This window comes from Cryptomeria japonica, chromosome 7 (assembly GCF_030272615.1).
Source record: "Cryptomeria japonica chromosome 7, Sugi_1.0, whole genome shotgun sequence".
NCBI lineage: Eukaryota > Viridiplantae > Streptophyta > Pinopsida > Cupressales > Cupressaceae > Cryptomeria > Cryptomeria japonica.
In genome coordinates, this window is record NC_081411.1 from 457,058,726 (window position 1) to 457,130,814 (window position 72,089).

Here is a 72,089-nt window from a genome sequence, read left to right on the forward strand (position 1 = left end):
CTCTTCTATTTCATCTGCAAGGGAAGTAGAAGACTTTACAAAAAGATCATCATATATGATATTCAGAGTTAAAGTATGTGTTCTCATATCCTCTGATGGTTTTCCCAACTATTTCAGTGATGGAGGGAGAGAGACTAATGAAAGTACTGGTTCTATCTTGTAGCCATCCATGCCAGTATTTGTAATCTTCAATTTCTTTTCTAAATCCTTCATCAGAGCTTCTAGACTTTCATTTGTAGAGGCTGCTCTATTATGAGGTACAAAGGCATCAGAACCTTTTGTCAATGTATTATAGGGGAGATTTGTATCAGTGGGAATATTAACTTCAATTCCGTTATAAGGAAATTTTAAGCATTGATGGTATGGAATTGCCTTCATTTCATGAATCCATGCCCTGCCCAGTAAGATATTGTATGACAGAGGAAGATCAAGTACCTGGAAAATGACATCTCTTTCTACAGGTCCCACCTTGATTGGTAATAGTGCCAGACCTTTAGAGGTCCTTTCTTCTTCATCATAGGCTTTAATTGTTATTTTCTTGGCCAGATCAATGACATTTTTAGAAAATCCTAGTTGTGTAAGAAGATTGTAAGTACAAATATTCAACCCTGCACCTCCATCTATCAAAACATGTTTAACTTGGTGTTTATGGATCATACCTTCAATGTGAAATGGCTGGTTATGTGGATGATTTAGCGACTTTTCATCTTCTTAAGAGAAGGTTAGATAGTGAGGTGAAGTCAGATGACCCACTATAGACTGAAACTGATCGATATCTAAATCTTTTGGGACATTAGTTGTGAGTAACGATTTGTCCAGGATCTCTTTATGAGCAGAAGAGAATTTGAGCAATTCGAAGATGGAGATTTGAGCATTCGTTCTTTTCAGTTGTTTGACAATGCTATATCTAGAGGATGATGATGAAGTGAGTTGTTTAAATTTATCAAATATTGTATCTTTTTGATTGTTTGATGAGGCTGGTAGGTTTGATGTTGTTTGAGCTGGATTTGAAGAACTAGCTCCTTGGAGAGTGACTTTCTTTTGAGAATGGGTCATAACATTTGCATGTTGTGATTCATGTTGTTTGTCTTTGATTATAGTCACATTGCAATATTCAGGTTGGGAATACTCAATCATGTTGATCACATTGTCATTGCTGGTATAAGTGTAATTTACTTTGGCACCTCCTTTTGTCTTTGAGGAATCACCTTGTTCGTAAACATGTAAAGGGTCCTTAAAAGCTTTGTGATCAACATTTGTCAGGTGATTCCCGACAACAATTTTACCAGCGTCTATGAGATCTTGAATCTCATGCTTGAGCTTCATGCAGTTGTTTGTGTTATGACCTTTATTTCTATGGTATTCACAATATTCATTTTCTCTCCACCATTTTGGTTTAACTTCTAGATCGTATGGCCTAGAATTGTCTGGTAAGGTTATTAGATTATTTGCCAATAAAGTTTTGAAAGCAGATTCGTATGATTCTTCCAGAGGAGTGAAGTCATGTTTAGGTTTCGAAAGCCAAGGTTTCTCTTTAGACAACTCTTTTACTTTCTTTGGAGGATTTTCTGATGTGGTTTCAGCTGCTTTGAGTGCTTGCGTGCCACTAGCCAAGTTAAATATCATGGATTTTGATTTTTCTTTAGCAGTGTCCACCACTCCATCATTAACAACATTTTTGTTGCTGTCTTTGCCATATTTCCAATACTTGTTCTTTTCTTTGGAGCTAGAAGTTTGCTATGTTTCTTTCCAAAGTGAGATATCTCCTTTCTTTATAAGCACATCTTCCATCCTGAGGGAATTATCTACCATTTTGTTAAATGAAGGATGCAGTTTCATTTGGATACTGTATTTCAGTTCAAGGATTAAGTTGTTGATGAAGATTTCTATCTTCTTAGAATCTGGAATAGGTTGTGAATATCTAGAGAACAACTTTCTCCATCGTTGGAGAAAAGTGAGAAAAGACTCTCCTATTTTCTATTTGGTCTTGCAAAGCTCTATCATAGTGATTGGGTGACGAATGTTATAGGAGTATTGTTGTAGAAACAATTGGATTAATTCTTCAAAAGTTTTTATTCCCATAGGTAGGCTTGAGAACCATTCCATAGCTTGCCCTCCTAAACTTCTTGTGAAAAGGTGCATGAGATACATTTGGTCGTGCATGAACTCCATACATAAAGCACAAAATTCTCTGATATGGTCTTGGGGATCTGAGTTACCATCATATTTGTCAAATTTTGGAAATGGAGGCATGTAAATGTTTTTGTCAAATGGAAATGGGCATATTGTGTCCAAAGAATATTGCTTTGGTGATTTATCCTTGTTTTTCAATTCTGTGATCTTAGTTTGTAATGCTTGTAATTGTTTGTTTACCATTGCTAATTTTGTCTCTTCCTCTTTAGTGATGAGGGTCTCCACATCATAACCAGTAGGAAGTTTAGCGCCTTGTTTTGCTAGTTCTAGAAAATAGTCTTCTTTTTCTCTAGTCATGATAACCTTCATCATTTTTTGAAAATATTTATCCTTTTGACATTTATGTATATCGATTTCTAGAGGTTCAGAGGCTTTAGATTAACTTAATGAGGAATCATTGTCGGTATCATGGATACTGATATCGTCATAAGTTTTATGTTTAGCATCTTGTCTTTCTTGTTTTGTTCCATATATAGTGGGAGACAAAGACTGATCATAAACTGGAATATCTGATGTTGAAGGTTTATCAGTGAGAGGATCCTTTACGTAAAATGGATTATGTTGATATGAAAAGGATTGTCCTTTGCCCTCGACAACCTTCTTACGAGAACTTCTGGTTTGAATAGGCATTTTTCTAACTGATGTGATCTAAAGTTGTTTGTGATGCAGAAGTCAAGATCAAATTTGGAGCTAGTTGTTTGTTTAACATACTGATTGAGAGAGGCAACTAAGGTCTAGTCTGGTTTAAGGAAAGATCTATCCTATGTAAGATGTTTATCTAAGTTACCTAGCTTGATTTAAGAGAAGTGACTAAGACTCAGTTTGGTCTCAAGAATGATCTATCCTGTGTAAGACATTATCTAAGTGTCTTAAGTTTGATAAATGGTTGATTGAACTACTTGAAAGATGATCGATAAAATCATGCAGCACAAATGGCAGAGGTACACTATTTTGATCTGTTTATGCTCAGGATGATGATAACTAGTTTTATGCTCACTGTAGACTGTTTTAGGCAAGTTTGGCTATTTTGGACTGACAAAATCAGAGATTCGTACAATAGGACCACACGATAGTGTAATAGCTTCAGGACAATGACAATATTATTCATATGAGTTGCTGCCTAGTACCGTACGACAAATGGGTAAGTCTAAAATGACAAATTGATCAATGTAATAATTTATCGTATGACACAGAATGCAGGCTAAAATGACAGTTCCCTAAACAAGACGACAAATAATATGGTATCGTACGACACAAAATGTAGGCTCAAATGACATACTGTTAGGATTGATGGAATCTCGTATGAAAATATGTATGTAGCAGGAAGATAAATCAGAAGATTCACATGATAGTTTACTGGACAAAGGCTAAATTCTGAGTTTTATATGACTGAGTATGACCAGTTTTGAGGTAGACTGATTTTTTGACAGATAAGATAGACTAAATTGTGACATGGACAAAGTTTTGACTAGGATAGACTAGTTTTGATACGGACAAAGTTTCGAGTAGGATAGACTAGTTTTGACACAGACAGAGTTTCGACTAGGATAGACTAGTTTTGACACGGACATAGTTTTGACTATTGAGTTGTTTATTGTTTTCTCCAGTTTTGGTATTTCAATTTCAGTTTCAGGGATGAAAACATAGAAAACACGTAATATGAATAATTCCAATCACAACATGCAAACCCTATAGAAATTGGTGAGAGAAGAAAACCTTTGCTTGTAGACTCAGGTACACACCCAATAGCTAATTAGAATACGACCATTGAGTCTCATGTAATGGATTCTCAACATCGTATTAATTGACTTTGAATGCTAATGGGGGCACGAAATGACAAGTATCTTGGGAGAGATACTATCTCTCCTTGCACAAATATTATCCCCCCTTTCGCAGGTGAACCAGGTAGCTTCTAATTTTAATTGGAACTAGTAAGGACTCCGTTCGGTACGTCAAGGTATAAACTCAATTAAGAGGTCTCCCAGCCTTGAAAACCAAGGTTTAATATACCCAAAGGTACAGAGGATAGCTATTCTCGAGCACTGCCGTTGACTTGATTTTCATCAAATCATGTTTATTTTATAGTGGGTTGGAGTACTTGGTGTTTAGCCGTTCCCACTTGGGTCATTCCCCTCTCACTGACTGTAATGGCTATAGAGTTATTAGCTCCTTGGGAGGGCAGACCCGCTAAAGATATACAAATCTCAAACTTAAAAAAAATGCCTCAAGGGTCTAGATTTTTGATTGTTTATAAAGACAAGAGCATACTCTCCTACCTCTCAAAATTTTCTTAAAACACAAAATAAAAATTTGTTCTTTAACCAGATAGCAATTTAGGTACCTAAAAATGAATTTAAAGAATACATGATGTTTGGTCGATTCTCCTTTGGCAACCTGCGAAGATAACGAATCAGTAGTCATATTGTCTTTGTGCGACAAGCATATTCTTCGATAGGCGTTCTGCAAAAACTGATTAGGCTATAAAAATTTCTTAGATACATAGATAACAAGCCAGGGTCAGTGTCAGTATAATCAAAATTGAATAGAGAGCCTGAAGAATAAAATTTGCTTCTTTTTTTTACCAAAAAATACAGATCCGTACGACAATTTTCACCTAGTCGTATGATAATCCCTACCAGATCGTACGATACCTGCAGTTTGTCGTTCTGGCATGTGAGAGATGTCATACAATATTTCGCTACAACTGTATGACAAAAATTCCAAAAATTAAAAAATCTGAAAAAAATAAAAATAAAAAGTTAGTCTTGGAGGTCGAAAAAAAAAATAGTCTTCGGCCCCACGATGGGCACTAGAAATGTGTGTGTGAAAAACTGGAATAAGTTTGTAAGTTACAAGACACAACACTTCAATTAAGTCATTACATGTATGGTTAGATAGATATAAGCATGAATATGAAAACCATAACAAATCGACCCATTTCCTTCTAAAAGATACGAGTATAAGATTGCTCTTAGATTTGTATAAGCAATACCAATGACTAGACTACACCAAGACGAAGGATTTAATCTATATGACCATGATATTAAGCTAAATGGGTGCAAGATGGATGAAATATTCAAGCGATATGGAGTAAACAAAATATGTAAAAAGCTAAAATAAGATGCAATAATCTCCAAAAGAAAGCACAATATATTCAATTACTCCAGAGAAAAAAGTGTATAATAATAAATCTCTAGGGTGTTTTGAATGAGAGATGAAGGCTGAATTTATAGAGAATCACAAGAGAGATCAAGATAAAGAACAATTTAGGATTAATTGAAATAATTGAGAAATCAGATTTAGTTAACCTTGAGATAGATTCCAATTATAGTTTAATTGAAATGCATTCAGATTATAAGCTTGAGTTTGCATTAGAGATAAGAATTAATTAATTCCATGGACTTATGATAAAAATAGGTGATTCCATGCAATTTCTTTGATTTATTCAAGAAAAGAGTCTTTTCAATGAAACTGAACTTCTTTTTCTCAAAAGCTTTGAGTTCTAATTTTAGAGAATGATTAAATTCATTTTAATTGCTTTTCTGATTTCAAGTTCTCAATTTAGAAGAAGAAATAATATCTCAAGTTTGATTTCTCTTTCAATTCAATTCTTTTATTTTATTTTCAATTTAACTCTCATTTTGTGATTAATTCCTCTTTTGTAATAAATTAATTCCTTTTTCTATGATTAAATGGCAAATTTTTTAATTAATTAAATATGCTAGGACATTTAATAAATTAAATAGGATAATTGATCAAAATGATATTCTTGGAATGATTCAATTAATTAAATAAATATTTAATTAATATTGAGTTATTGATTTGCCATGTGACATTTGATGATTAAAGAATTAATAATATGCTCAAGATTGATTTAATTGCATTTGGTTAGGACCTTGGTGATGTTGTCAAGATTAGGGGCCCATGGTTTAGATGACCATTTTTAGGGTATTACACATAGTGCTTTGTTTCTCAGCCTTTCCGTTGATTGTCAGACCTAGATGAACCTATGCCAACATTTGACGATGGCGAGGATAGACCACCAAGATGATTGATTAGATCAAGGAGGGGTACCGATGAGGGTAGATAGGGTGGCAAAGATGAAGATGGGGGAGAGGGAGGTGGTGGTGATGGGGGACAAGGAGGTGGTGGCTGGACAATAGTAGGTATAGGAGGGGCCAACAGTTTGAGGCCTCGCAGAGAGCTACCTATCGAATGGGAGGTGCAGGTAGTTCAAAGGAGGAGGGTTGGGAGAGCTCCTACTTAGGTCATATACATAGGGTCTATAGGTGGTTCAGGACAAGTATAGGTACCATAGCACTAGGCGTCTCAAGCATAGGCGCAACAATAGGCATCCTAGGAGGCACCACAACAACCTCAACACATACAAATTAGAGTGTCATCCCATTAGTAGGAGACATAGATTAGAGGCCTAGAGCTCTTAGTATAGGGGTTACAGGGACAGGTTAGACAACTACATGCCCAATTAGCACAGGCGAAGGCTACATTAATGGCAGAGAGAGATGAAACTGTTGATAGAGCCGAGAGAGTCCACAGGTTGGTTGAGGGCCCTAATGTTGGTGAGACTATCCGTGCTATTTAGAATTCTTCTTGAGAGATGAAGTATTACTGTCATCCATATTATGTGGTTATCCCTATAGAGTAGAGAGCTCCTAGTTTTGCACAGGTTTCTAGCACATAATCAGGGCAAAGTTGGTCATGGACCAAGAGAAGGGTTGTGATAGGACCACTGTAGAGAGACCTTGGGAATCTAGATATAGGTCCTTTTGGAGGAGAAATAGAAAGAGGATCCATGAGACCTGTAGCCTCCAGAGAGAGATTAGCACAATGCCTAACTTGATGGAAATAATTTTGATAATTTGTGCCCCGATTGTCAGATGTCTTGTACCATTTGGATGCATATACATTTTATAGACATTAGAAGATTCATGCCATTTTTGTTGCATCTCTTATATTGGTGGGACATCATTGTACATTTGACATTGACTATTTTGATGATATGAGATGTAGCAGAGACTTGATATCTATATGGTCTTATGATATGATGGATGCATGTATTTACATTGTGGATGTATTTACTTTTACTTTCTTTATATGGTTTACTTGATGAATGTATGCATTTATTTACATGCCTGGATGATTTTTATGATATGCAGTTTATGAGCTTTACTGATTATGAGATGTATTTTATGAAGATGCTAATTATGATGCTTCTATGTACATAATTATGTGTGGAATTATTATGCTTATGATGATCTATGATGTTTATACTATGCAAAAAATGATTATGCTATGCATTCTTATGATATTGTAATGCAATGAATGATAATGAATATGACAATATATACAACGAAGAATATTCCATAGTTACTAATATGTGATGGTTTATACATATGCACATGATAATGGAACAAATGATGATGAATGCAAATGGAATGAATATGTAATAATGATTATGCTACATGTAATTTTATGTATGAATTTCTTGGTGTACATTTTTTTATGTAATGAAATACAATGTGCACTGATATGATGTAAAATACAATATGCTATGAAATGCTAAATGATGAATGCAATGTATGGATTAATTACATGAATGTAAAGATCTAACATGAAACTATATGTCATGATTATTTGAATGAAATTTTATACAAAATGATTGATGCAATGCATATAATATATGGAAAATGAATCTTATCATGATGGAATGCTAATGAATGAATTGTTATGCAAATGAAATAATTGTTTTTGTTTTTGGTAATGTCCAATATACTCAATCCCTTAATACATGAGATAACATCATTTGAAATATTGGCCTTGGGAAAATGGTATTTGGCCTTAACATGAATGCAATATGAATGCAATCTAGTCTAAGTATGTAAAGATGCAACTAATTCAATACAATCACCGAACCGGTCATTTGATCATGCTTTTTATCATCATTGATACTTTGAAAATTTTGTAAGCTGATAAAAACATCAATGGTATAACTAAACCATGATGACCTAAGTATCACTTACAGGATTTTGATATTGCAAGTTAACACAAGCATCAAGGAATGATAAAACTATGATGACCTGAGTGTTGCTTGCATGCAAACAAACAAAAGCTAGCCATCTTCCTATGCAAACCGACAATGTCATCAATGATATTTGGCTGATCATGTCCCATGATAAATTTGCACAATACCAATGATTAACTGACAGACAATAGACAAAGAAAATATTACACTCCTTCCTTTGTCCTCTAGTTCAAGACATCCTTGAGCCACTCAAGAGGCATGATAATTAAAAATCAAAACATAACAGTTGAACACTCAGAGTAAAGTGTTTTAATCATGATTCAAGAGATATCATCCATTGATATTTGAATGTTGGATGCTAAGTTTAATTTTGATATGTGTGCTCAATGTTCATTAGTTGATTTTTGCGATCCTTCATCTATCAAGCATTGTCTCACTATTGTTTTTCTGTTGCTTTTAAGCTCAACGAAGATTTTTGCCGATTAGGTTCAGGATTTTGCCACCAGTTTGTTTATTATGGGTATGTAAAATGACCCAAACCATGATGAGGATTTTCATATGATGCCTGATTAGATATGAAAGTCTTTATTATAGATATGTACAATTGTAGCAGATGGATGCAAGGAAAAAGACATGTGAACGAATAAATGGAAGAGTTAGATGACAAATAGTGCATGTTTCTATTGGAAATATGCTGGATTTGGTTAAGTGTTTTCATTGATGTCAACAATGTATCCCGGTTGGAGGCTATCCTAGTTGGACCTATCCTAGTTAGTCTTGGTGATCATCTTGGTTTTGGCTATGAATCTGATCCAATATGATAAGATCTGTAGAATTGGTTTTGGCTTCTTACTCTGGATGGTTATTTGTTTGCCATATTTTGTTGGTTCATGTTTTGGTGCTCTGGTAACTATCGCTTATGTTCCAGGTTGGTATTTCCTGGTACCGGTTAGCTTTACCGGTAAGTGATATTTGGTGTTTTGGTTAGACGATTTTGGTCTGGCGTATGGAATCAGTTTCTATCATGCTGAAGGTGCTTCTTGATCATATTTTGAGTGTTTGGTGACTTTGCATTGGTTGGCATGCTGTTATAGTAGTCCTATTTGGATCTGGTTACACTTTCTGTGTTACTTCACTAAGGCTTTCTACCAGTTGGTGAAGCATGTTGGATTTTGGTCTTAGCAGAATTTTTGACAGATGGAATTGTTTGGTTACTTGATTTAGGTCCATGCTATGTAACGGAAATCATAATATTAGTCCAGTGATATCGTGTAATGTAATTTTTGTTATTATGGGTTTAGGGTTTAGCCGATCTTGTCAATAAGGTTGATGATCTATATTTATAGGTGACTTATTCATGTAATTTGTATATCGATACATGTATGGGATCTATGGGTTGTCTACATTATTAGAGGAAGGTTTATGTGAGAATAAGTGATATATCATTCGGTGAAGGTTTTTGTATTGTAGGGCAGGCATCTGTGATTAACCAGAACTGTATCAAGCATTAAGAGATTCTACTTTCATAGTTCATTCTTTTTGGATTGTAGTCCAATGTTTTTGTAAGTTGGTGAGACTTCCTTTTGTGATGAGTAGTGAGCTCTAGGTGATTGGCCTAATTGCAAGTGTAATCCCTATTGTAATTTCACATACTACTGCAAAAGTATTACCTGATTGTGGGTAGGATTTCCCACCATGGTTTTTCCCTTTACCGAGTTTTCCACATCAAAATATTGGTGTTGTGTGTACCGTGCTTTCATGTTCTATCCTTCATTGTGTTGGTTTCTTTATGCTCCGGTTTAATGGCTTTGATATGCACTAGTTCTGATTTCTGATTGTAACCTGATTCACCCCCCCCCTCTTAGTTTACTCCCGGTATCAGATCTGTCTAACAGTTTCCAGGTTTTCACTACTTATTTTTATTGCACTTTTTTCTCATATTTGACTTTTTAATGTATTTTCTCTCTTTTTAATTTTTTTTTTGTATTTTTCAGATATAGAAATTTTTCAGATGTAGGCTGTTAATGGGTTCCTCAAGCCGATCTCCTTCAAGTGTTGACAACTAATAAGTACTGGATCCATATGTCGTTGTGATAACAAAAGGACCCAGCCAGTTCAGTTCAAACTTCCCTTTCTTTTCCCGATCTTGTTGGTTGCATGGATTCTCCTTCATTACTAAATCTCCCACCTGAAATTCCCTAGGCTTGACCTTGTGATTGTATCTCTGTGACATTATTTTTTGGTATGCTTTGAAGTGATCAAATATATTTTGGTGACATTCTTGTAACATTTCCAACTCATATAACTGAGACACCCATTGTTCTTCATTTGGAATAAGACCTTTGAGTGATACACACATGGAAGGTATTTCTACCTCAACATACAATATTGCTTGAAATTCGTAAATAAGGGAATATGGTGTGGCACCTTTGGGTGTGTCGATATTGGTATGATACACCCATAGAGAAGGGTTTAGTTGATCATGCCAATCTCTTCCAACATTATTAACTGTCGTTTTCAAGATTTTTTAAATTTTTTATTGGATGCTTTTGCTTGACCGTTCTCTTGCAGGTAGTATGGAGTAGAGAATATGCTAGATCTAAATTTTTTCACAGAGCTCTCATACATCTTGATTCTTGAAGGGTCGTCCATAATCAGTGATGATGGTAATGTTAATACCATAACGACATATGATATAATTCAAAATGAAAGCGGCAATTTGTTTTCCTGTGACATTTGTAAGAGGTACTACTTCAATCCATTTTGTGAAGTACTCGGTAGCTATGAGAATAAATTTGTGACCATTGGAAGAAGGTGGATGATTTTTTCCCAATAGGTTAAGACCCAATTGACAAAAAGGCAAGGATGTTGCTAAAGCATGAAGCTCCTGAGCTGGTGCGTGTATGAGATTTCCATGGATTTGACACTTCTTGCACTTTTTGGTCAATTGAAAATAATCTCTCTCCATAGGTGGCCAATAATAGCCCAATCATATGAGTTTCTTTGAGAGAGTAAGACCACTTGAATGAGTACCACATATACTATTATGAACTTCATTTAAGGCCTTCTTAGATTATTCTTTATCGAGGCCTTTGAGGAGAGTACCATCTAAATCTCATCTATAGAGTGTATCTATGACAACAATGTAACGAGTGGATCGTTGAATGAAATTTCATTTTTGGTTTCTTGATAGGTCGGGAGGAAGGGTACCATCTCTTAGGTAGGTATAGATTTGACCATAGCAGGAAGAATCAAGTTCAACTAAGTGACATATGAGCTGGGTATCAGGACAATCATATGTGGGATAAAACAGTTCTTCCACCAGGAATTTGTAACGATCGTGACTTTCTTGTGTCTGGAGCAAAGAAGCGATTGTAGCCATGGTGTCTGATGCTTTATTGTCATTCCTTGGAATTTGTTCAAAAGTGATCTCCACAAAATACTTTTTGAAATCATCCACCATATTTTTTTAAGGCATCAGTTTATCATCTTTTGTTTGGTAATCATTGTTGACCTGGTTGATTACTAGCTGAGAATCTCCATAAACTTGTAAACTTGTGATGATCCATTCTATGGCTATCTTGATCCCTCTAACCAATGCCTCATATTCTACCATGTTATTAGTGTAAGGAAAGCTTAATCTATATGACTTTGGAATGGTGTGACCTTGAGGTGTGATAAATAGTATACCTACCCCCGATCCATGCTGTGTATATGAACCATCAAAATACAACTGTCATGCTTGCTTGGTAATTGTGAGGACATCAACATCTAAAAATTCAATGTGTAATGGATGATCATCATGGAGTGGTACTTCTCCTAGTTGGTCAATGATCACTTGCTCTTTAATAGCTTTCCTATCAATGTAATTAATGCCAAAATCGCTCAAAATTATCACCCATTTTTTCAACCTTCCTGTTAAGGCTGCCTTGCTGAGAAGATACTTCAATGGGTCAATTTTGGCTATCAGTTTAACTAAATGGGTTAGCATGTAGTGCCGCAACTTTTGGGATGCAAACACTACTGCTAAGCATGCTTTCTCAATAGATGAGTAGTTGAGCTCATATCCAACTAAGGTCTTGCTAATGTAATAGATGACTCGTACTTTTCCTTCATGATCCTATTGTGATAGCATAGCTCCTAGTGATACGTCCATTGTTGATATGTAAAGTAACAATGGCTTGCCTTTAATTGGTGACATCAACACATATGGATTCATTAGATATTAATTTATTTCATTGAAGAATTCTTCACATTTGTCATCCTACTTGAATGAAACATTTTTATACAATAGATGAGTAAAGGGATGACATCTATCAACTAGTTGAGCAATGAACCTTCTGATGGACTGGATTCTTCCTTGAAGCGAGCATAGCTGACTGATATTTTTAGGTGATTCAATTTCCATGATATCTTTGACTTTATATAGATCTACCTCTATACATGGAGCTGAAACAATATACCCTAGAAGTCTGCTAGATGTGACTCCAGAAGCACATTTCTTTGGATTTAATCGTATCTTGTAGGTTTCCAATCTGTCAAAGATCTTGCATAGGATTTCTAGGTGTGCTTCTCTAGTATATGATATAGTGAATAGATCATCAATGTAATCCTTTATGAAAGTGTGCATCACATCATGGAATATTATTGTCATATCCATTTGATATGTAGCACTTGCATTTTTGAATCCAAAAGGTATTACAATCCTATAGAAAGTACCCCACAAGCACATGAAAGACATCTTCTCCTGATCTTTGGGTGCTATTTTGATTTGATTATAACCTAAGAAAGCATCCATGAGAGAAAATATGGCATGTCCAATTGTCAAATCCACAATGATATCTATGTTTGGTAAAGGAAAATCATCTTTTGGACATACTTTATTAAGATCTTTGAAGTTTGTGCATACCTTGATACTCTTGTCTGGTTTTGAAATAGGAACTATATTGGACACCCATTCTAGATATGCTACATGCCTGATAAACCCCTCATCTAACAATTTCTTTAATTCTTCTTTGACCATTAAGGCTATGTGAGGATGCATCTTTCTCAACTTCTGTTTTACAGTTTTAGCAGTTGGTGATACATTCAAATGATGCATTATGAGATCAGGATCCAACCCTGGCATGTCTGCGTATGACCAGACAAAATTTATTTGTCTCTCCTTGAAAAAAACAATGTAGCTCTTTTTCTCTTACTTTGATAATGATGTTGCTGGATGTAGAATCTTTGGCTTGTCTTATGTACTAATGTTAACTGCTTCCATTAGATCAATCAAAGTAGAAGACCTTTCATGATATTACTCAGATAAAGTGTCAAATCTCCAATCCTCAGGTTCCTCAAGGAGGTTTTCACCATCAGATATATCCTTTCTTTTTACTTTTCCTTGATCTAATGTTGGCATTAGACTTGATATTTGTCTTTTTATTTTCACTTTTATGATTGAGAGATTTGGCACCCCCTCGACTAGAAGATGCGTTACTTGATTCACTGGTGGAAGTTGTTTTAGGTTCTACTGCATTGAGGTACAAGGCCATGGAATTATCATTAGGAAACATATCTATCCCAATGGGTCCATTGTTTTCTCAATCAATAAGTTTGGGTTGTACCAAAGGCAATGGGTCGTCGGATTATTGTGTGTCAAAGGCATTAAGAGTCATGATTGAGATGTCAAAGTCTTCAACAATGATTTCTAGGTCTAGAATGACACTCTCCTCAGAATGACCTCTCATAAGTAGTTCTTGATCATCCTTAATGGAGTCAAAATTGAGAGATTGTGATTCTAATTCAAATGGTCTGTACTTCAACATTTTTCCTTCATACGAGTGAACTACATCGATGTAAATATCCTTTACATAGCATGAGTCTTTAGAGGATGGTTCATAGTGATAGGAATCCCATTCCCACTCATTGGAATCTGTTTCACTAGAAGCTTGTAATCTGAAAATTTTCTCATAAAGATTGTGAGTAGATTCTTCTCGCTTTTAATCGAGTTCTTCTTGCTTTCTTTCCTCTGCTTCTTCGTGTTGCTTGTGAGATACTTCTTGTTGTTGTTGTTGTTTGCATCCAACTTATTCTTCTCTCTTAATCACAAGTTCTTCTTGCTTTCATTCATATTCATGTTCTTGTTGTCTACGTATTACTTCTTGTTGTTGTCTCTATATTATTTCTTCTTGTTGTGGATCTATATTGCTTTGTCCAAATCCCAATCCTGATTTACCATTGGAATGTTGATAAGCAGGCTTTATGGGTTCTAAGATACCTTCTTTTCTTTTTCCTATAGGACCACTATTGCCATATCCTATTTTCCTCATGATATCATATCCTTTTCCATACCACTCAATTGGTATATGGACATTGTTGACCTCTTGTTGGGATTCTTGTTCATCCATGCATAACCACTATAATACATCTTTATCTTCAGTATCCTCAGATAGAGTGTCGGCCTTGACAAAGGATCCATCAATTTTTTTAGAGGTTTTGATACTAGTTGTTTGGAAGTTGATGGTTTTCCATATGATTTAAAAGAAAACGACAACTCTAGTAGTGAGTATTCTCCCATTCCTTTGTCTTTCAGCTACACCTTTTTCTCAAAACCTGCCAAAATGGATGCAAATGCCTTCTCCTTGGGTGGTGCACTAGAAGAAGATTCCTCTCTATTGTGAGGTACAATGAAATCTTGAACCAGTTTTAGATATTGTAGTATTGAAATGGATTAGAGTCTACTAAGACTGTGATTTCTTATGCATTGTAGGGAAATTTTAAACACTAGTGATAAGTTGAAGGAATTGTTTGCATTTTGTGAATCCATGGTCTTCCTAGGAGTATATTGTAGGATAGATTAAAGTATATAATTTGACACACTATATCCTTTTGTATAGGTCCCACTCTGATTGACAACACTATTATCACTTTCGAGGAATGCTCTTCTTTATCATATGCTTTTATGGTAATCCTCTTACAAGGATCAACTGCTTTCTCTGAGAAACCTAGATCGTGGATAAGAATTAATGAGAAAATAGTTAGGCCAAACCCTCCATCTATTAAGACATGTTTAATGCTTGTTTAATGGATGATAACTTCAATGTGCAGGGAAACGTTATGTGGATGTTTCAAGGACATGTCATCATCTTCAGTGAAAGATAAGTAATGAGGTGTGGTTAGATGTCCCACCATGGTTTGGAATTGATCTACACCCAATTCTTGGGGAACTATGGTATCTACTAGAGATTTCTCCAATATCTCTTTGTGTGTTGGTGACAGTCTCAAAATATCCAATATTGATATTTGCAAGGGAGTGTTTTGTAATTGGTCCACTATATTGTATTGTTTATAAGTATATGGTGCATTAGTTGTGGGACCAAGAAATGTCACTTTTGCCTTGCTTTGTGTTATAGTGTGCATAGGTTCTAGTGATACTTTCTCTTTAACCACAATAACATTAACCACATTGTCATAGACGTGGGCATAATTAACTTTCTCCTTTCCTTTGCCATCTCATTTTATTGATGCTTCACCCTTCTCATAATTTGGGAGAGGAATCTTAAATGATATGTATGATTCATTTGTTTTATGCCCATCCACAGTTATAACCTCATTATCTATCAAGTATTGAATGACATGTTTTAACCTTTGACAATCATTAGTTTGATGCTCATTACTTCAATGATAATTACAGTAATGATTGTCATTCCACCAAGTTGCTTTCACCTTTGGTTCAAAATCTCTTACTTCCAGTAAGGTAGTTAATTTATTTGCAAGAAGCGTCTTCAATGTTGATTCAAGCAGTTTGCCAATAGGTGTAAACCTCCTATGAAAGCTGGTGGAAGGTAATCTTGGTTTGTTATTATCTTGATTAACTACCGAATTATGACTTGATATATTGAATATGGGCTGCTTTGGTTTCACATTGTTAGCATCCACTATCCCATCATTGACAATGTTTCTATTCCTGTTCCAAAACTTGAGTTTATTAGTGTTATTATTGTTGGAGGAATTAGTCCCTTCTTTATGAAGTTTCACTACTCCTTTCTTAACCACTAATTCTTCAATCTTGATTCCATTTTCAATCATCTTATCAAAACTTGGGGGACATTGCAACTTGAGCATATAACTCATCTTGTCATTTAAGTTATCAATGAAAATATCCATCTTTTCATTATCGAGCACTAGATGAGGATATCTTGCAAACAATCATCTCCATCTTTGTAAAAATGTCTTGAAGGGTTCTTCATTCTTTTGTTTTGTGTTACACAAATCCAACATGGTGATCTCATGTTGAATGTTATATGAGTATTGAGAAACAAATTTATCCACCGATTCTGAAAAATGTCTTGATACCAGGTGGAAGCTTAGAGAACCACTCCATTGCTTGCCCACTTAAAATATTAGGGAATAGTCTCATTAGATAAGTATCTTCATGCACAAACTGCATGCTCATCATGCAAAATTCCCTCAAATGCACAAACTGCATGCTCATCGTGCAAAATTCCCTCACATGATCTTGTACATTACTCTTACCATTATATTTATCATAGTTAGGAATTTCAAAATTTGGAGGGAATGGTATCATGTTGATATTTTTGTCCAACGAATATGGCCATATATCTTATAGTGAGTATCTCTTTCTAGTTCCCCTTTGCATATCTTGAAGTTGTGTCTAAAGTGGTTGTACTTGTTGAGTTGGAGCTAAAAGGATATTATCTACATTATTCCTTTCTTCACTGTCTCAGTTGTTTTGAATTCTTTTGTTATGAGTTTCACTAGTATCATTTCAATTCTCACTTGTTCTTTCACCTTGTCTCAATTTTACAATATCAAAATCCCAAGGCAACTTGGCACCTTGACGTGCTAATATGAGGAAATATTTCTCCTTATCCATCTCAAGGACTTTTTCCATGAACTTAGTAAATTTTGGATCTTGTTGCACTTCTTTGATGGTTTCTTCAGTTATTTTGTTCATCATCATCATTTTGATAACATGCTCCATATTGATGAAAGAAATGATTTTCATCTGCAATCGTTTGTTTTTGCTTTTGTTTATGCTATTTTAATTCACTCTTCTGATTTCTAGTCAAAACTAGGATACAAGTGACTAAAAATGTTTAAGCTTTGATCTTTGTTTGAAGTGCAAGTTTGATATGATTCAATGAAGAAAAATAAGAGAGGCTCTATTGATAAGACTAAGTTGATTTTATTTTAAAGCCCTTGTTTCTTGATTGAGGATGATAAATCTTGATGATGAAACTATGCTAAGAAATTAGATATCAGAGATTAAAACTATGTACTTAACACATCTTGATCTATGTTTTCAAAAGGAATTCACTTGTGAAAGCTATTTTTACTAGTTTAGAATTGATCTGACAATGATGAAGAAATAATATACTTTGAAATGGGTAACGTGATTAACTTTTTGGAAAAAAGCCTTATTTTTCTTTCTGTCTAAAGTTTCAAATCACCAAAGCGCTAAAATAGAGAACAAGAGCGCTAAACTGTTCAGTCAAAATGCTATTCTAGACTTTGAAAACACTAAGATTCCCCCTCTAATATGCTAAAATGAATAAGTGAAATGCTAGACTGAGTTTTAATATTATGTTTCAATGTTATTTTGATGTTACAGTGATGTGTTATTTTGGCTTCAATATGCACTAATCTGGTCTATGAACGAGTTAAATTGTTCCACTAATGCACTAAACTCTGATCTCTATGCACTAAAGTTTATCTCCAATGCGCTAACGTTAGTTATCAAAGCGCTAATGTGTCAAACCAGAATGCTACTTTGAAATAGTAAAACAATATTCTACTTTGTGAAGCTTGATTTTGACAGTTTGACAGTGTGATGTTAAATTTTGGTTGAATCGAGGTGTGTTTCAATGGACGATATGTCTAATTTTTCATCTAAAAACACATAAGGCAAAATTTTAAATAGTTGTTTTTGTCTTGTCATAGGATCTAAACACCAAGTGTATTTTCAAGGCTCCAAATCAAAGCCCAAATTTCCATAGGGTTTGCACAATGAAAACACTTCAGATTGATCTATCCTAAGGATTCAAATACAATGCGATAACTCAACTCACAACCTAGAATCTTTGTAGTGCAAGTGTAATCACCCCAAGAGGGGATGTCCACTTTTGACATTGTCGAGAGGTGGTAGATAGGGGTCTCCAGGACTGGAAGGATAACCCAATCACCCTCTCCTCAGAAGGTTACAAGTAGCGTATACAAAGCTGAGGATTTATGCCTCTCCTCCAAGGAGCCAAATGGTGAGTGTCTTAGGGGGAAAACCTTCTATCCCCTTGCACTAAGATTATCGCACCAAGGCTAATAAAGGTGGCTTCTAACTAAAAGAAACTAGTAAGGCATCCATTTAGTGCATCAGGGTATAAACTCAATTAAGAGGTTTCCCAACCTTGAGAACCAAGGTTTGATATACCTGAAGGTACGAAGGAGATCTATTCCCAAGAATTGACTTTGATTTCGATTTTCATCAAAATCACTTTTATTTTATAGTGGGCTAGATGAACTTGGCTTTAGCCATTCCACTTGGGTTGTTCCCCTCTCACCTGGCCTTATGGGCTACTTGGGAGGTTAGGCCTACTAAAGAGATTATACTACTTGAAATGAAAAATGTGACGAGTCTGGTTTTTAGGTCACCCAATGAAGGGGAGAGAGTACTCACCTATCATCTCAGACACATAGGACATGATGTTCATTAATCCCCAAGTTAAACTATGTGCCTAAATTAAAGAAGAAGAAGTGCAATATTCTCATGAATGCAAACAATGTTAGTAGTTTCAGTTGAATGTCTTTGACTGTGTTTGGGTTTCACAATTTTGGTCTTTGACAACATAGAAGTACCTGCAAAATAGAATGCCAAAATTAGTTTCTGGAAATTAAAATTCTGGAAAAAGAACTGAAAATGCTAAAAAAACTCATTGCAGTGCTAATCTGTGCTATGGAAACACTATTCTATTGAATAAAAATGCTAATATGAAAAACTAGAGTGCTAATTCATGAAATCAAAAATGTTAATCCAAAAATGCAAAATGCTATTTTGAGTGACGAATGAGCTAAAAGAAAGCCTTGATGCACTGATATGAAAACTGAGAATGTTGAAATTTATCACCAAAGTGCTAGTCTGGTTTTTCACATTCACTTGCCAAAGAAAAATCTACAAGAAATTGTTAATAATGGGGCAAGGCCCCATGGTGGGTGCTTGAAAATGATGTAGTGTAAGAATTTGTGTTAGTGCAATAATAATCAACTACACAAAATCCAATGAAGCATTACATGAAAGAGTAAAAATAAACAAGTAAATCAAACCACTCCCTCAAATCACCTCATTGCTCTCTATCCTTGAGGACCTTGCGTGTTATATGATGGCTCTCAGATCCATGTTTTTTTAAGCTGACAACTCAAGAAATGAGAATGATATGCAATGCAATTGTAAACTATGATGAAAAATGCAAGGAAAGCCATTACACTAGATGCAATGATACTATGATAAGCTAATTCTAATGCAAAGAGAAATAATTATGCTGCTAGAGATGATACTAAGATTGCTGATAATATCCACCTTCATCTTGTTCATTTCTACTTAGTATGGATTCATTACTTCCACTAATATATTATCTGTATCACGAGTCCTTAGAGTGAATGCATGCCACATATAAATGACTCAAAATAATTAAACTAATCTATTTAGTTTTTTTTACTAGGGCCTATATCTCATTTCCCCAAAAAAATCTAAAAACTTCATTGATTTGCGACCTACGAAGAAAATTTGGCAAAAATCCCAATTTTTCAACAACTCAATGAATTCTACTTCAAATGACCTCAAATATGGATTTCAATAGTGGAAATATGTTCTTGATAAACCTTCTAGATATCATAAAAAATATTTATTTCCATCTTTGGGAGTGAATTAGGCTGAAAACCTAATGTAGCCATAATTCTATAATAAATCCTTGAATCCTACTTTAATTTTCTTCAAATTTATATTGTAGTAGCTTGATTATGAACGCCAAAAACCCTTTAAAAATAAGGAAAAAAATAACCAAAATAAGAGATATATGTGCTTTCTAAAATGACCTCCAAAATAAAAAGTTTTCTTTGCCTTCACAGTGCCAAGATCAAGATTTGATACCACAGGTAATGAAGCAACGTGCAGAATAAACACATATAATAGTAAATATGTTACAATTTTGATAAAAATATGCCACTTCGAAGGTACAACCTCCTAATGCACTTCAAGGGGGATACCTACAATAGTCTTCAATAAAAAATAATACACCACATCATGATAAAAACTAGCCACTAACTTTTACACACACACACACACACACATACATGTATGTACATGTATATATATGTACACACACACACACACATATATATGTGTGTGTGTGTGTATGTACATATATATGTACATGCATATATACATGCATATACATATATATATGTGTGTATATATGTATATATACATATACATACATATGTATATGTATATAGACATATATATACATATATACATATACATACATATACATATATATACATATGTATATATACATATACATATGTATATGTATGTATATGTATATATATATATATGTATATGTATGTATATATATATGTATATGTATGTATATGTATATACATATACATATATACACATATACATATATACATCTACATATATATACATATATATACATATATATACATATATATATATATATACATATATATATATATATATATATATATATATATATATATATATATATATATATATATATATATATATATATATATGCATATGTATAAAATGTAAAGTGGAAAATTGGATCCTAGTGACTCCCCACCTAGGAGACAGAAAGGAAGCCACTAGGATGATTTTCACTTGGGAGGAACTTTACATTCAAAAGAGGGCTTGAATCCACTCGATCCAAATCCGAGGGAAACAAGGATGTGAATTCTGAGTGGATTGCAAGTGGTTAAAGTGTGATTTACCCTCTTTTGTAAATGAGAAAGTTGACTTGTTGACTATGTGGAAAAGAGAGGAAATGAGTGAAATGAGGTGCTACCAGTTCGGAATCGTGCTGTAACTTTGGATCTGAGCTAATTAAACCGACGTGGATCTGCCCTGTAAATTTGGAGGAAAGTCGTCAGGACTGTGGCGAGAATGCACATGGTCCACCACAAAATCCATGAAACAAAAAGTGTTCTTCCTTCTCTGCAAATGGAGCCCAAACCTGCAATTACAGCTGTGCACTTGCAACCTACACACAAAAAATAGAAGAAAGGGAGGTTGTGGATAGGGGTTTGCCTCAGTCAAACCCCGGTTGATGAATCAACCTTGAAAGAAAGTAATTGCAAATGCTTGAATGTAAACAATTGAGATGTATACCTTATAGATCTGCAACTTGTTGATTATGATTGCTTTGCTTCTTAAATGTAACCACAAATGTTGTATGAAATGGCATGTAACATGACAAAAGCCTAACACACTTACATGCTTGCAAATGAATGTTGTAATGTTGCTCCAATGGATGAATGAAGAAGACTTGAATGCTTGAATGCTTGATGATGAACTTGAAATCTTGTATCTTCTCCTTATGCTCTCCTTTCTCTTTTCATCTGTCCTTCATGGTCCCTAAATGAGGGTATTGAATTCCCTTTTATACATGCCTAAAGGATTAACTTTCAACCATCAAAGGCCGACAAAGAGAAATTGCAACCCCCGAAGACAAATAATGCATAGGAGATTGGGCAGCCCACACATAGGACCACCCTAAGAGGTGGGGACAGGGGCTCCATGCCAGTATTTTAGGGAGGAAAGGGGTGCCATGCCCCTATCCTTCCCTATTTTGGGGCTTGGACAAGATCTAAAGAAGACACAAGACATGAATGGGGAAGAGAGAAGGGTTAGAACTGTAGAAATAGGTCCCGATTAAGGAAGGAGATGTTGTCACGAAGGTGAGGACCCCAAATGTGGTTAAAATTATAGGGGTCACAATTTTATGACACTACATTTAGCCCCCACTTTAGCAAGAGTATGTCTTACGCCACTACTGTTGGTAAAGCAGAAGAAAGAGAGTTGATGTTGAGAGATGCAGAGAAATACCACAAGGAGTATAAGACATCACTAATATTGAGGAGCAAAAAGCCCCCAATCTTAGGGTCTTAACTCATGTCAACATATGTAAGAGGACACAAAACAAAAAAGGCATAAGACACACAAAACAAAAACAAAGTGCAAAAATACACACGAAAAGAACAAGATACAAAATGAAAAACTAACTAGTTGAAGAGATGTTGAGCTCAGATGTCTCAACAAATAATCAGGACACAAAGACCAATGCCATTGCATAAACACGAGCGACCACATAAAAGAGAAAAGTTGACATCATCCATGAACTATCAACTATTAAACTATGAGTTCATGAGAGGAAGAAGAGAGAACATGAATATGCACTTTGGTGATCCATGAGAAGAAAAGTGAAGACAAAAGAAACCATGGACGTCTCGCCCCTAAAAATTGGTGATCCATGAAGAGAAGGACATGTAACATCTCGCCCCTAGAGCTTGCCTAGGTGATCCATGTAAAGAGAGAGAGTGAGAACTCTGTTAGTTCCACTCAACCTCATGTGCGTGTGTGCAAGTGAGGTTAAAAGAACCTCATAGGATTCTATGCCCGAGTATGCTACAACCTATATAGAATGTATAGTACAAGTGTCAAGAAAGGTGTGATATCTCACTCTAAGAGACCATGCTTTGGTTATGAGAATAATCACCCTGCATAAGAGAAAAGTAGCATCATCTCTCTCTAAGAGACTGTGCTCTGGTTTCGAGAATGACCCATTGTACAAGAGAAAAGTGATGACATCTTTCTCTAAGAGGTTTCCCTTTGGTTCCAAGAATGACCCAATGTACAAGAAAATAATAAGTGAAGACATCTTTCTCTAAGAGACCTTGCTCTAGTTCTGAGAATGACCCACTGTACAAAAAGTGATGACATCTTTCTCTAAGAGGCTTCCCTCTAGTTCCAATAATGTCCCATTGTTCAATGCATGAGAGAAGTATGGTACAAAGGAGTAGTGTGGGTGCCCCCCCTTAATATGTAAACATAGGCTGATGTTGATATCTTAAGGAAATAAGAACAAGGATACCTACCTTCATCACAAAGAAGATATCCACCAAACAACAATGTCATAAATCCAAGCAAGAGAGGGAGTACTCTTAAAGAAAGGATAGGATAGTTGAAAAGAGATATCTTGATGTAAGTGTAAAGGTGATCCTTGGAGGAGAAGAGATCTTTGTTCAAAAGACATCTACCCCCAAGAGGAGTTGTCTTAGACAAATATAACATCTTCTAGAACAAGAAAAGGAAAGAACAAGAATGCAATCCTTCCTCCTATTTCTAAGTGAAAGGGATTCTTGACGAGGGATGACTCACGTTTAGCCCCCAGAGGGATGGTTGGATTTATCATAGATGTACATAACCAAGTGTAAAAGAGGTCGTAGTCAAGGATTAGAAATTCTTGTATAAGAGAGAATCCTTAATCCAATAACAAACAATTCTAAACAAGGAATGGCATCAAGTAATAAAACTCACATCATCCACTTAATAGGGAAAAGTGGATCCCCAAAGAAAGAGAAAGAGAAGGATCATTGCCCCCAAGATAAGTGAAAATGATAAGAGCTTACACAATCTACTAGAGAGAGATTAAACATAAGAAAATGTGCAATGAACTTACATGAACACACACAAGAAAAGACATCAGTAAATGTAAAATACATGTCTCAAGAAGTGGTAATCTTCAAAAGGAAGAGAGAAAAAAACATCATAGATTCCCCAAGGGGGATTAATCGTAAAAGAATACCATTGTAAGATATTATAATCACATATGAAAAATGCAGCCCCTAAAGGAAATAATGATACAAGGGAAAGGAGCAAAAATCCTTGCCCCCCAAGTAAGGAGAACAAGGAGAAACATTACACATGTTCTGATGGTGATTAGTTTCAAGTGATATTTCATCCTAGTGCAACAAATCCTTTCATGGAAGGGATACATACTTCTCAAGAGATCATTCCCTTCTAAGGGGCATATAATACTTGTGAATAATTGAAACCATAGAAGAGGTAATATTTCCAAGAGAATGAAGGAAAGAGAAGAAGTGCAGTATTAATTAAAGATGCCCCTTTCCAAGAAAAGAGGAAAACCAAAGAACAATTATATGCTCACATAGGAATTGCCCAATGCAAGAAAAGAGATCTAATAATGAATAATGCACAAAGATAGAGATAAGTGTAAGAAAGAAGAAGAAAAATGGACTTCATGTTGCTGCTCCAAAGTGTGTTAAAGTGAAATACTACCACCACCAATGATAAAGAGCCCTTGATAAATGGGCTAATTATGCCATAGGATGAAGAGAAACATGAAGGGAAAGGAAGTGCTAAGGCAAAATTTTTTTACCAAGAAATACAACTAGATCTTCTGTGAGACAAATGTGTCCTAGGGGCCACATAGGCATGACGCCCCTGTCCTGCCCTATTTTGGGGCTCAAACAAGGTCTAAAGCATACACAAGACATGAATGGGGAAGAGAAAAGGGTTATAAATGAAGAAATGGGTCCCGGTTAAAGAAGGAGATTCCATCGCCAAGGTGAGGACCCCAAATAGGGTTGAAATTGCAGGGGTCACAATTTTATGACACTACATATACATATACATATATACACATATACATATATACATATGTATATATATCTAGATGTATATATGTATATGTATATATATGTATATATATACATATACATAAATACATATAATTATATATGCATACATATGTGTATATATATACATACATATATGTACATATACATATGTATACATATATATATATGTATACATACATATATGTAGATATATGTAGATATGTATATATGTATGTATGTATGTACGTATATATATATGTATGTATATATATGTATATATATACATATATATACATATATATGTATATGCACACATATATATGTATACACACACACATATATATACATATATATGTATATATATACATATATATATATATATGTATATATATAAACACACACATATATATACATGCATACATACATACATACATATATATACCTAATTATAACATGCCTGACTCCCAAGGTGACCAAGATAGTTAAGATAACTGATAGAATGACTTAACTACCTATATATTATTATAATAATAAGATACACAATATAATATTAGGGGTGTATTATTATTTTTTTATTCATAACATTGCTAGACCTAATGGTGATGACATCCCTCACATAGCTCTGAGAGCCCTTATATATACATTGGTTCATGTTTTATTAATTATCTAGCTATATCATATCATAGTGGTACTTGTTGAATTGATGTACTTGATCCTCTCCTTCACATGTTGTCTTTGATGGATCCTTGTTTTGTGATGGTATTGTTCATGTTATTCATAGTATACATTCCTTTAGAATATTAGTGATAGATACATCTAGTGGAAATGAAGATACATTTTAAATGGTATATATTTCTTATCTTCATATCATGAGCATGCACATGATGATGATATATTGATGAATGCATTTGGAAATGTTTTGTTTGGTGAACTAAAACAATGGTGTGATCCATGTTATGTTTTTTATTTGTATTTTTGTGCTTTGTTAGATTCTTTTATTGATAACTTTAGTGTTGTCCATAGAAAATTCTTATTTATTTATTGTACTCTTTCAAACTCCAGTGACATTCATTAGGAGATATTATAGATGCATATATGTACATTACACCAATATTTGATGCTAAAAATGATTATCCTATGGACCACTCAATATCTTTTGATAGCTATGATGTACATACATATCATGACATATAATCTATTTTATCCATCATTTTCACTAAGTTAGAATAATTCCTTGGAGTCATTAAGCCTCTCTTTATTCTGGCTGTACTTCACATTCTTTAGTATTTAAAATGCCCAATCGGCCAATCAAACTAATTTTAGACGTCAAGTTTCATTATGTCTAAAGGGGCCCAACCATTCCTTTATCGACCTATCATCACTCAATGGAAGTGTGATTCAATAGTCTTCATTGTCATCAAGCCTTGTTCCACCCGATCTTCAATCCCCAATAGTGTTGCATCAGTGGGTCCCTCACGAGTCTTATATCGATCGATCACACCTTAAGGATTTTTCAGCACACATATTCTATTGTTCCATGTTTCTTAAAGATCATGATATCCCAATGCTTTGAACGACAACAACCCTATGATCAACAACTTGTGTGGTAATGTCAACACGATATTAATTGGTAATATACATTAGATGAAAAATTAATTACATGTTTCATTTCAAATATTGAAGCAATATTTTAGCCACTGAAATGAATGAATTTATTTTTGCAGGTGCACATATGTATGTCACCTTTATTCTGATCATTTTTATTTGAAAATTTTGGTGAATTCGAAGGAGCACTCAAGCGAAGGCACAAACACCAGGTTTGAGATGAAAGGCTTTTCTTGCTCCATATTTATTGAAAATTTTAGTTTCCCTTGTTTCCATTAAAAACATAGAGGGAGTTTGTTAATTTAGCATTCATGAGCATATGTCATTCTTGTGATTTTCCTCTGTTTTATCCCAATTTGAGTTTTCTCCCTTTGCTAGAAACCCTAGCTTTTCTCCCTTTGGTCTCTATGGCACCTAAAACCTCTTAGCCAATTGAGAGTAAGCTGGACATTATTAAAGATACATAAATAGGGTCATTTGTAATGCATAACATCCATAGGAGGTTGCATAGCCCATTAAGGTCTCCCATTATGCAAAATGTTGTAGATTTTGCCTTGTCTCAAGTTGGGGGTTATCCATCTCTTGTTGCATGTCCAGAATTAGTCTTCACCTTTGTGCAAAATTATCATCCTGACTCCCATGTAAACCAAGATTTAATAGCTAAATTGATATAGATAATGTTTCTCTTGCACTACACATTCCCAAAAGAGAATGTGGAGTAAATTTGTCTCTACAGTTGAGGTGAGAATTATTTCATAATTGAATAAATTGATGCCTTGATACTATTTCTAAGGGTTGGTTGAAAACCCTTCGATCGGGTAAGTCTAAATTGCCCTCCCAGATAAAAATACAATTGTCCTGAGATGATATTGAAGATATTATTATTTTGTTGTGATGTGTTGTTGGTAGACCTGGGACAAAGTACTTTGAAGAGTGGATGTGTCAATTCATTCTCACTATCTATGATGATAAAAATCAAATCGATTGGGGAAAGTTGATAAGTGATTCACTCCATGAGCAACTTATAAAATTCAATGATAGAAAACAGTTCCACTTATACTCTATTCTTTTCTATGTGCTAGGTATTGGGAAAATGTCTTGGCCAAGGTTAAGAGAGGTGGGTAAATTCACAGATGATGCTCCTGTGTATAATTATTTTCCTCAATTACAAAAATAAGAAGGCATGATAAAATGTTCCTGCATTTACGACGCTTTCTTTATAACACTTATAAGAGATATTGAGGGAAACCTTGAGAAGAGGATTTCAAAAATAGCTATGACCCTTATTCAAAACTATGGTAGCTTCTATATCTAGTTCAAAAGCTTCTCATATCTGAGAGTCAGAGGTTACAAAAAAGAACCTTTGAAATTACCCAGGCATGCCTCCGCTTATCTTGTCTTCCTGTAACTTTTCCGCCAAATGATATTTGTAAACATCAAATATGTTCAAATGAGAAAGAAAGGATACTGTTTTCCTATGAGTTTGTCTCATTTTTCATGTAAAAATAAAAAATCTGCTAAATTTTTTGACAAGTTGCTAGTTGAGTTTGGCCTCCACTCTTTGCCCATGAGAGATAATTTTGATAGCAAAGGTTACGTCTGACAATTTTTTTATGGGGCTACCCAGTATGTTTATGAGTGAAAGCTAGAAGATTTTTGGGAGGATTGTGTTGATGAAAAATAAGTTCTTAAGATAAATTTCATGAGACTGACTTTAAGTCAGATGGTTGCTTTTAATGTTATTTCTTCAGTCCTTAAAAATGTTGGAGATTATGGTTCAAATATGATAGATGATTCATATCAAAGTGGTGTTTTACCTCCATTCTAGTGGTCAAGAAATGAAGAAGAGATAGATGCTAATTCTTGAACTTCTTCGGTTTTGAACATATCACATGCTTGGTGTTGGTTAACATATTTTCCCTTTCTTAGTTTTATGGTGAATGACTCATGTATGCCCTTTTTGAAAAGGAAAATAAAACCAAAAGTTGGGTGAACCAATTACTGGTTTACCCTCTGCATAAGGGTGCAACTTCTCATATGATATTCAATGAATTTTTAAACATACACAAACATTAACTTCACTTTTAACCAAAAAGTGAGAAAGGGCATTTCACATTCATTAGTCAACACCACATGAATGCTACAAAGATAAATGCTTTATATGGAAATACCACAGACTTGCAATCAGATTAATTTCATTTCACAGAACTATCCTTATTAAAGAAATCAAAATATCATGGGCTTTGATCGAGTCTCTCTCATGCCTCAAAGAACAAGGGGGATCAAAATATCCAAACAAAAGTTAACAGTAGAGTTATTTATCAGATTCACTCACAGGCTTATGAGAAGTGGATAATCAAAGAAGTAACATATTTTGTACATACACATATATCCCAAAAGAGATTGTTTTTTCACATTCAAACACATGTTGGCACTATTGGCATTAAGTTGTCATTGATGTCAACTAGTTTGGCAATGTCACCGGTAAGTAAGAAGTGGTGACCGGTATAAGAAAAGTAAGACATATGATGTCAATCCATATGTGAGTAAGTCGACAAAAGGAATCTTACCAGTACACATGAATCATGTCATTTACTGGTAAAGAAGGCTTACCGGTAAGGCATAAATCAGTATCAAGGTTGGCTGTTTGTTTGTGATGAAGAGGAAAAATGTTAAATGTATCACAACAACACTTGGTGAGAAGAAAAAAAAGAATGGCATGAAGACATACCAGATGGCAAGATGAATTGTTAAGAGGATGTGGTGCCAGTAAAGAGTATGTTTGTTGGTTATATCGGCAAGGTGAATGGAACCGGTAGTCAATCTTGGTCAATGAAGAATTTCAAATCAACAAAGTAAACCAAGCAGAGGTGGATGTCGACAAACATGACAACTGGATGAAAGGTGGTGATATTGCACAAGTCGGTAAAGTGTGCATCGACGTAACAATTCAGCAAGCAGGTCGACTTTATGAAGAACCTACAAGTCACAAGGGATGCAAGAGGATTGCAGCTCGAGGAAGACAAGCTCGCAAGCGACTGAACTAATCCTGCAAGAAGATTTGATCTTCATACCCGTTTTCTGAAGGAAACAACTGAGCCATTAATGGCATATGACAGAGAAAAGTAGAAAAGCATGGTGCAGACCTCTAGATTTAGAAAACACACATTGGAATGCGAGGCGTTGGTGGTGTTGATCGATGACATGAAGATCATCTCCTTGGAAAAGTAGATCGAATCAAATTAGATATGGAAGGACAGTCCAAAGCTTGATGGAACTAACTATGGCATATGGAAGATTGGAATGGAAACACATCTGAACTGCATTGGAGGAGATATATGGGATGCTACAAAGAATGGCTATGTTGCTCCTATTCTGAATCAACCTCATCCACCAAAATTGGCTAAGGACATGGACAATGATTGAAAAGAAAGAGAAGCACTTCTGAGGACATTATCAGATTAGAAAATCATGGGATTATCAGACTGATCTACTGCTAAAGCTACTTGGGATAAACTAGAAACACTGAATGAAGGAGATACCATTGTCAAGATTACAAAGTTGGAATGTTACCGGGTCAGGTATGAAAACTTAAAAATGGAAGAAGATGAAAGAATTTTTGCATTTATGGAAAAAGTTAATGAAATTGTTTTAGGAATACAATGTTGTGGAGTATCCTTAAGTGAAGATGAAATTGTGTCTAAAGTTTTAAGAGCTTTTCCACCATCTTACAAAATGAAAGTGACTGCTATTAATGAAAATAGAACAATGCCTAATACTTCAGTTTCTAGAGATAGTTTGGTTGGAAAACTTTCAGCATTTGAGCTTGAGGAGTTTGGTCCTGTTGCTACTATAAAGACTGATTTAGCTTTCAAAACATCATCAACATCATCATCATCTGACAAAACTGATTGGAAAGCACTTTATGCAAAAGAACTTGAAGATATGAGGAGGGAAAATGAAGAACTTGAAGCACTATTTGCAAGGAAGATGCCTAAAGGTCCAACAAGAAGTAAGTATGAAGGTAAAGCACCTTTCAAATGTTTTAATTGCAATAAAGTTGGTCATATAGCATCTAGATGTCATGATAGACATGCAAGACTAAGGGAGGAAGCAAAAAGATTATATAAGCCCAACCCTGAATATCGGAGATATAGATTCAAGAAAAATTGAGACAAGTCATGTTACTATGCAGATGAAGGTGTTACAGATGATTTAGATGGGATTTTGTTGCAATAAAGGAAGATCAACTAGCACCTATTGTCAAACCGGTAGAGCAGGCAGTGGTAGCAAAAATTGAAGAAAAAGATGAATGGATTATAGATAGTGGATGCTCGCATCATATGACTGGTGATAAAAGAAAATTCTTATCTTTTCAAGAAATTCATGGAGGTCTAGTAAGGTTTGGAGATGATAAAGCTTGTTTAATCAAAGGAAAAGGCACTATATCTTTGGATGGTAAGCACAATACTGACAATGTTTATTATGTAGAAGGTTTAAAGCATAATCTTTTGAGTGTTGGCCAGTTAGTTGAGAAAGGATTTCAATTATAGTTTAAGAATGGAAAATGAAAAATCATAAACAGGACTGAAATGGAGATTGCAACCGGTAATCATACTAAAGGTAATATCTTTCACTTGAATACCGGTGATAAAACATGTTTGATTGCACACATTGATGAAAGTTGGTTATTGCATAAAAGACTCTGTCATGTGAATTTTGATTGCATTGTAAAGATCAGTTCAACTAAGGTAGTAAGGGATTTACCTAAGATTGTGAAACCTCATAATCCAGTATGTAAGGAATGTCAAATGGGAAAGCAAGTTAGAACAACATTTAAGAGCATTACTAAGAAATCCAATAATATTCTTGATTTAATTCATACTGATTTATGTGGTCCAAGAAGAACAAGAAGTCTACAAGGTGATAGATACTTTATGCTAATAATTGATGATTATTCTAGAATGTGTTGGGTTACTTTTCTTCAAGAAAAAATAGAAGCTTTTGGAAGATTCAAGATATTCAAGGCAATGGTAGAGAATGAAACCGACAAGAAAATCAAATGTTTGAGATCAGATCAAGGAGGAGAATTTACGTCTAGAGAATTTAATGCATTCTGTGAAGTGAATGGAATCAAAAGACAACTATTTACACCCTAGACACCCCACCAGAATGGAGTTGTGGAAAGGAAGAACAAAACTATTTTGGATGCAACAAGAACTATGTTAATAGAACCAAATCTACCTCATATGTACTAGAGAGAAGCAGTGAATACAATGGTTTATACTTTCAACTGAGCTCACATCAAAACTGAAATTGGTAAGACCCTTTATGAACTATGGTTTGGTCATATTCCTACTCTTAAGTACTTCAAAATATTCAGAAGCAAATGTTATATTAGAATAGATGAGTATATTGGAAAATTTGATCCTATAAGTGATGAAGGAATATTTCCTGGTTATTCATCTAAAAGAAAGGCATATAGATGTTATAATAAAAGGTTACAAAAAATCATTAAGAGTACTAATGTGAAAGATGAACACTTTAGAGGAGATTCAAGATCTATTGAAGCAACAGTTGAAATGATTATAGATCAGGTGATACAGATTGCACTGGTATAGAATGAAGACCCAGTCACACTGGCATCATCAGAAAACTCGACAGTGGCTGAAGAACAAAAGCCTTTGAATGTTAATCAGAACAAACCCAGGTATGTAAGATTGAATCATTCAGAGAATCAGATAATTGGAACATGAATCAAGGTGTTATGACTAGAGGAAGATTGACAAATGAAGAGGTATGTTTAATTTCTCAAATTGAACCAACATCTGTTATTGAAGCATGCCAGGATGAACATTGGATAAAAGCAATGGAAGATGAATTAGAACAAATTGAAAAGAACAATACTTGGACATTGGTTCCTCAACCTAAAGAAAATAATGTAATTGGAACTAAATGGGTATATAGGAATAATCTTAATGAAGATGGAGAAGTAATCAGAAACAAAGCAAGATTAGTTGTAAAGGTTATTCATAGAAAGAAGGAATTTATTATATTGAAACCTTTGCAACAGTAGCCAAAATTGAGGCAGTTAGACTATTTCTTGCATTTGGAGCTCATAAGAACTATAAAGTTTATCAAATGGATGTAAAATGTGCATTTTTGAATGGAGATCTAGAAGAGGAAGTTTACATTGAACAACCTAATGGATTTTGTTTGATAGATAATAAGGATATGGTTTGCAGGTTAAGGAAAGCTTTATATGGATTGAAGCAAGCTCCCAAAGCTTGGTATGCTAGATTGGATAAATATCTTTTGAAGCTTGGTTACACAAAAGGTAATGCTGACAACAATTTGTATTACAAAGTCACCAATGATGATATTTTGGTTATTGAAGTCTTTGTAGATGATATCATTTTTGGAGGTGAAGATGGATTATGTAAGGACTTTGCTAACTAGATGCAAAAAGAATTTGAAATATCTATGATTGAAAAGATAAACTTTTTTCTAGGTTTGCAGATTTCACAAACAGATAAAGGTATATTTATATGTCAAACAAAGTACTTGAAGGAAATTTTGAAGAAATTTGGTATGGAAAATTCCAAACCGGTAAGTAATCCTATGACTACAACTGATAAATTGACATTGAAGGATGATTCAGCTCCTATTAATCCGACAAGGTACAAATCTATGATTGGAGGTTTACTGTATTTGACACAAACCAGATCTCATTTAATGAATGCAATATGTATTGTTTCAAGATTTCAAAGCAATCCTAAAGAAAATCATGAATCAACAGTTAAAAGGATTTTCCGGTACCTACAAGGCACAACTAATCTTGGCTTATGGTATCCTAAGGATGAAAATTTTGATTTATGTGCATACATTGATGCAAATTGGGCAGGTGATGTAGATGATAGAAAGAGTACCACTGGCGGTGCATTATTTCTTGGCAGAAGATTGATTTCATGGATAAGCAAGAAGCAAACTTGTACATCATTATCAACAGCAAAATTAGAATATGTTGCAGTAGCAACTAATTGTACTCAGGTATTATGGATCAAGCAAATGTTGAAGGATATAAAGGTAAAATGCAAAGAACCAATAATCATTTATTGTGATAATTCAAAAGCAATTGATATATCAAAGAATCTGGTATTTCAGTCCAAGACAAAGCATGTTTCTATTAAATATAATTTTTTGAAAGAGAATGTTGAAGCAAATGAAGTGAAATTGTTTTATGTGAATACTAAAGAGCAAATTGCAGGATATCCTTACAAAGCATTTTCCTAAGGAAACTTTTGAATATCTCAGAGAGAAGCTTGGGGTAATTTGCCCACCAGAAGAGACTTAGATGTTGAAGATTGGCATCAAACCGACAAGGACTAAACAAAAAAAACAATTCCGACTTTGATGGAGGAGAGCTACTTCTTAGGGGGAGTAGTTGGCAGAATGTTATGTTTTGAATTCTTAACTGCTTTGGAATTTGATGTCAAAGGGGGAGAGATATCTATGGAAAACCATTATTCCTTGGGGGAGAGATTATTCATTGGAGGAGAGATATACTCTTTGGATATATGTATTTTGGTTTTTTGTTTCTGAAATTTGTATTGATCTATCTTTGGGAGATTGATTGGTTTACTATTTTTGGCATTCTATTTTTGGCACTTAGATGTTTTTCCATCTAGTGTTGCCATCAATGCCAAAGGGGGAGATTATTGGTATTATGGATGAATTCATCATGTATTGCATTGGTTTTATCATTGATTTCAACACTTGTCTTCTTGGAGGTTTAAATAATGTTCATCGGTATGGTTAGTGACTTATGCACAATCACCAGTATGTGGTCACCAACAGGTTATATTATTCACCGACAATGATGATGACTTGTTATCATCTGGAGATCATTTGGTTATGTCGATTGTTGGCATATGATGAACCAACATGTTGATATGATGATAATGTATGTTGTCATTGATGTCAATAAGTGTAAGTGAACCAGTATGTAGATTGAAAGAAGTTGGTGAACTGGTATGAAGAAATGCAGTGAAACAATGTCAGAGTTTCACTAAGTGTGACTACTAGTTGGTAGTCTCAGCTCTAGGGTTTTTAGTTTGGAAATCCATCTTGTGCGATGCAACAGATGAAATTCTGTGATGAGTTAGCTAAGAGATGAGGATGAGATCGAGGTGCCACGTTAGCTTTGTGCACGTGAAGGATTTCCTTGAGGATCTTGCATGAGAAGATCGTTTGCATTAAAAGTTTACCTCAGGAATGAACATTCTTCTTGGCAATATGAGAAGAAAGCGTGATGAGTTACTAATTCCCCTGTGTGGTGAAGAATGAATGATACATATTGTCTTGTGATCTGTTTGAGATTGTATTGCTCTATGCAAATTGTTTGGATGGTCAGGATTGGACCGCCTGTATTGTAAACCTGAGATGCTTAGGGTTTAGAGTTTATGCTACTGACCTAATTATTGTCTATAAGGTCAATGATGTTTGTTATTGTAAGTTGTTGGTAAATGTTGTGTGTGTATCTGAGTGATGAGATACTTGTTAGACTATTAAGAGAAAACTATAGAGTGTAATTGCAAAAGTAGAGGAACTGGAAAGGATCTTCTTTGGCATGTAGTGTTGTTATCAGATTAGAGTTTTTACCTGTTGTCTTCTAACCATTTCAACAGTTAGAAAATCCCTTTACCGGGTAGCTTTAATAGGCTTACTATAAATCCTCTAACCAGGTGACTCATGTTTATTGAGTTCTTTAAATCCTCTAGCAAGTTAAACTTTAACAGGGTTTCAACCTTTAACAGGGTATATAGCCATCCCTTAACCAGGTGATCTTTAACAGGATCAGTTCCTAGCAGAACCTTATTGTAAAGTCTTTAACCGGACTAGGCTCCTAATAGAGCGATCTTCAAAATATTTCAAAAACAATCTTGTGGGTATTCATCCCCACTGTGGTTTTTCCCATTTGGGTTTCCACATGAAAAAAACTGTGTGTCATGTGTTGTGCATTTTTCATGTGATGATTAAGGGTTCTTTGTTTGAGTGATTATGCATGTAGAGCTAATAGGTTATGGTATTACTGTTACACCACATGATTATCTTTATGGGTGAAGTTGTTATCAAGTATTGAATGTATTTGAAGTGTTTAGACTTATCAGTTTATGTTGTCTGAAGTCTTTATGTGTTTAACCAATATTGCCATGGTTAAGTTCAGTAATGAAGATAACCGATTGGTATTTCTTTAACCTGATAAGTTGTTGAGAAAGTTTTTGTCTGTACTAATTCACCCCCCCCCTCTCAGTACCAGTTAGGGTATCTAATGTTCATCATTATTCATTAGTTGGTATAAGAGAAACTCTAGGTCCTCGGTGATATAAGCTTAACCGCTTGAGGTAAAAGATCATGCCTTAATGATGAAGAGGGAAGGTTCTAAGTTCAATAGATATAACTTCAAAATATGGAAGGATAGAATGAAGATCTATATCAAGAGTTTGGGTGCTCAACACTTGAGCTATGTTGAGAATGCCTATGTGATTCCCACTGGCACTCTAACCGATGATCAGAAGAGAGAGATTCAAGAAAATGGGCAAGTCATGGAAGCTCTTATTAGCAGTTTGTCTGATATTGAGTTCATTGATCTACAAGATAAGGACACTCCTAAAGATGTATGGGACACAGTGGAAACTATTTATGGTGGTGATGAACATGTAAAGCAAGCTAAGGAAGAGAGCCTTACAGGAAAATTTGAGGACATGAGGGTGGTTGAAGGTGAGACCATTCATCAATATGGCATAAGAATCAAGACTGTTGTTGGAGATATCAAGAGCACTGGTGGAACGATTGATGATGCCACCATTGTTAGTAAAGTCTTGAGATCATTGTTACCAGTCTATGCAATCAGAGTTGCTGCTATCTAGGAACTAAGGTCTATTGACAAAACCAAGGTATCCTTAGACTCTATCATTGCAAAGTTAACTGCATATGAGTTGAATAGCTATGATGGCAGTGTTCAGAAGACTGAGTCAACTTTTATAGCATTTGTTGCACCAACTGGAAAAGGAAAAGAAGCAAGTACCAGTTATGAATGCATGCAAAGCAGAGGTATGGATTATGAAGAAATTTTGATGGAGTTTGAAGCTCTTCTTGCCAAGAGACTTCCAAAAGGTACTAGAAAATATAGAGGTAAGCTTCCTTTGAAATGTTTTTCCTGCAATAAGATAGGACATATAGCTATTAACTATCCTAAAAATGACAATAAGGATAAACTGGAGAGGTTTAGAAAGTATAAAGGAGGAAATAGAAGAAATTGTCTTGTTGTGGTGGATGAAGGTGTTACTGATGAATAATCCGAGGATGAAAAAAATGAAGACATAGTATTTGTAGCTGTAAAGGAAGAAGTGATTGACAAGAAAGCACTTGTCTCTCGCATTGACAACTCTAATGAGTGGATAAGTGATAGTGGTTGTTCTCACCACATGACTGGTGATAGGAGAAATTTTTTGCCTCTAGAAGAATATGATGGAGGTGTTGTCAGATTTGGCAATGATACACCATGTTTGGTGAAAGGTAAAGGATCCATCTCACTGAATGGAAAGAGCAGTGCAGATGATGTCTACTGGGTAGAAGGTATTAAGCATAACTTGTTGAGAGTTGCTTAGCTAAATGATAAAGGACTTGTTCTGGAGTTCAAAGCTGGAGTCTGCAGTATAATTGGAAAGAGGTGAACTTATTGCCACCGGTAAGCAGACCCAAGGTAACTTATTTCAATTGAATGCCAAGATAAGTCGATGTCTAATGGCTAAAATTGATGACAAATGGATATGGCACAAGAGACTCTGTCATATGAACTTTGATAATATTGTAAAGGATAGTAAGATCAAGGCAGTAAGAGGATTTCCTTTGTTGAACAAACGAGAGAATTCCTTGTGCAGAGAATGTCAACTTGGGAAAATGTCTTCCTCAACTTTCAAAGGTAAGTCTTTCTTAGCAGAAAACTTACTTGACCTTGTGCATACTGATTTGTGTGGTCCTATGAAAACTAGAAGTATTCAGGGAGATAGGTATTTCATAATTCTTACTGATGACTACTCAAGAATGATGTGGGTCACATTCTTGAAAGACAAGTCTGAGGCGTTTGGAAAGTTCAAAGCCTTTAGAGCATTAGTAGAGAAGGAAAGTGGTCAAAAGATAAAATGCCTAAGAACTAATCAAGGAGGTGAATTTACTTCTGATGAATTCAACAAGTACTGTGAAGATAGTGATATCAAGAGGTAGTTGTCTGCCTCAAGGACACCACAACAGAATGGAATAGTAGAAAGGAATAACAAGACTGTAGTTGAAGCAGCTAGAACAATGCTAGTCCAAGGAAAGGTTGCTCACACTTTTTGGAGAGAAGTGGTGAGAAATGTAGTCTATACTATGAATCGGATACTTATCAAGAAAGGTGGAGTTAAAACCGTTTATGAGTATTGGACTGGGCAAACTCCCATTTTGAGTTACTTTAAAGTGTTTGGTAGTAAGTGTTACATCAAGAGAGGTGAGCATTTGAGCAAATTTGATGCTAAAAGTGATGAAGGAATATTTCTGGGATATTCCACTAAGAGCAAAGCTCTCAAATGCTACAACAATAGAACACAAAAAATTGTTGAGAGTATCAATGTTAGGGTTGATGAATCCCCTGAGGAACCTAAGGAAACCTGTAGAGAAGAAGTGGAAGATGAACTGGGTATAGCCTTCTGGGAACTGGTTAAGAAAGAAACAAGTAAAGATCTCAGTGTTCCTATACTGGTAGAAGCTGCAGTAGGAGAAGAAGAAGAGGTAAGTGAAGGAGAAGAAGAAAAGCTAGTAGATCAAGCTAGAATCATTCCTAGATATGTGAAACTACATCATGATCCGAAGCAAATCATAGGAGATAAAGATGCAGGGATACTCACAAGAAGAAAAGTGAAAGAAAAATCTTGCAAGATTTTTGAATTAGAGCCCAAGACTTCCAGAGAAGCACTTACAGATGAAGACTGGATTAAAGAAATGGAAGAGGAGCTAGACCGGATAGAAAAGAATGCAACATGGTCTCTGGTACCCAAACTAGAACACAAAAATGTCATAGGTACCAAATGGGTCTTCAGGAATAAGCTAAATGAAGAAGGGCACAATTGTAAGGAACAAGGCAAGACTTGTATGCAAAGGATATGCTCAAGAGGAGGGAGAAGACTATGGAGAAACCTTTGCTCCTGTGGCTAGAATAGAAGGTGTACGAATGCTACTTGCATTTGCAGCATTTAAGGGATTCAAGGTTTATCAGATGAATGTGAAGTCTGCATTTTTTAATGGAATCCTAGAAGAGGAAGTGTATATTGAGCAACTAGAAAGGTTTGCCTTATCAAAAGATAGTAACATAGTGTGTAGATTACATAAAGCCCTGTATGGATTGAAGCAAGCACCTAGGGCATGGTATGAAAGGTTACACTCTCATCTTGTGAAGATTGGATTTCAGAGAACAAGTGAGGATAGCAACATCTATCTAAAATTTGAACATGATCAGATTCTGATCTGTGAAGTATTTGTGGATGACATAATCTTTGGAGGAGATGATAAAATGAGTCATGCTTTTGCAGATGAAATGAAGAAAGAGTTTGAGATGTCTCTCATTGGAGAGATAAATTTCTTCATTGGTTTACAGATTCAACAAATGAAAGAGGGTATCTTTATTACCCAGTCCAAGTATGTCAAAGAGGTATTGAAAACCTTTGGCATGGAGGAGAGCAAATCGGTTGGTACATCGATGGTGACTAGCTGTAAACTAACTAAGGAAGATGATTCAATGCTGGTAAATGAAAAGGAGTACCAGTCAATGATCGGTAAGTTGCACTATGTGGTGCACAATAGACCAAATATTGCTCATGCAGTAGGCATAGTAGCTCATTTTCAGAAATGTCCTAGAGGATCCCACTTGGTAGCTGTCAAGAGGATTCTTAGATATCTGAAAGGAACAATTGACTATGGATTGTGGTATCCATATAATGGTGACTATAACCTCAAAGTATATACTGATGCCAATTGGGTAGGTAATGTGGATGACCGAAAGAGCACAACCAGTGGAGCATTCTTTCTTGGTGGAAGACTAGTCTCGTGGACAAGTAAGAAGCAGAGTTGTATTTCTTAGTCTACAGCTGAAGCAGAATATGTGGTAGCATTTATGAATTGCACTCAAGCAATCTGGATGAAACATGTATTGGAAGGTTTCAAAGTATCTGTATCTAAACTGGTGAATATATTTTGTGACAACATAAGTGCAATAAATATTTCCAAGAATCTGGTAGTGCATCCTAGAACTAAGTAAATTGATCTTAACTATCACTTCTTGAGAGAGAAAGTTCAGAATAAGGAGGTTGTACCTCAACATGTTTCTAGTAAGGAGTAGCTAGTAGATATATTCACTAAGCCCTTACCAAAGACTATATTTACCTATTTGAGAGGTAAATTAGGGGTTCTACCCCTTCATGAAGTCAACTAAAGTTGGGTGCTCCACATTAGTTGGGTACTATAGTGTCAAATCTTTCAGGATTGATGTGTTGAAGGATGCTACTCCATAGGGGGAGCAACATAGTATTGGATGGAAGCTTGTGCCTCCACTTTGGCTTTGTTGTCAAAGGGGGAGAAGATATCTGATGTATGGGGAAAAGATATATGATGTATCAAGGAGAAGATATTTGATAATGAAGATAAACTATGTTAGGATTAATGATAGTCCCAAAGATACTGAGAGGGGGGGGGGGTGAATCAGTATCTAACCGGTTAAGAGAATATTTGATCTTATTAAATATTTTGCATTCCAAAACAGTGTATCGGTAAACAAGAATTAATGCAGTAAATAGGAACAATAAAGACAACATAGAAAAAATACCATAACACTAGATGTTTAACGGGGAAACCCGGTGTGGGAAAAACCTCGGTGGGATTTGTCACAATATTCATGCATTGGCCAATGAATGGATATTACTTACAATGAGAGGCCTACACATGCAGGAAGGCCAACTGCCTAGAGATCACTGCTCAATCTACAAAATGGAAGTCTCACTGACTTACAAAATAGATTATGAAAATCCAATACAATGTACTACTTCAAATCAGCATCAACTATGCTAGGTTCAGTACCGGTTTAAGCTCATACTATAACCATAAACCTTATACAAAATCTCTCCTATGCATTCGCATATATCTCATCTTCTATTCCATCCACTATCCTTCTTCTCTATCATCTCAAATGATTTACAAGCTCTCATACATATATGAGTCTATTACAATATGCCATGTCGGCTTTACAAAAAGATATTTACAATTAAATACAATAAACAAAAGTTTATTCCTGTCGGCTGAGGTGCCGGTATACATTGTTGCCGTTGTCAGTGAAGTGTCTGCCGATGTTGGTGCCTGTTGGTGGTCTGCCAGATGAATGCCACAAGCTTGCCGGTAGGTTGCCATCAATGACAACACCATCATTTCTCACTAGAGTATAGAATGCCAACACACTAGTCTATGATGTCTATAGTTACAATGCTACACTGAGTATTGCCAACAATGCCAAAGGAGGAGATTGTTGGCATATGATAAACTAACATGTTCATATGATGATAATGTATGTTGTCATTGGTGTCAATAAGTGTAAGTGAATCGGTATATAGATTGAAAGAAGTTGGTGAACTGGTATGAAGAAATGCAGTGAATCAGTGTCGGGGTTTCACTAAGTGTGACTACCGGTTGGTAGTCTCAGCTCTAGAGTTTTTGGTTTGGCAATCCAGCTTGTGCAATGCAACCGATGACATTTGGTGATGAGTTAGCTAAGAGATAAGGATGAGATCGAGGTGCCATGTCAGCTTTGTGCATGTGAAAGATTTCCTTGAGGATCTTGCATGAGAAGATCGACTGCATTAAAAGTCTACCTCGGGAATGAACATTCTTCTTGGCGGTATGAGAAGAAAGCATGATGAGTTACTAATTCCCATGTGCCAAGAATGAACGATGCAGATTGTCTTGTGATCTGTTTGAGATTGTATTTCTCTATGCAAAGTGTTTGGACAGTTAGGACTGGACTGCCTGTATTGTAAACCTAAGATTCTTAGGGTTTAGGGTTTATGCTACCAACCTAATTATTGTCTATAAGGTCAATGATGTTTGTTATTGTAAGTATTTGAAAAATGTTGTGTGTGTATCCAAGTGATGAGATACTTGCCAGACCAATAAGAGAAAACTGCAGAGTGTGATTGTAGAAGTAGAGGAACTGAAAATGATCTACCTTGGCATGTAGTGCTATTATCAGATCAGAGTTTTTACCTGTTGTCTTCTAACCATTTCAACAGTTGGAAAATCCCTTTACCCAGTAGCTTTAACAGGATTACTGTAAATCCTCTAACCAGGTGACTCAAGTTTATTGAGTTCTTTAAATCCTCTAGCAAGGTAACCTTTAATAGGGTATATAGCCATCCCTTAACCGAGTGATCTTTAACAGGATCGGTTCCTAGCAGAACCTTATTGTAAAGTCTTTAACCAGACTAGGCTCCTAACAGAGCGAGCTTCAAAAGAGTTCAAAAAAAAGCTTGTGGGTATTCATCCCTACTGTGGTTTTTCCCATTTGGGTTTCCACATGAAAAAATCCATGTCTCATGTGTTGTGCATTTTTCATGTGATGATTAAGGGTTCTTGTTTGAGTGATTATGCATGCAGAGCTAATAGGTTATGGTATTACTGTTACACCACATGCATATGTTTATGGGTGAAGTTGTTATCAAGTATTTAATGTATTTGAAGTGTTCAGACTTATCAGTTTATGTTGTTTAAAGTTTTACTGTGTTTAACTGGTATTGCCATGGTTAAGTTCAGTAATGAAGACAACTGGTTGGTATTGCTTTAACTTGATAAGTTGTTGAGAAAGTTTTTGTCTATACTAATTCAAACCCCCCCTCTTAGTACCAGTTAGGGTATCTGCTATTCATCATTATTCATCATCGATGACATGGATTGGAAGCTTGGTTTTGGTGTTTTTCTTATTGGTCTAATTGAGTTGACAAATTTTCCTTTACCGGAAGATATGTCTAAGTTATGGACTTGTACATGTTATCTATTCCAGATCAACATGACACGTTTTGGAAATTGTTTATTGCTTGGTAAATGTATTGAGCCAACATGTTGTATCACATCAAGAATTATTTGTAATTGATTTAATTGTAATATTTTTAGTGAGCCGACCTATACATTTGGTCTTAGGTTCTGTATAAATGATTGTAAGATCTTATTGAAGATCGAGATATAGGATCATGGTATGAGTGTGTTCAAATATTGAAGAGCAAAAATAAGCAGATCCTTGTTCAAATCATGTAGACATTATTCGAAGGTTGAAGGAAGGTTATGAAGGTGTTTTGACACTCATGTTCAGAGCTTAACCGGTACTAAATCTGGCATTGTAGATGCTTTTTTGAGAAGTACATTATCATTGGACTTAATCATCTAATTGTGTAGTGAGTGTGACTCCTATTTTGTGATTGAGCAATGAGCTCTAGGTAGTTGGCCTTTCCGCATGTGCAAACCCCATTTGTATACACTTGCTATCTGCAATAGTATCATCTGATTGTGGGTAAGGTTTGCCACCATGGTTTTTCCCCTTACTAGGTTTCCACATCAAAATCTTTGTGTCATGTGTTGTGGATGTTGTTTCTCTTTATGTTTCATGCATTAAGTTATATCAGTATTGCTATATTTGTTAATCTATTTTATTGACACTTAAGTTTGGTTTACCGACATTAAGTTTAAGTTGGAATAACTTGCATTTGGATTATAATTTATTGACAACTGGTTCACAACTGATTCACTCCCCCTCTCAGTTGTCCTTCCCGGGACCTAACAGGAAACCAAATTGGTATGGGTTGAGAAAGAAAAGGACAAGGCAGAATCAAGTCTGATAGTGAAAACTGCCTTACATGCTGAAAGGAAAAATCTATGGGTTGTAGATAGTGGCTGTTCCAACCACATGACTAGTGATAAAAAGAAGTTTATCAATCTTGAAGATTAGAATGGTGGCTTAGTAATATTTGGAGACAACTCATCCATCGAAATAAAGGGAAAAGGTACTCTAAATATTGATGGAAAACTAAAGGCACATGATGTGTATTATGTGGAAGTCCTAAAGCATAACCTGCTGAGTGTGAGTTAGATGTGTGATAAAGGTTACACATTCACCTTTGATTCTACCGTCTTCCAGATAAAGAAAGAGAGTACCGGTCAGACTATAGCCAAAGGAAAGAGGACATATGGTAATGTATATAATATGAAAGAATGTTTTGAATCCCAATGTATTTTGGGACAAGTGGATGAAAGTTGGTTGTGGTATAGAAGATTAGGCCACATTAACTTTGATAATTTAGTTGCAATAAGCAAAAAGGGGCGTGTAAGAAATATTCCACCCATCATCAAACCGGTAAGCACAGTTTGTGATGAATGTGTGAAAGGGAAGAAAACTAAGGTGAGCTTCAAAACAAAAGAACACAGTACCTCAAGACCACTTGAAATTGTACATACAGATATGTGTGGTTCAACTATGACAAGAGCTCTAGCCGATGAAAGATATTTTATGCTCTTCATTGATGACTATTCAAGAATGACATGGGTCACTTTCCTACAAGATAAATCACAACAATTTGATAAATTCAAGATCTTTAGAAAGATGGTGGAGAAGGAAATTGGGTGCAAGCTAAAATGTCTAAGATCAGACCGGGGTGGAGAGTTCACATCAAATGAGTTTGAAGATTACTATGAAAGACATGGAATTAAAAGGCAATACTCAGCCCCTAGGACTCCACAACAAAATGGTGTGGTAGAAAGGAAGAACCAGACAATCAAGGAGATGGCCAGAACCATGTTAAATGAGGCCAGCCCGTCGGACACATATTGGAAGGAAGCGGTCCATACTACTGCATATACCTTGAACCGGTTTGAACTAAGAACAAACAACAAAATGACACCTTATGAGTTGTGGTATGACCAGAAATCATCAGTCAAATACTTCAAGGTATTTGGAAGCAAATGTTTTATGAAGAGAGATATGGATGGTCTAGGTAGTTTTGATTCCAAGAGTGGTGAAGGAATCTTCCTTGGTTACTCATCTAACAACAAGGCCTAAAAATGCTACAACAAAAGACTAAGAAGAGTCCTTAAGAGTGTGCATGTAAGATTTGATGGGGATATGCACAAAGGAAGTCAATCACAGGTAAACCGGTATGATGATTCTGGTGATGAAGGTGAGGAAGCTCAATCAGACAATGAACTGGAAGAAGCATCCAAAAAGGCTCCTAACAAGTATGTCCCAATGAAGCACCCGAAAGAGAAGATTCTAGGAAATAAGAGTGATGGTGTGCAGACTAGGATAAGACTTGCCCAGAATGATGAACAAGTCAAATTCTGCCTCATGACTGAAATAGAACCTAAAACATTCAATAAGGCCAACAAAAGAAAGGAATGGATGGATGCCATGGAAGAAGAACTGCAACAAATTGAGAAGAACAAGACTTGGGAATTAGTCCCTAGACTAGAAGACAAGAACATCATTGGCACTAAATGGGTCTACTGAAATAAGATGAATGAAGAAGGTTAAATTGTTAGTCATAAAGCTAGACTTGTGTGTAAAGGATACTCTCAAGTAGAGGGCATTGATTTTGAAGAAACATTTGCACCGGTAGCTAGATTAGAAGCAATTAGAATGTTTCTAGCCTTTTCTGCCTACAAGGGTTATAAACTATATCAAATGGATGTAAAATTTGCCTTCCTAAATGGAAATTTGGAAGAAGAACTGTACATGGAGCAACCGAAAGGGTTTTCGCTACATGATGATGAAACCTTTCTGTGTTGGTTGAAGAAAGCCCTGTATGGTTTAAAGCAAGCTCCTAGAGCATGGTATTCAAGGCTAGCTCAGTACTTGAAGGAGCAAGGATTCAAAAAGGGGAGTGTTGACAATAATTTATACATAAAGAAAGATGGAAACCACATGATCATTGTGGTTGTGTATGTAGATGACATCATTTTTGGAGGCAATAAGGACACCCTTTGAAAAGAATTTGCTGATCAGATGCAGTCAAAATTTGAGATGTCAATACTTGGAGAATTGACATACTTCCTTGGTTTGCAGATATCACAACAAGATAAGGGAATCTTAATCTCACAAACCAAGTATGCAAAGGATATGTTGAAGAAATTTCAAATGGAGGACTACAAACCAGTAAGTACCCCCATAGTGACCAAAAGCAAATTAAGCAAGAATGATGAATCACCGGTGGTGGATTAGACATTGTATAGATCCATGATAGGTAGTCTATTGTATCTTACTACTTCTAGACTGGATATAGTGCAGGCAGTGTGCATGGCAGCCATATTTCAAGATGCACCTAAGCAGTCACATATGAATGTCGTAAGCATAATTTCTAGCTACCTACAAGGAACACTTGGTTATGGTTTGTGGTACCCTAAAAAAGGGGAATTCATCTTGGAAGCATACACTGATGCTGATTGGGTAGGTTGCATTGATGACCGGAAGAGCACAAGTGGTGGTGCATTCTTCCTAGGTGACCGGTTGGTCTCATGACATAGCAAGAAGCATGATTCAGTCTCCCTATCAACTGCTAAAGTAGAATACATTGTTGCTACTACATGCTGCTCTCAGGTACTTTGGATGAAGCAAGCCCTCAAGGACATATAGGTGGACATCACTAATCCTATTCTCATCCAGTGTGATCCTATTGCTATCGACATATAAAAGAACCCGGTGATGCATTCCCAGACAAAGCATATAGCCATCAAGTATCATTTCCTCAAAGAGAAGGTTGAAGGACATGAAGTAAAGATGGACTATGTCCTTACAGGAGAACAAGTAGCAGACATTTTCACCAAAACATTGCCAGTAAGCAGTTTTGAGTACTTAAGACACAAGTTGAGAGTTGTGTCACCTGCCTTATGCACTTAAGTTAGTAAGGAATTATGTGGTTCAGGGGGAGTTCATTGTAGAATCTATAACTCTTAAACCACATGCTGGTCATAGGGAAAGTTCAAGTCTGTATGACTCAGTACCGATTGTAATATTTGGTATCAGCCGAAGGAGGAGATAGGTATGAATCACAGGGTAGGTGTACAATACCCTTTGTCATTGTGTCAAAGGGGGAGAAATCTACTGGTATGAAGTCTTGCAATAAGTTGACATTAATGCCAAAGGGGGAGATTATTGGCATTATTGGCATTAAGTTGTTATTGATGTCAACTGGTTTGGAGAGGTCACCAGTAAGTAAGAAGTGGTGACCGGTATAATAAAAGTAAGATATATGATGTCAATCCATATGTGAGTAAGACAACATAAGGAAGGTTACTGGTACACATGAATTGTGTCATTTGTCATTAAAGTAGGCCTACCGGTAAGGCATAAACTGGTATCGAGGTTGGTTGTTTTTTTTTTATGAAGAGGTGGAATATTAAATGAATAACAATAACACCCGATGGGAAGAACATAATGAATGGAATGAAGACATATCGAATGGCAAGATGAAATATCAGGAGGATGTGCTCTCGGTAAAGAGGATGTTTGTTGGTTATACCGGTAAGGTGAATGGAACCGATAGTCAATCTTGGTCAATGAATAATGTCAAACTGACATAGCAAACCAAGAAGAGGTGGATGTTGACAAACATGACAGCTGAATGCGAGGCGATGATATTGTATAGGTCAGTAAAGTGTGCATCGATGTAACAAGTCACTAAGGAGGTCAAATTTAATGAAGAACCTGCAAGTCACAGAGGATGCCAGAGGATTGTGGCTCGAGGAAGACAAGCTGGCAAGTGACTGAACTGATCCTGCAAGAAGATTTGATCTTCGTACCTATTTGCTGAAGGAAACAACTGAGCCATTAATGGTTAATACTAGAGAAAAGCAGAAAAGCATGGTGTAGACCTTCAGATTTAGAAAATGCACATTGGAATGCGAGGCATTGGTGGTACTGATCAATGACATGAATTTCATATCCCTAGAAAAATAGATCAAATCAAATCAGATATGGATCGAGTTGGTGAAGGCAAAACTTTACATGACACTGTTTGAATGTGGTTTTTGGTGGGAACCTTAGATTATAAATATGTGAGCTCGAGACAGAAATCGATGATACTTGATGTGAAGAAGGAGAGTGAAGAGAGCTTGAGAAAAGAAAAAGATCATCTTCTTTAGAATTTATTCTAAGAAAGTTGCAAAGTGAGTTTGCAGGCAAACCATTAAGAGGGTTTAATCGACAGAGACAAAGTACCAGATAACTGTTGCAAGTCTAACAGTTAAGCTAACTGGTCAAGTGTGATTGATCAAGAAGGCATCCAAGTGTGACATAGTTTGTTGTGAGGCTCAGAGAGAAAGAAAAGAGGCCAAAAATTAGAGAGAATTATATGATAACTGATAGTATGAGATCCAGTGAAGAAGAGAAGACTGTTAACCGACAGAAATCTATTGATCAAGTGTTGCAGAACTCATTTGCAACCAAATGCTATAAATATATCAAAATTATATTTCATTATACATCACCAAGTTGGAGCTTGGTGCAGGGGTTGGTGCCCTAAATTAGTAGGGGTTGGTGCTCCTTGGATTGGTTCCCTAAATATTTGTAATCCATTGTTTCACTTGTGAGGCTGGATTGGAGTAGTAGACTCCAACAACATTTCTCATCGAGGTTTTTCCCATATTGGGTTTTCCTTGTACATCTGGTGTTGTGGGTTGCATTTGTGTGTTTGTATCTTTTGATATCCACATTTGTCTTACCAATTTGATAGTTTAAGTGCTTAGGATAAGAACCGGTATTCTAAGGTTGTTGTAAAAAGGAAAAGAAATTTAGGAACCACTGATTCACCCCCCTCTTAGTGGTACATTATGTTCAACATCACATATATTTGAAAGATTTTGAAAATGTATGATTTAATTCATAGATAATAATGTCCTCACTGAAAAAATACACAACATGCCAAAAGAAACAAAGTCTGCTAATTTTTTGAAAGTTTTTTTGACCTTTGAAATGACTTCCTTCGTTACATAAATAGCCTCCAGGCTTATAGTTTTGAAAAGTAACTAGAATTAAATTTTAACTCTATCCAAGAGTTAAAGAAACTGTCCTACCTATAACTAACATAACTAAACCTATAAACGGACCAAGAGCCATGAACAGAGTGACATGATCAAGATTATGATGCAACCAAAGAATTTGGCTGCTTATACTACTTTTTCAAGGTGTCACGTATGTTCCTCCACTCTAGATGTGCCACTGAGAAGTTGAGGACAAGATGATAATGAAGAAGCCGAATATGTATAATGTGTTGCTTCCACACTTCTTTGTCCTTGCTTACCTACAAGACTTATCTTATGTATTTCCAGATGGTCAAAGAAAACTGTCAACATGGACTCGATCCTCGCTATTTGAGAAAAATCATCAGTAGTCAGGGATTTCATCTCTTTGACAAGCTACACTCTTTCCTTGAAGGCCTTGATCATTCTATTGCATCTTTGAGAGTCTATCCATCATCCTTCAAAAGTTGTATATCAATGCACTTTAGGTCTTTTCACATTATGTTAGTGAGTTCTTTTAACTCCTTAAGCAATTTGATGGATTCTTCATGGCCTTGTTTGATGATTGAGTTCCTCCATTCAATATTTTTCTTCACCACATAAAGTTTGTTATCATCTAAACCATCCACAAGGTTCTCAGCAAGAAATTTCATAACTCCAAATCTCTACACATCATTCATTTGTGTCAATACTGCTACCCATTTATTCTTTTATTTTTCCCATGCTAAGGCTTCCAATTCTAGCTCCTTATAGCTATGACATCCCCAAACACTTCTATCAAATTTTCAATGTAATATGTGCCTTGTTGTGCTATGGACTCAAGACATTCATAAAAAATGTCAGCTATCATGCGGTTCCTTTGAACTTGATCTAGTAGCTTCAGGTTCACTAGTGATTTTGGATCAAAAGATAGTGACATTTGTGACAGAGGTTGGGGATTCAGGCTATATATGACATTAATACATTCAACCATCCTTTTGACAATCTGCTTCAACTCTTGTTTGTCCTATTTGTCCTTCCAAGTTCTGGATATCATCCTCTTGTCAGAGGACTCCAAATTCTTAGCATCCGTAGACCTTGAAGCAACCCCTAAATCAATCTTTTCAACAACATAATCTTTTTCAGTGGCATTTTCTACATCTTTATCTTAAATGGGCCTAGCCACTTCTGCTACCTAGTGTCCTGTATTATCATCAACATTTATCATGGCCTCAATTTTAATCTTTTTGGACTTATGTGTTTTCCCAAGGAATTTTCTAACCATGTCTTCAATGAGAATGGTGATGGGAACCACACTACATTTTTTGCTAATAGAGGTCTCTAGCCATCTGCGAGCACTAGAGGAAACTTTGGGTAAAGGCGTTTGATAGATGGGAAGAACAACAATGGTCATGGTGCCTACCGAGTCCTGGTCTTCTTCAGGTTCTTTTTCCTTGTCCATATCTTGAACTAGGGAATTACTCGGCATCTATTCATCCATCGTTACCTGAGCCTCTTTGCCTAAGTCTAGGTCAACAACATTCTTGTTCCCCGTAGGTTTCCTTATTTCCTTGTTGCTTTTAGAGCATGTGAGTCAAATTGATGAGGGATTCAATGGAGATTTCTTTGGCCTTTTACTCCCCACTTCCTTTGCCTTTCGTCTTGTGGCACCTACAATATCAACAATAACATTAGAGGACGAAGTGGGAAACTGAGTAGTGGCATGAATTTGATGAGTTGTTTCTACTTGAGGAGAAAATCTACGATCCCTCAACCACTTATATGTTCTCCTTATGACATTAAAGGACTTAGTCTGAATACTTTCTTCCCCTCTTCTATCCCAATTAATTTTAGGAATTGGTTGCCATTGAACTCTCTTATTGAACTCGGGATCCAAAACATCTTCACTCTCCTCCTCCCGTATTCCTGAAAAATTAATTGACAATCCCATTGTAACTATTTATTGCAGCATGAACCTTGACTATAGTCTTCTTCTGACCTCCAATTCATCAAATTTTTTTTCCCTATTGTCCTCTAATCGGGGTTCATTTCAAAAAATTGCATCAACATTCAAATGCTCAATTGCATATCCTTTACTATCAAACTTACGTCTGACAATGTAGGGCTAGAAATTCAATTTCTTGAATTCTAGTTCCAGGTTCAGAGCATAAAAATAGACTTACAACTGTAATGGCCAAGTTCAACTGGAAAAATTACCCTAGATTTACCTTTTTCCTTTAATTTCTTATCTATGTGGGCAAGTTGTCTACAAACTTCAATAAGCACATGGTTGTCTAGGGCATACCTGGGAAATTTAAACAGTTCACCTTCAAAGCCCACCACTCTAATGTAGGTAAATCTAGATAATTGGATCTAGTAGCTTCCATATATGCTGAATAATTCATTGTCTTTAGCTGACATCCTTTTATTCACATTTCCTTTCAATTCAAAGAGAAGTTTGCCTCTAAAGACATCATTCCATCTCATGAAATTCTCAGCATACTTTTGTTGTTGCAAGTATGGGTAATACTCATAAACTTTCATGTCATCGACCTAGGGTTCATGATGCAACCCTTGCCATTCTCTGGTACAAGAAATAATATAAAAGAGATAAGAAGACATATAGAAACTAGTCATACCGAAAAAATTATGTAGACCCTCATGAAGTTTGTCAATGATAACGTGTGCTTAGTCTAAATATTTTTCACCAGCCAACAACACTTGAATGTAAAAAATTATCCAATCCTCCCAGAAGAAGGCATGTGCATTTCCTTTAAGTCTATTCAATAGAATTGCAATATCTCAAACCTCTGTTATGAAATGTTCTCTTGTGAGAGGTTTGGGTAATCTAGAACCTTCTTTCTGCAACTTAAGAGTCCAATTCTTGGTAATGATGCTCTTGTAGGTGCCCTTTTTCTTAGAGAAAAATGTATATGAAGTACCAATAGACCAATCCTCATATGACTCGTTATGGGGAATGCCCATGGCTGCCATCATCGTTTCCCTGTCAATTTTCACCAATACCTCACCATTATGGTTCTAATACACCTGTTTTCCACATCATATCTACTCATGCACTCCATAACCAATTTGGGGCAAGGGGAAACAATAGGGAAAGCAATAGCTTCAATCAACCCACTCTTAACAATCTTTCCCATCATTGAATTACCATCTGGGTTTCCCACTCTCTCTAGAAAATCTCCCAAGTCAGCTTGAGCCAAAGAAGTATCTCTAAGCTCCGAAAGTGTACTCACTAGATGTGATGTGTGACCAAGTTTCAGCAAGGTTGGCCTCATCACTGCTGCTCTTACATTCATCAACAACTTCAAAACAAGGACAATATTCTACCCAAAACAAAGATTTCACTATAGTGGCTTTCTGAGCAAGTAACACAGCAGGAAAGGGATAATCAAAACTCACCTTATACTATCATGAAATCTCTGTAACCTTCAGAAGTATGGAGCTATACTTACCTTTAGCACCCTTCCCTTCTCCAACAATAAGTAGCTTCTAAATTACAACTAAAGGGTTTTCATATTAAAGGTAAGAAAATCTATACAAAACTTACACATGCTTCTTAACAACTCATACAATCATGCGAAGGAACTCTTGATTTGATGGGATTCTGATGAGCACTTTTATTACAAATCACTTCCACACAAGTGGCTTGAGCTTTCATGATTACTTTCCATAATTAGGATTTTCAAACTTGACATTCTTAGAATATTTCTTTTTCCGCACCACCTTTCATTAACTTGCCCCGCCTTGTTATATTTCTAGAGCCAACTTACAATGAACTTTGAACCGTGAACAATTTAAAAAAGTTCAAAGGTTCAAGTTCATTAACAGAGAACAATAATAAAGGGACTTGGAAGTGCAAAATACCACCTTGCAGCTCAACACAAAACTGGACTAGGAACGAGCGAAGACTTTAGACGAACACAAGGATGAACCTTGAACCTTGAAGTGGACAAGAAGGGTTCAATGGGTCAAGTTCAAAATGAACCTAACATACTTAAGATCTCCCCTTAACAACAAACAAAGCTGTGGGACACATAAAGGCGCCAGGTGAACTTCGAACTTTGAACCAGGACACAAGTTCAACATATAGGTTCACTAAAACAAGACAAGATCACTTCATAAGTAAGAATGAAACATTCTGAATTTGGGGAGGCAACATTAATTAAACTTTATTTTACTAAAGATAGGACTTTGACTATTGAAAAAATAATAGGGTAACATCGGCTCTAACTGGGGACCGGGACTGAAAAGGAGCAGGAAATGAATCTAGAATTTCTAGTTACACACACAAGCCAACATAACAAAGGCCCAACCACAACAAACCATGACAAAATAGACAACACACCAAAAACCTATGTACAAAGAAGGAGGACGCTTGCTTACAATTGATAAAGATTTAAATCCTACCCATTATAGGACAGGGGTAGGACAGTTCAATCAGGATATTAAAGTTTAAATGAGTTAGGGCCCAATACCTAATTAATCATGAATGGTCCCTTCCAAATATAATCGAACTTTCCGTGCACCCTCTTTGGTTCTCTATGTCTATCCCATAGAAAGACCTGATCTTTGAGAATGAATTTTTTGTGGTCTAGCTTTGCGATCAAATTTTTATTTTACCTTGGCTTGATGTGAAGTGATTTGGTCAACCAACTCCTACCTCTCTTCCTCAATTTTTGAAAGGTACATAATTCTCTTCTCTAGAGCATTTTGAAACAATTCATCTTCAATCACCTTCTGTAATCTAGCTGCAGACAATTCTAGAGGCAAAGACAACTGAGCTTCAACCCCATATACTATTTCAAATGGCATCATACCTATGGCCCTTTTTAGTGAGGTCCTATATGCACATAATGCTTCATATAGCCTTTTATGCCAATCCTTCACATTCTCTGTCACCAATTTCTGCATTATAGAGATCAAATTATTATTGCTAGATTCGGCGTGGCCATTTCCCCATGGATAGTAATCTAAAGAATGGGACAAAAGAATACCATGATCATAATGAAACATTCTCAATTCTTTCGAGGAAAGGCATTATCAGCTATAATTTTAAGAGGATTACTGGACCTAGTGAGGATATTCTCTTTGAGGAAGTTGCAAACAATTTCCGAAGTAGTCTTCCTAACCCGAATTACTTCCACCCACTTGGTAAAATAATCTGTAGCTATGTGAATATGAGTGTGATCAACACTTGATGGGGAGTTCAATCGGCCAATAAAATCTAAACCCCTTTCCTTAAAGGGTTTGTCTATGACCATCGACCTTAATGGTAACACAACTAACTGGGGCTTCCCTCAGAAGAGATTACATTTTTCACAGCCTGTGACCCATCTATATGCGTCCTTAAACATACCTGGACAATAGTAACAACTCCTGGGAATCTTAAAAGTTGTTACTGTTGCTGAATAATGTCTCCCACATGCTTCACTATGAAAAGGTTTCAAAAAAATTTGTTGTTGCTCCTTGTCAACACACCTTAGGAATGCTCCATCCAGGCCTTTCTTATACAATATATCATCAACAATCACATATCTGGCTACCTTCACTCTAATATTTCTCTTTTCTTTAGGAGTTAAATGATCTGGGCATTCTCCATATGTCAAGAAATGAGTGTGAACCATTCATCTTGCAAGATAACAAATAAAGTCAATAGCAGTTCTTCTTTTTCATCTATCAAATGACATAATCCTTGCCCCAGACTAATTTGGTTGACCTAATATCCAATTTGAATTCCTAAACTTTTGAAATCTAGGTTTCTCTATTGTTTATTCCTACCTCGTGCTGGGTCAAGATATTTTTCACCATAGGATTTGGCATAAAAACAACTCAATGAGAATGCATAATATAATACCTGAAGTGCTTGACAAATTTAACGACTGCAAAGGCCTGCTTCTTAGTTAATGAATAATTCAATTCATTCTTTTTGAGTGGGATTCTCATGAACACGATAGGGACTTCTTCATTCAACTCATTCTTTTGCAAAAGAATGCCAGACATTGTGTGTTCTGAGGCAATACCAATACATGATGAAATCCCTTTTGAAATCAAGATTAATTAGAGTTTGAGCTGGAGCAATTGCCTCTTTTACCTCCTCAAAGGCTTTTTTTGCTTCTTCCTTCCATTTGAAAATTTTCTTTTCACTCATCATACCTACAATGTGTTTGGTGACTTCGGCAAAATCTAGCACAAATCTCCTGAGAAAACTCACCTGTCCAAAGAATGATTTGACAGTGCTTCTGTTTGATGGAAAACTCAACTGCTAAATAGCCTTTATCTGATTAGGATCAATTTTAATTCCATCTTGTGAGACTATATGCCCCAGTAGCTTCCCCTCAATGAGGTGACCAAATGAGAGGTTCATTGCCCTTTGGAAAGTTTCCCGAGCGTTTATTAGACCAAATGACATGCGATTATAGGAAAAAGTTCCCCAAGGTGTGGTGAAGGTTGTTTTGTGTTGGTCTTCTTTCACCACGCTTATCTGGTTGTAGGTAGAAAAACCATTGAGAATTGACATCATTTATGATCCATTGTTGGTAATGGGTAATTGTCTTTTAAACTAGCCTGGTTCAAGTTTCGGAAATCCACACAGATCCCTATCTCTCCATTTTTCTTGCAAACTAGAACAATGTTTGCCACCTAGGTTGAATGATGAATGGGATAGATAATCCTTGTCTGAAGCATCTTATCTATTTCTTTGAAAATTACATCTGCAACCTTGGGATTATAATTTCTTAACTTCTGCCTAAATTGAGCCACTCGAGGTTTGAGAGGAATATGTTGTTGAAACTGACCACTTCTATAATCTTTCAAATCCTCATAAGACCACACAAAAACATCCAAGAATTTTTGTAACAATTTAATGAACAAATGTCTTTCCTTTGGGGTACAACACTTGCCTAAATTAACCAACTTTGGGTTAGTTTCATTCCCTATATTTACCTTTTCATACTCTCCTAAGTTACTCATACTTTGAGAACTAATTTTTTTAATGTGCAATCAAAGAGGCTTTCTAGGGATACCAGACCTTTTGGAATTTGATTTCCCTTTAATTGAATAACTTCCTATTTAGAACCTTCTCCTGAATCCAGGCAAAATTAATTACATTTATTCTCAGACCCTTCAAAGAAGGATGAGGCATATATCTCAGCATTTTGCAAGAAATTTTTGATATGTTTATTGCTCTCGAACACTTGCTAGAAATTAGAATTATTTGTAACATTAGGGTGATATACCACTTCGATCCTATAAATATTTGCTCCAAAGTCTAGATGTGGGAGTAATAAAGAAGCTGAAACTGCCAAGGAGTCTGTACATGATTTCTAGGAATTGCCTCAATTAAGAAAGCATCAAAATATTCCATCTCATCCCAAACCCTATTCCTATAATGTCTAAGCCTCTCATTCTTTACTGAGAAGAGATTTCACACTTGCTTGACAATCAATTTTGCATCACCTTTGATGCTCAACAACTTGATTCCTCTTTTCGTAGCCCATTTGAGTCCCAATAATAGGGCCTTGTATTCTGTAGTATTATTAGTGTTTTTGACTTCCAACTTAAATGAAAAAGGAATCATTTCACCTTTTGGAGAAATGAGCACCACTCCGACACCAGATCCAGCCGATGCACAACTTCCATCAAATTCCATCACCCATAGGCCATTAGAAGGGTCTAAAACATCCTCTGGTGTTTCCTTCATGTCGTCAGAGAAAAGAAAATAATTGCCAAAATCAAATTCTTGATACAATATTTGGGATTTTGGGTCATCAGAAGGAAAAACTGTATATTTGGATTTTGACTCTGGTTGAAGGGCAATTATTTATTTACCAATGGGAATTAATTCTTGAGACCAATCCATCTTGATTTCTCCTCCCAGATCTTTACAAAAAGTTCTACTTAGCAACATACCATAACTTGCAGGGATATCGACTACCAAACTAGTCAATTTCACTCTTTTACTAGGATGTACTGCTAGGACAACTTTAGCATGTTTGATTTTGCCTAACAAAAGGACCTGCTTTGAGTCCATTGAATAACACTTACCAAAGGTTTTGGTGAGGGAAAGACCTAATACTTTGGCAACTGCGGAAGGCATACTATTATCTGATGCCCCTGAATCAATGATACAATTGCTGAGTTTATAACCATTAATAAACAAAGATATGTAGAAAGGTTCAGGATTTTGATCTAATTCTAAACGCGGTTCATCTGTTTCATTAGCTAAAACCTTTGTAATAGTTTCAGATGATTCTCGAAGCAGTCACAGGTGAGGAGGAACCTCAATGAGATCTATCCAGACTAGTGAGCAAGAGTAAATACAACAAAAACACACACATATGATGGAGGCGATGCATAACAGATAGTTTTATTGCATGAAATTTGATTACATCCAACCGGTAACAGCCAAGTTACAACATACCGACATACAGTCATGGTAGAATAGGTCACAACTAGGACCTTGAATCGAAAGATCTATCTTTTAGGCATAGTCTATCTATCTGACACTCTGATTGATTCTAATTGATTACATTCTAAATCATAATTACAAATATATATATCAATCCAAAGGATCCAGTCAGCCCAAAAGGGATCAAAAACCCAAGGAACAAGACCTAATGTGCAAAACAAACAAGGTCGACCTCCGCTAAGAGATTCCTTCAAAAAATCCAAAGGATGAAATGTAGATCACAAGAAAAGGTCGGCTGCATACCAAGGAACATTGAAATCAACACTCAAGGCTCTGTAAGATTCGAAATGGGTTCCAGTAGATCACCAGAATAGGTCTCTAGTAACCGGTAACAAATGAACAATCGGTAACTAGAAACTATCATGGAAATGGGAAGCGATATCTTGCTACTAAGTAATCCAAATGCAATGCAGTCTGAAAGCAAGAAAGATGATCAAGTCTTCAAGTAGAATCCAACTCCACAGGATCTGGTGAGCTAAAAACTGGACACATAGAAAGGAAAACTGAAACTGCAAACAAAATAGAGAGGAAAATGTTTTTGGTTGATGCAAGATTGATGTGAACCGGGGATGCTTCTGCATCAATGCTGCAGGTTCAATATACTTCATAACCTGTGAGGATTCAATATTGGCCAACAGTGACTGATTAGGTTGGAATTGAGAGGTTTCCCCCTGTACATATTTGACTAACTTATCCATCTCTTTAGGGTTCCACCTAAGGTATTCAACAGGGGAAATTTGAATTTTGGAAGTCTTACAAATTCAACAATATCAAAAAAAGTATCAGGATCAGGGTGCTTCACTACCTGAACCTCTTGAACTCTTGAACCACTTTCAAAGTTCTATTTCACAAGTTCTTTATCTTTGGCTAGGGTTTCAAGAAATGTTGGATTTCTTGCATTTTTAGGTTAACGTTGATTCCTAGTAAGGATTACACAAGAAGGATCTTCAAGGGTCACCAGTATATCTCCTCCCCTTTCTGAATATGATTCTTACTCCAAGAAGTTTCTCTTAGAGTCTCCAAGTTGACCAAAGATATCTTCTTCTTGACCAATTTCACTTATTACTCCTCTTGTATTCATCATTTGTGCATGTTGCACCATTTTTGGACAGGAATTACCATCATGGTCATCAGTTAGGTGGAAAACACACATGTTACCTTTAGGTGGCAGAGCTTCAATTGCCAATATTTGTTGAGCTAGAGGCAATTGTAAGGGCTTTTTTTGATTAGTAATTCTTCTTGGAATATATCGATAAGGTTGTGGATAGGAAGTACTAGCCTTTGGCAATTGTCTTTTGAGAGCTATGACATCGTTCATTAATCTTTGTACTATAGGGTTTGAAGAAGTAGAGGGTTGGATACCACCTACTTGAACTTCTCTCTTCCATTTTCCAGCAGTAATTAAGTCATCCTCTAACTACACAACCAACGTTTTGACATTGGATAGAGTTTCTACTCTTTGTCTTCGAATTAAGAATCTTATTTTTTAAGGCATGGAATTTATGAAGAAACATTTTAGATTGTCATCTGAAGGCTTCTGATTTGAAGGAACTTTATGGACAATTTTATCAAACCTAGCCACAAAATCTCTCATAGACTCAAGAATCTATTTCTTTAATTGGCCGAACTGAGCTAAAGGGAATGTTCATCTTCAACCACCCTAAACCTAGCCTCAAACGTAGTTTTCAAATCTTGCCAATTTGCGATTACATCATTAGGAAAGTGGTAGAACCAATCCACTATTGTCTCAGTTAGTGTCTGCACAAACAACCTTATTGCCACATCTTCATGCTGGACGACTATCACACCACATGCAACATTAAAAGCATTTAAACACTCATCAACTAAGACCTTCCCATCACCACTAAACTTGGGTAGATTATCCCTTGCTCCTGCAGGTCCCCAAGGATTGTTAATGGCCATTGGAAGAATGATATTAAGAGGTGTGGGGTTAATTACACTAGGTAAAGCAAAATCATTGAATATTAGGGCTTGATAAATAGGAGATATAGGAGATGGAGCAAAAGGGGAAGGAGGTCTACTTTTGGCTCATCTCCTAGGTGTAAAGGAAGCTTGAAAGTTCATATTTTGCAATTCCTAGAAGATTGGGTCAAATATCCCCTTGCGCCTTTGAGACCTGGTGTATCTTCTTTGCTCTAGTCTATTCAAAAGTTTCAATATCTATAAAGCAGATCAAAACAAAGATAACTGATATGACAACCCTATATATCCTACGCTCAGGCGACTATTCTTGATGTTTGACTCCCCAGCAGAGTCACCAAAAATTTGTTGGTTAACATATTTTTCCTTTCTTAATTTTACAGTGAATGACTCATGTATGCCCTTTTTGAAAAGGCAAATGAAACCAATAGTTGGGTGTATCGATTATTGGTTTACCCTCTATATAAGGGTGAAACTTCCTGTATGATATTGAATGAATTTTTAAACATACACAAACATTAACTTCACTTTTAACTATAAAGTGAGAAAAGACATTTCACATTCATTAGTCAACACCACATGAATGCTACGAAGATGAATGCTTTATACACAAAGCCCATAGACTTGCAATCAGATTAATTTCATTTCATAGAACTATCCTTATTAAAGAAATCAAAATATCATGAACTCTGATTGAGTCACTCTCATGCCTCAAAGGACAAGGGGGATCATAATATCCAAACAAAAGTTAATAGTAAAGATATTTATCAAATTCATTCACAGACTTATGAAAAGTGGATAATCAAAGAAGTAACATATTTTGCACATACACATATATCCCAATAGAGATTTACTTTTCACATTCAAACAAACAGATTTGAAAGCTGCTGAAAATGTATCATTTCATTCACAGATAAAAATGTCTTCAATGAAAATCCATAACATGCCAAAAGAAACAAAGTCTGCTAATTTTTTCAAAGTTTTTTGGACCTTTGAAATGACTTCCTCCATTACATAAATATCATCCAGGCTTATAGTTTTGAAGTAACTAGAATTAAATTTTAACTTTATTCAAGAGTTAAAGAAACTGTCCTACCTATAACTAGCATAACTAAAAAGATAACTGGCCAAGAACTATGAACAAAGTGACATGATCAATATTCTAATGCAACCAAAGAATCTGCTTGTTTATCTTGCTTTGTCGGGCTGCCACGTATGTTTCGCCACTCCAGATGTGTCACCAAGAAGTTGAGGACAAGCTGATAATGAGGAAGCCCAATATGTATAATTCATTTCTTCCAGACTTCTTTGTCCTTGCTTACTTGTAAGACTTTTATCTTATGTGCTTCCAGATTGTCAAAGAAAATTGTCAACTTAGACTCGATCCTCGCTATTTGAGAGAAACCATTAGTAGTCAGGGATTTCGTCTCTTTGACAAGTTGCACTCTTTCCTTGAAGGCCTTGATTATCTCCACTGCATCTTCAACAGTCTGTCTGTGATCCTTCAAAAGTTGTATATCAATGCACTTCATATATTTTTGCATTATGATAACGAGTTCTTTTAACTCCTTAAGAAATTTGATGGATTCTTCATGGCCTTGTTTGATGATTAAGTTCCTCCGTTCAATATTTTTCTTTGCCACATACAACACGTTATCATATAAATCATCCGCAGGCTTCTCAACAAGAAATTTCATAACTCCAAACCTCTGCACATCATTCATTTGTGTCAATACTACTACCCATTTATTCTTTTATTTTTCCCATGCTAAGGCTTCCAATTCTGGCTCCTTACTTAGAGCTACGACATCCCCAAACACTTTTATCAGATTATCAATGTAATTTGTGCCTTGATGTGCTATGGACTCAAGCCATTTATCAAAAATGTCAGCTATCATGCGGTTCCTTTGAAATTGATCTAGTAGCTTCAGGTTCACTGGTGATTTAGGATCAAAGGATAGTGACATTTTTGACAGAGGCTAGGGATTCGGGTTATGTATGGCATTAATATATTCAGCTATCTATCTGATAATCTGCTTCAAATCTTGTTTGTCCTTTTCATCCTTCCAAGTTCAGGATATCATCCTCTTGGTAGAGGAATCCAAATGCTTAGCACCCGCAGACCTTGAAGAAACCCCTAAATCAACCTTTTCAACAACACAATCTTCTTCGGTGACATTTTCTATATCTTTATCTAAAATGGGTCTAGCCACTTTTGCTACCCAGTGTCCTGTATTATTATCAACATCTATCATGGCATCCATTTTAAGCTTTTTGGATAGATGTTTTCCCAAGGCATTTGCTAACCATGTCTTCAATGGGAATGGTGATGGGAACAATACTATGTTTTTTGCTAATAGAGGTCTCTAGCCATTTGGGAGCACTGGAGGAAACTTTGGGTAAAGGCATCTGATAGCTGGGAGGAACAACAATGGTCATGGTTCCTGCCGGGTCCTAGTCTTCTTCAGGTTCTTTTTCCTTATTCATATCTTGAACTAGGGAATCACTTGGCACCTGTTCATCCATAGTTACCGGAGTCTCTTTGCCTAAGTCTAGGTCAACAACAATCTGGTTCCCATAGGTTTTCTTCTTTCTTTTTTGGTTTTTTAGCTTATGACTCGAACTAGTGAGGGATTCAATGGAGATTTATTTGGCCTTTTACTCCTCACTTCCTTTGCCTTTTGTCTTGTGGCACTTGCAATATCAAGAAGCACATTAGAGGACAAAGTGGGAAACTGAGTAGCAGGATCAAGTTGACCAATTATCTCCACTTTGGGAGAGAATATATGATCCCTCAACCACTTCTCTGTTCTCCTTATGACATTAAGTACTTAGTCTGAATAATTTATCCCTCTCTTTTGTCCCAATTAATTTTAAGAATTGGTTGCCCTTGAACTCTCTCATTGAATTCAGGATCCAACACATCCTCATGCTCATCCTCCCGTACTCCTAAAATATTTATTGACAATCCCATTGTAACTATATGTTGCAGGGTGAACCTTGACCACTGTCTTCTTATAAACTCCAATTCTTTAAAACAATTTTCCCAATAGTCCTCTAATTGGGGTCCATGTTGAAAATCTACATCAACATTAAAGTATTGAATTGCATATCCTCTACTATCAAACTTACATCGGGCAATGTAGGGATGTAAGTTCAATTTATTGAATTCTAGTTCTAGGTTCAGAGTATTGGAAATAAACTTGCAACTATAATGGCCAAGTTCAACTGGAAAAATTATGCCAGATTTACCTTTTTCCTTTAATTTCTTATCTATGTGGGCAAGTTCTCTACAAACTTCAATAAGCACATGGTTGTCTAAGGTATACCTGGGCTATTTAAATGGTTCACCTTGAAAGCCCCCCCACTCTAATGTAGGTAAATCTGAAGATTTGGATGTAGTAGCTTCCATATATGGTGACTAATTCCATAGCTTCAACTGACATCATTTTATTCATATTTCCTTGCAACTCAAAGACAAGTCTTCTTGCAAAGACATCATTCCATCTCATGAAATTATCAACATACTTTTGTTGTTGCAAGTGTGGGTAATACTCATAAAATTTCATGCCATCGACCTAGGGTTCATGATGCAACCCTTTCCATGCTATGATACAAGAAAGAATATAAAAGAGATAAGAAGACATATAGAAACTGGTCATACCGACAAAATTATGCAGACCCTCATGAAGTCTATCAGCGATAACCTGTGCCCAGTCTAAATATTTTTCACCAGCCAACAACACTTGAATGTAAAAATACATCCAATCCTCCTAGTAGAAGGCATGTGTGTTTCCTTTAAGTTTATTCAACAAATTACAATATATCGCACCTCTGTTATGAAATGCTCTCTTGTGAGAGGTCTGGGTAATTTGAAACCTCCTTTCTACAACTTAAGGAGCCAATTCTTGGCAATGATGCTCTTGTAGGTGCCCTTTTTCTTAGAGAAAAATGCATATGAAGTACCAATAGATTAGTCCTCATATGACTCTTTATGGGGAATGCCCATGGCGGCCATCATCATTTCCCTGTCAATTTTCACCAACACCTCACCATTACTAGTTCTAATACACCTATTGTCCACATCATATCTACTCATGCATTCCATAACCAATTCGGGGCAAGGGGCAACAATAGGGAAAGCCGCAGCTTCAATCAACCCACTCTTAACAATCTTTCCCATCATTGAATTACCATCTGGGTTTCCCACTGTCTCCAAAAAATTTCCTAAGCTAGCCTAAGCCAAAGAAGTATCTCCCAACTCTGGAAGTGTACTCACTAGACATGATGTGTGACCAAGTCATGACAAGGTTGGCCTCATGACTCCCACTCTTACATTCATCAACAATTTCAAAACAAGGACAAAATTCTACCCAAAACAAAGATTTCACTACAGTGGATTTCCGAGCAAGTAACACAATGGGAAAGGGATAATCAAAACTCACCTCTTACTGTCATGAAATCTTTGCAACCTTCAAAAGTACGGAGCTATAATTACCTTTAGCGCCCTTCCCTTCTCCAGCAATAAGTAGCTACTAAATTACAACTGAAGGGTTTTCATATTAAAGGTAAGAAAATCTATACAAAACTTATGCATGCTTCTTAACAACTCATACAATCATGCGAAGGAACTCCTGATTTGATGGGATTTCGACGACCACTTTGATTACAAATCACTTCCACACAAGCGGCTCGAGCTTTCATGACTACTTTCCATAATTAGGATTTTCAAACTTGACATGCTTGAAATATTCCTTTTTCCATGCCACCTTTCATTAACTTGCCCCGCCTTGTTATATTTATAGAGCCAACTTACAATGAACTTGGAACCGTGAACCATTTAACAAAGTTCAAAGGTTCAAGTTCAACATGAGAGAACAATAATGAAGGGACCTATAAGTGAAAAATACCACCTTGTGACTCAACACAAAACTGGTCTAGGAACGAGAAAAGACTTTAGATGAACACAAAGATGAACCTCAAACCTTGAACCAGACAAGAAGGGTTCAATGGTTCAAGTTCAAAATGGACCTATCATACTTAAGCTTTCCCCTTAACAACAAACAAAACTGTGAGACACATAAAGGCAGCAGTTGAACATTGAACTCGGACATGGTTTCAACATATAGGTTCACTGAAACAAGACAAGTAAGATCACTTCATAGGTAAAAATGAAAAATTCTGAATTTGGGGAGGCAACATTAATTACGCTTTATTTTACCAAAGATAGGATTTTAACTATTGACAAAATAATAGGGTAATGCTTGGTTAGATCACAAGGTCAAAACCTCTTCTGGCTTCTCATCACATAAGGAAATAACTAGAGAAATTGATACTAATGTTCAGACCTCTCAAGGAGTGACAAGGAAAATGACATTAGAAACTAGGTTATCTCAAACACATTCACAATTTGGTGGAGATAATGATCCCCCTAGGAAGAATCTGAAATTAAAATCTGTTTGTGAAACAAGTCCCATGGCACTAATGAAAAAGAGGAGAATATCCTTGCAAATAAGCTCTAGTGAAGAGAATTCTCAATTACTTGATCAATTAGAAGAGAAAAACCCTTTGGTCTCCCTAATTGATGATGTGAATCCAAAGACACTAGTATCTAATGTTTCCATGCTGCCATTTGATGTTGCTTCCAATACTTTTACAATCAAGAGTTCAACAAATACTTCATCCACTCCATGGCTCAAAAAGGCAATCAAAAGGAAGAAGAAAAAATACTCACCAATCACTGAGATTAGGGTCGATACAGTGACATGCCTATTGAGAGAAACACCCAAACCTAATAAGGCAAGGTGAATGGCCAAGATGATTGTAGATGTCCAAATAGAACACCATGTGTTAGATATTGTTGATCCTAGTGTGGGCAAAAGTAAAAAAGAAATCAGAGAAGAAGAGTTCAACATAAGCATAATTGACATGGGTCTCTCAACAACTGAAGCTGACATTTATCATGCCAAGCTCTCTATCACTGTTCTATCCAAAAGAGCTAAATTCTTAAAAAGGTAGAATCAAGAGCTCACACAGTATGTAGATGCCCTCACTTCCTTTATTCAAGTTGCTTGGTGTACTGAAAACTTTGCAACAAGCTCATCTTTAGGAGTGTTTATCATAGTACTTATTAATTCTGATAAGTTAGAATTTGTTAAACAATCACATGCCATTACCAAAGAAGTCAATGATTGGGCTAATATGGTAATCTTAAAAGGGGTGTCTTTTATTAAGCATGGATTAAGGAATTATGATATCCTTAAAGAAATGATCACTGTACATTGAGTTGAGCTACAAAGGTAAAAAATAGAGACTAATAGGATATTTGTTGCCCCCTAATGTTCTAACATTAGAAAATATCACTGAGAATCCTAATATGAATAATATCATTGTTTGGACAAAAATGTTAGATTGGAAGCATCATGTCACAAAAGAATTCCAATCTCATCTCATAGCCTCTTTTGTTTATAACATAAATCTCTAACAAAACCTGAAAAGCCACTTCTCCACAATTGGCATAAATATATTTGGAGATGATGGAAAAGAATTGTTAGGGGGAGAAATGGTAAAATTAACATTTTGATAGAAGGTGGAGGATAGTCTTTTTGCAATTAATGTTGGTCCCAACTCTCTAGAATGTCTAAAGGATGCAATCATGTTGTTGAATTCTATCAATGAAGAAGTTAAAGATGTCCTAGGGAAGATCATTGAGGCTAGCCAAAGGGTTGCCAAGTGGAAGATTAGAGCTGAAGCCAAAACTAAACTTGCAAAAAAAGAGTTAATACTGCTTCTGTCCAACTTCAGAGCATATAGGAAAAGAGTAAATCCACAAGTGGCATAACTATCCCAGAGTAGTGTAACTGATATATCAAACAAAAGACCAAGTGGCAACAAATGATGCGAGAGAGCTGGTAGATGAAGAGACAAATGAGGATGTGGAGGTTCTTTATTTGTTCTTTAGTTAGTCTATTTAATTTTCAAGTTCCTTGTTCAAAAAACTATTGGTCCTAGTGGACCCTTTTCAAATTTTAAGTTATGTTTTAAAACTCTCTTTAGTTAGTTGTCCTCAAGAAGTTGTTATTTGAATTAGTTAGATGCTGAACTATTTAAGGGTTGATGAACTACTTGAAAGGGTTTTGATTTTTGGAGGCTATCTATTTTTTAAGTTGGTAGTAACATTGCAGACTTTGAAAAGTTTAATTGAATTCTATTTGGAGCAGACTTTGTGCTATTTCAACAAGAATTTCAATTTATATCTGATTCTATCATGTTATATCTACATCTGAATGATTCATTGAATTCTTGAATATATGTTCTTTGATAAAAAAATTTGTATGTTGATATAAAGTGGTTTCATGTTTAACTCTTTGAATATATGTTGAATTCGAGATGGATATTATGCATGTTGCTATTACTGGATTCTTTTTTATGTGATGATCATATACTGGTAGTGTGATCTTTGTATGGTTGCTGGTAGATGATTTATATTTAAATTTCATCAGAGTTGTTCTTCATACTTTGTAGTGAGGATCATGGGGAATAATATCATCTCTCTTTTCTTTTAAAATTTGTAAAGATTGCCTTTCTTGAGATATTACTGTTCAAGTTACCTGAAGATAATCATCTGGCTAATATTGATCACAGTTGTCTCAATTCTTCTCAAGAGTTGAAACCCCTCGATCCAGAAAACCCTTTCATGAAGCCTGAACCTTTCTATGTGTCTTTGTTCATTACTAGTTTCAAATTGAATAATTATGTGATTGATTCTGGAGCCTTTGATAATGTGATGCCATCCCAAGTAGTTAAGGCTTTAGGTTTGACCCTCACCTACTTGAGTGGAAGATTTTTTTCGATAGATTCTTCTTAGGTACCCATACTAGGTCAAGTTAAAGATCCTCAAGTGGATTTAGCTTCTCATCCCTCTAAGAGACTCAAGCTTACCATTTTAGTTGCAAACATTCCAACAATCTATGGAATTCTTTTAAGTCAAAGTTTTTGTAATGATCTTGGGGGAGAGATTCAAATGGATTGGTCTCATGCTACTATTCTAGTAGATGGCAAGAAGGTTAGATTAGAACCCGAGCCCAAGGTTAAATATACTATGATGAAATCAGATGATACTAGGTACAAAAAAATGTATGTAGAATTCGGTCCTAGTACCTATATGTGTACCTCTTCCGAAAAAATGGATAATTGCTTTGTTTTTGATGAATTAAAAGAGGGATTGTGGACTATTGAATTTGATGGCAGTTGTTCCTCATCCTAGTCTGGTGCTGGAGTTGTCCTTGTTGATCCAGATGGTTGTGAATTTCCTCTGGCTTATAAGTTAGAAATTGAAAACACAAATAACAATGCTAAATATGAAGCTCTTTTGCTCAGTCTAGCTACTGCAAAAGAAAGAGGGATTAAAAAATTAAGAGTTAAAGGGGATACTTAGCTTATGGTGAGACAAATCCAAGGACAATATGCTATAAATAATGGGATATTGAGGCATTATCATAATATGGTCTGGGATTGTATTAAGGATTTTGAAGCTTTAACAATAGAGGTTGTTCCTAGAATGCAAAATACCATAGCCGATTCTTTGGTTGTATATGCATCACTCCTATTACCTCATCCTAACTTGAAGGACAAAAAATATAGCATTAAGGTTATTTATAGGCCAAATGTCCTAGATAATGTTAATCACTAGTAGGTGTTTAACAATGATTAAAAGATTAGTAATTTTTTGGAAACACAAATGCTTTTATTCATACATTTTTTGAAAAAAGAAATGAGGATAGTTCTGACATTCTTGAAGGAGAGATAAAATCCAAAGACCATGAGCTAAAAGGAGTGATTCAGTTAAAAGGAAATAAGATTCATAAAGGATTTGTACCCCTAGAGCATTTGTTCAACCGATGTGATCAATACATTAAACATAAGGAATCTAATTTCAATACAACCTTAGTTGAATATGAACAAGTAAACATAGGCATAGAGGAAGAACCAAAGATGGTATATATAGAGAAATGTTGTACACCTGAGAAGAAGAAGAACTTAATTTCCCTGCTCACTAGATATAAAGATGTTTTTGCATGGTCTTATGCAGACCTTAAAAAGCTGAGAAATGGAAAAATACACACCATAGCCCTCTCAAGCCAGGAGCTATGCCTTTCAGGAAAAAGTAGCGAACTTTCAATCTCAAAATTGTAGATGCCATCTTCAATGAGATTGATAAGATGCTAAAGGAAAGGATAATATATCTTATTCATCATACTATATGTGTGGCTAACATTATACCTATTAGAAAAAATAATGGAGAAACAAGAATCTGTGTAGATTTTTGAAATCTAAATCAAGCCTCCCTCAAGGATAATTATCCTTTACCTATAATGGATCATATTTTGCAGATAGTCTTAGGATCTGAAATGATGTCTATGTTGGATGGCTTCTCTGGATATAACTAGATAGAAGTAGCCATAAAATATCAATACAAAACTTCCTTCACCACTCCTATGGGCATCTTTTCTTATAACAGAATGCCTTTCAGCCTTATCAATGCGAGAGCCACTTTCCAGAGAGTGATGGACTTGACTTTTGGTGATTTGAAGAAAAATATTATTGTTAATTATTTGGATGAATTGACTGTACTCTCAAAGATGAGAGTAAATCATTTATAATATTTAGAGAAAGTATTGTAGAGATGTAGAGATTTTAGCATTTCTTTGAATCCTAAAAAGTCTATATTTGCAGTCACAAAAGGCAAACTTTTGGGACATATCGTTTCAAAAGATGGCATAAAGATTGACCCCGAGAGAGGTAAGGAAATTCAACAACTAAGTCTTCCCTCTTCTTTGGATGGAACTAGATCCTTTTTCGACCAATTAAATTTCCTGAGGAGATTTATACTAGATTTTGTTGAGTTAACAAGACATATTGTGGAGATGTTGAAAAGTTAGCCGACTTTTAAGTGGAGCTTGGAAGGAAAAAAGGCTTTTGAAGATATAAAGACAGCTATAGCCAATGCCCCCACTCTGATACAAACAAATTTTCAGAATGATTTCATTATTTATTGTTATGCTTTAGAGCATACTTTGTCTGCCATGTTTCTGCAGAAAGATGATCAAGGTATGGAAGCAACTATAGCCTTTACGAGTCAACCACTAAAAAAGAATGAATTAAAATATACACAGACTGAAAACCATGCTTTTAAAAGCATATTGACACAACAAGATATTGATGGAAATAAAAGAGGAGCCTCGGTTGGAAACGTACAGGAGTATGATGTTCATATTAAATTGATCACTTTGGTTAGAGGAAGAGGTTTTTTTGTCCACCATGATTTCCAAGAATAAACCAGAACAATAGAATGACCTCCCACTAGTGTTGTTCACTAGTACTTTGATGACTGGTTTAGAGATGTCACATATTTCTTAACTTATGGGGAGTCCCTGGCTACACTGCCTCCTAAGAAGAAAATAAATTTAAAACTGGGGGCAGTGAAATATGTCTTATGGGAAGGGAATTTATACAAGAAGAATATAAATGATACCTTTTTGAGGTGTGTTGATAAAGAGCAACAAAAGAAATTATTTGAAGCTCTTCAAGGAGAAGTCTATGGTGGACACCTGTCAGACTCTGTGACTGATCATAGGATTATGAGACAAGGTTTTTATTGGCTTGGTATTTTTAAAGATGCATATGCATGGATAGAAAAATATCTTAAGTTTACAAGTAGACCTTAGTTGGCTGCCTTAGCTTTGAGGCCAGTAGTTATTAAAACAACTTTCCAATAGTGGGCTTTAGATTTCATAGGGCCAATCAAGCCAAACTCAAGTGCCCAACATACTCACATCCTTACAGCTACAAACTACTTTACTAATTGGGTGGAAGCAATTCCTGTCAAATGTACAACCTCTAAGATAGTAATCAAATTCATTGCAACCTCTGAGATAGTAATCAAATTCATTGAGGAAAATATTTTATCTAGATTTAGAGTCCCTAGAAAGATTGTAACTAATAATGATAGTAGTTTCTCTTCTTTAGAGTTGACTATGTTCTTCTGTAATTATGGAATTAATCTTTCTCATTCTTTGGATTACTATCCACAAGGAAATGGGAAGATAGAATCAAGCAACAAGAGTCTTATTACTATTATGAAGAAGCTAGTCGAATAAAAACAAAAAAACTGGCAGAAAATTTTATATAATGCCTTGAGAGATAATAGGACTTCATACAAGTGGGCCATAGGAATGTCTCCCTTCTAGTTGATTTATGGAACTGAGAGAGAGTTACTTGGAGATATTAGCATCCAAACTTCAGAAAAGTATTGAAGATGAATATTTTTCAGTTCTTTATGGAGAAAAGAAACAAGTATTTAAGTATGTTAGAGGAACTAAGGTATGAAGCAGTTGAAAGAATAACAAAACATCAAGAAATGGTGAATAAGGTATTCAAAAAAAGGCTAAAAGGAGGGAATTCATAGTAGGAGATTCAATTTTATTGTGGTATCACAAAGGAGAACCCAAAGGTGCACACAAGAAGTTTGATTCCTTGTGGACAAGCCCATTTATGATTAGAAGAATGGTTGGAGAAAATTCTTTCTACTTGGCATATCCAGATGGTACACAATTGCCTCTTTCTTATAATGGGCAAGCCTTGAAGCTTTGTAATTGACTTTTGAGTTTCCCAGTTTCCATATTATAGCTTTTTCTTTTTATTGGTTTTGGTAGCTAGGTCCCATTTTTTAGGAATAAGGCTTTGTTCTAAGTTAATCTAGGTTCTCTATGTCCTCTTAGTCCTTGTCCCCAATCAAAGCCAATTGTTACCCATTCTTTTCACTAAATTAGAATAATTCCTTGGAGTCATTAAGCCTCCTTTATTCCAACCACACTTCACATCCCTTAGTTTTTAAAATGCCCAATCGATTGATCAACCTTATTGTAGACATCAAGTCTCATTAGGTCTAAAGGGTCCCAATGATTCCTTTATTAGTCTATCACCATTCAATGGAAGTGTGACTCAATATTATTTATTGTCATCAAGCCTTGTTCCATCCGATCTTTGATCCCCGATAGTGTTGTATCAGTGGATTCCTCATGAGTCTCATATCGACCGATCGTACCATAAGTATTTTTCAGCACACATGTTCTATTGTTCCATGTTTCTTAAAGAGAGTGATGGCCCAATGCTCTGACAACAAAAACCCTATGATCAACAACTTGTTTGGTGATTTTAACATGGTTCCAATTGGTAATATGCCTTACATGAAACATTAATTAAATGTTTCATTTCAAATATCAAAGTACTATGGCAGCTACCAAAATGAATGAATTAATTGCTCCAAGCACGCATATGTATGCCACCTTTGTTATGATCATTTGTATTTGAAACTTTTGGTGAATTTGAAGGAGAAATCAAGTGAAGGCACAAAAAATAGGTTTGAGAAGAAAGGATTTTCTTGTTCCAAATTTATTGAAATTTTTTGTTTCCCTTGTTTCCACTGAAAAGATAGAGGGAGTTTGTTAATCTAGCATTCATGAGCATCTTTTCTTCTTGTAATTTTTTTCTGTTTGATCCCAATTTGAGTTTTCATCCTTTGTTGGAAAACCTAGCTTTTCTCCCTTTGGTCTCTATGGCACCCAAAACCTCTTAGCCAATCGAGAGTAAGCTGGATCATATTAAAGATACAAAAATAGGGCCATTTGTAATGCATGAAATTCATAGGAGGTTGCATAGCCTAGAAAGGTCTACCATTATGCAAAAAGCTATAGAATTTGCCTTGTCCCAAGCTAGGGGTTATCTATCTTCTATTGCATGTCCAAAATTGGTTTTCAACTATGTGCAACCTTATCATCCCGACTCCCATGAAATTCAGAGCGTAAATCAAGATTTAATAGCTAAAATTGACATGAATAATGCTTCTCTTGAAACTACACATTCCCAAAAAAGAAGGTGAAGTAAATTTGTCTGTATAGTCGAGGTGAGAATTCTTTCATAACC